We start from the raw sequence: 72,089 nt of genomic DNA, 5'->3' as shown, positions 1-72,089 counted from the left end.
AGAACGTTGGGTTTTAGGTCAGAAAAATGACACATTTTAAATTAATTCGACCCACCTAAAATTTGAGAAATACGGAATGACAATGCAGAGATCAGTAACCAGGGTTATTTTCATCACACTGCAGAGGGTATTATTAACTCATTCAAGCACAGGGATTCCTTATGATTTTTTGTTGCTGTTGGGGGTTTTATTTTGGATTATATGTGGTTTCTCTTCTCCTGCTCCATGATTCTCATCGGAATAGTGGTTGGTTCTGTTTTCCCTCCTCTATCTGTAAAGCTCTAATTAAAAAGAGCTTAGTTAATCAAAGACTTTCTTTCTGCTATTGTGTACCAATTGCAAATTAATTAGGCAAAAGGAGATTTCTGATATAAAGTGGGATCAAAATACAATAGTTTCCGTTAGTTGGGAAGGCGCTTAGCAGGGCCGATAGCTCGCCACAGCCGCGGGGAGGGCCATCCCTGGGGGTCCCTCGACTTATCGCCTAGTGCCGACCCGCAAACCAGTATTGTGTACTCATGGTCACCACCACGTTGTGAGCCTCCATTTAATTTTTTAGAGTCACTAGAGCACTATATAAGTTTACAGTCTAGGAAAATTAGACTTTACCCACTGCAGAGTCTTAAACTTTAATATGCAAGCAAATCACGTGGTGATGTTGCTCGCGTGCAGATCCCAAGTCAGCAAAGGTAGGCGCAGGACGTTGTGCATTTTCCTCTCCGAGCTCTTAGGGATGCTGACCCTGCCTTCCAAGGACCATGCTTGGGGGAGCGAGATTCTTTGCTAAACGCCCCTCACTGAACACTAGGGATTTTCATCGCCCGACCACATGGTGTACAGGCAACCACCTTTAAGCATTGCTTGACTGTAGAGCACCTCTACTAACTCTCTGTCCCTTCCCAATCTGGCTCATCGCTCTGACTCTCAGATATTGATAAGCCTGCTCGGTGTGATTCTAATGACGAGATCCGTAGGCCGGCCGGTGCCAACACGTCCTGCGGAAAGTGTCTTTTTGACATGGCTATCTCTACCTCTTATCTCTCTACAGATATTCTGGGCCTTTTTTCCCCCCTATTAACTTCCACATAGTCTATGCAAAAGAGATGAGCAGCTTTCAACCACTTTGTTTTTCTGGTGATAGTAGGGAACGATGATATGAATACATAAGATCTCCTCTTGAAGGAGGATTTTTTTCTGGTGAGACTCACCCATCTCTAACATGCATCTCTAGCTTCTTGGCTGAAATAAGAATCATTCCTTTTTTACGTGTCTCAGAACGCACTTTGAATACAGATGCCGATTCAACCACCTGGACTCCAGAAAACGTAGGTTCATCTCCTTTGCATTGGAAACTGTGCACTTCCTGTTAATATCTTTGCTATTCTCGGAGCCCACCTTCTTGTTTCAAGAGGTCCCAAGGATCTTTATTTTTTAAGCTGTAAATGCTAGAAATCTAGAAACTGTTTGTTTTAGAATGAAATTTCCTCTAGAGATGCTCATTTTCTCCTATAATGTGTGATCTTGCAGTATATCCTCACATTGCTAATCATTGTGAGCTCTTGCTAATCGCACTTGCTTTGACCATTGTCATGCAGCTGTCTTCCCCAAAAAGGAGGGCTGTGGTTCCCATTATGAAGACGTAGCCTCACAAATGGTGGTGGCCCAAAGGCACACCCAAAGACAGTCATGTTTTGCCCGTGTCCATCTAGCTAGTGTATCTGTCCTTAACGCTACAATAATCCGATTTTTTTCCCTCTTTTTGATCTACGACTGCATACAACACTGTGAAATCCAACTTTCCATGATGGTGGGAGTGCCCTTCATCAGGGCTGCCCATTGTGATGCTGCTCTCTGCCTGTGGCTATTCTACACTTACCATGTGGCTGGGGCAACAAGAGGAAATAATTTGATTTTTTTTATGCCAAAAAAGAGCCATACGTGAAATTTACCATCTTAACTATCTCTAAGTGCACAGTCAGCAGTTTTCAGTATATTTGCACTGCTGTGCAGTAGACTCCCAAACATTTTCATCTTGCAAAACCCAACTCTATACCCATTAAATGCATTCTTATTCCCTTCCTCCAGCCCCCAGCTTGCATCTGTGGGTGCGACTCCTCTGGGAGCCTCATATAAGTGGAATCATACAGTATTTGTCCTTTAGTGACTGGCTTTTGCCACTGAGCACCATATCCCCAAGGTTCATCGACGTCTTGGCAGGTGTCAGAACATCCTTCCTTTCCAAGGCTCCATCAAATTCCATTCCAAGTCCATGGATGGACTACGTTTTGTTCATCCGTTGATGGTTGCTCATAAGTTTGACCACTGTGGCTAATGCTGCTCTAGAGTATGAGCAAACAACTATATTTTTGAGTTCCTGCCCTCAGTTCCTGAGAGTATGTACAGAAGAATTATTGGATCATATGGTAAATCTACATTTAATCTTCTGAGGCACCACCAAACTGTTTTCATAGGTGCTGCACCATTTTACTTTGCCACGGGGATCTGAATATTTTATTCTAATTAAATGTAAATAGCCACGTGTAGCTGATGGCCATCCTACTGGACAGCATAGTCTTAGTGAGTGAAATAAAAGTTATTTTCACTGATTACGTACAGATAAACAGAAAATAGAGATTGAGACCTGTGATGATTACAGTCATAATCATGACATATTTTACTTTAAAAATATTTGGACCAATGATCGGTGTTCTGTTTTGCACTTAAAAATTATCTTTTAGAAAAGCTATCTTGAAGTTCTAGGAGTCTGAGTATAAAAATGTTATGATTTGAGTAAACTAATACTGACCACTAAGGTAAAATTTGTGCTGGTATCATCTTGAATTCAGTATAGAGATGGGTATCCTGGCCCTACTGTTTGCAAGACCACTACAGGTGAAGCCGTATGCAAGAATGTGTGCAAAAGTCCAGAGGGTACACCGTGTGTTGAGGACTCACTGTTCCACAGGAATTGGGGAAGTTTGGGAGACTCGGGATGGTAGATGAAAGTATCCCAGGGATCAGAAAGATCTCACCATACAGGTTACTATGGCTGCAAATACCACACCGACTATGCTAACAAAACACCACATGCTTATGGGCTCTGGCAACAGGAATGCAGTTCTGAAGACCAGAGTCTGAGATCAAAATGGGTAAGATCCAGTGAGTTCAGGTGAGACAAGGCCATGCTCCCTCCGGAGGCTTTGGGGAGCAGGTCCTTCATGCCTCTTCCAGCTTCTTGGGGCTCCAGGCATCCCTGGACTTGTAATCGCACCCCTCCCATCTCTGCCTCCATCCTCGTGTGACTTCTCCTCTGTGTCCGTCTCCTCTTCTTTCTCTTCCAAGGACTCCTGTCACTGGATTCAGGGCCACCCTCACCCAGGATGAGCTCATCCTGAGATCTTCTATTAATTACGCCTGCAAACAACTTTTTTCTAAAGAAGATCCCATTCACATGTTCTGAGGGATAATATATGGACATATTCTTTTGAGAGACACAGCTGTACCCACTGAACTTACCTCTGCAACCTTCTCTTGACTGCAGCCACCGCGCACTTGTCGACTCCAGAGGTGGGGGATTGAACTCCGTGTTATGATGGTGTGTTTTAAAGTCACATAGAAGAAGAATATTTAATTCAGGAGACAATTGTGTGGCCTGTTTTGAAAATACAGCCTGCCACACCTGTGAGCATCTCAATATTTGACGTCTGTCCAAAGCAAGTCCATTGGCCTGACCTGCTAACAGGAGGCATGGCACTGCCTCTGCTTTTTATTAAGGTTGACATTTTCTGACTACATTCAAAGTGAGCAGAAACGGCTACGGCTTGCCTCCTTTTGGGCACTCCTCCGCTTGGAGGTAAAAATATGCTATTGATTTTCTAACACACTGTGTTTTCTAATTGAAGTGAAATGATCAGTTCTTACCTATTAATGGATATTTCTGGTTCTTAGTGAGTGATTTAGCATCTTCACAGGTGAAATATAAGCACATATACACATTATCCTTCCATCAGTCCATCCATTTGTATTTCTGTTCATCCATCTATCTGCCCATCAGTCGGTCTATCCATCCACCCACCCACCCATCTATCCATTTACCCATGAATCCATCTATTCATCCATTCACCCACCCAACCACATCCATTCATCCATGCATCCATGCATCCATCCATCCTACCACATCCACCCACCCACCCATCTACCCATCCATCCACTCATCCATCATCTGTCCATCCATCCACCCATCCGTCCACCCATTTGTCCATCTATCCATCCATCCATCCATCTACTCACCCATCTATCCATCCATCAATCCATCTATCCATCCATCCATCCATCCATCCATCATCTGTCCATCCATCCACCCATCAATCCATCTATTCATCCATTCATCCATCCACCGACCCACCCATCCATCCATTCATTAATCATCTGTACCTCCATCCACCCACCACCCATCTATCCATTTACCCATGAATCCATCTGTTCATGCATTCACCCACCCAACCACATCCATTCATCCACCCATCCATCCATCCATCCAACCACATCCATCCATCCACCCATCCATCATCTGTCCATCCATCCACCCATTTGTCCATCCCTGTCCATCCATCCATCTACCCACCCATCCATCCATCTATCCATCCATCAATCCATATATTCAGCCATTCATCCATCCACTGACCCACCCATCCATCCATCCATCCATTAATCATGTGTACCTCCATCCACCCACCCACCCACCCATCTATCCATCCATCAATCCATCCACTCATCCATCCACATCCATCCATCCACCTACCCATCCATTCGCCCATCCATTTATGCATTCCAGTATGTTTACTCACACACACATGGAAAGAGATTGACAATGCTTCCCACCCTGATAAATTTGTTTCAAGAGGTTTCTTTCTGCATTTTTCAAGTGCTTATTTCAATGCTGATATGATGGAGAATTTGACATAGCATAATTGACTTGAAGGTCATTGCCACATTTTAATAATATATTGAAGAGAAGTCATCCAGCTGATCAAACAGCAGTAACACCCATTTAAGAGGGAAAATAATCCCCTGTGAAAATAAACCCATACGGAGAGCTCTCTTTTGTGAGTCCTCTGCATTCAAATTGGTTTTGTGTGAGCAAAGACAAACATGGCTGGCCTTTCACTAACACAGCGATGCTTCAGAAATCATGACCCTTGTCGTAAATGACCTAACAAATATTACCAGGAATGAGATGATCCTCAATCAGAATGCAAATTCCTCCAGACGGTACTACCTGCAAGAGCCCTTACTTTCATATTTGCTCTGTTTTGTTAGTGTGTGGATTGAGGAATTCTCTTGACAATACCACCCAACTCAAGGCATGCGATTGTTTTCTTGTTCTTATGGTAACCTCTTTCAGGACAAAGAGAACATTAAATCTATGGTGGACAGAGGTGTGTAGAGGTAGCCCAGTGAGTTCTCCTCAAGTGTATGCAGATGTAGGGAGATAAAGGGACCTCAGCTGACGCTATTCAAATTAATTCCTAAGGTATGCCATACAGGATTGTGTATAGCTTTGTTAGTTTGCTAGGGCTGCTGTAACAATGTACCACAAACTGGGTGCCATAAACACCAGAGATTTATTCTCTGCCAGTTCTGGAGGCTGGGAGTCTGAGATCCAGATGTCAGCAAGGCTGGTTCCTCCTTCTGGAGGCCCTCAAGGGCTATCCATTCCAGGACCCTTTCCCAGCTTCTGGTGGCTTCCTGGCAATCTTTGGTGTTGCTTGGCCTCTACAAATATCCCCCTCCCCCCCACGCTCCCAATCTCTGACCTCATCTCCACATAGTATTCTGTGCATGTACCTGCCTATGTCTACATTTCCTGCCTCTTAAGGACACTGGCCATATTGGAATAGGAGTCACCCCTATTCTAGGATGACTTCATCTTAACCTAACCAATCACATTCAGATCTAAGACTCTATTTCCAAATAAGGTCACATGCACAGGTATCGCCATCAGGACTTTGAAATATCTTTTTGGAGGCATCAGGGTTCTCATTTGCTCAGTCAAGGCCAATCAATGGTGCTCTTGTGATGGTCTTTGAATGAGTTGATGGTTATTCTTTGCTTATCCTTTGGAACCAGGATACTCCAGGCTGATGGACTGATGAACCTAGAAGCATCCTCTCAAATCTCCTCACTCTGTGAGTGACTGAGAACCAACTGGTCCTTCCTTCCTTTTTGTGTTTTGTTTTGTTTTTGGGTTTTGGGGGAGAGGGGGAGAGAGTGGGACAGTACAAGGAGAGGGGCAGAGGGAGAAGGAGAGAGAATGTTTAAGCGGGCTCCATGCTCAATGCGAAGCCTGTCATGGGGCTCAATCTCAAGACCTTGAGAGCATGACCTGAGCCGAAATCAAGCATCAGATGCTTAACCAAATGAGCCACCTAGTCACCCTTGGTACTTCCTTTGTATGGCCAGGGTGCCGGAGTTGATACAGAAGGAAAAACAATGAAGCTTCTCTCATCATCCTCTCCTCAAAAACATACCTACTGTCCACCCAGGCTCTGAAATATCCATAACCAGAAGAGACATCATGCTCACAGAGATGAGACTGAAAGCAGCTCAGTTAGTAATGTCAGCAGCCCAACACGAAATAGAATCACAACCGGGATCCTGAGGAATGCACAAAGCCCACACCAAGGATGTATCTGAGCTTCCGCAGACTTTATAAACATGACTTCAAACGTGCGGTTTTTACAAATGCGGAGCTCCGTGCAGCACTGAACCCATGGGTGTGGCTGTGCAATGTGGTGGTGAACACTGATGTGGGCTGCACGTGACCTTCTTCTGGAAGTTCCCTGCACATGGAGGTCCATGTAGTAAGCACATTTTGCTCACATTTATGCAGGAAGTGTTGAAGCTCAGAAAATGGCTGGGCACAGATGTAAGCTGCTTGCCTCATTGCTTTGTTTGGATTCTCTCCTCCCTGTTTACCTGGGGCCCTTGTCCCACTGAGCAAATTCTTTCTCTCCCAGTGCATTTATTAACCTTCCATAGAAGTTAGCAGGTCATTATTCTATTAGTATCAGGACTTGCAGCCTGAGCTTCCCGCCTCCTGGCAACATGAATCACCACTGAACTCAAGGCAGTCTGCCCTGCTTTTCCTACTGATAATGCACATCACTGAGTTTGACAATGACCCTCCTTTTTTACATTTTATACTTATTTGAATTGGGCGTTCTCACGCAGTGCATCTTCACACAGCTCCATTTTGAGAATAATCAGCAAAATTGTCAACGTGGCAAAACAATTCTTGCTAAAGAATAGGGTGTTTCAGACCTATTTGACTGATTGCTCTCTTAATCGAAGGGTTTGGTTTTTCAACGATGCCCTCAGCAAACCCAGAGTACTGAACAGAGAATGTATTGGCATGAAAGATGAGCAGCTTCTTCCATCAAGAGCTTCCTAGCAGATGCTAACGGAGGACTGTTAACTGCAGAACCACACAGGTGTTAAGGCGCCGCATTTAAATAAATCACATGACTATTTTACATGCCCTGAGCAGCTCCATGTTCTCCTAACTGCTCCACTTCACAGCATCTCCCTACACCCCTTTCACACAACCCTGCATTATTAAACTTCTGTGTGTGCATTGTGGATTCACTTGTGTCCCCCAAAGAATGACGCCCTAATGCCTGGTACCTGTGAATGTGAACTTTTTTTTTCAATTTTTAAAAATGTAAATTCAATTAATTAACATATTAGTTTCAGAGGTAGAGTTTAGTGATTCATTAATTACATTATCACATCCAGTGCTCATCACATCACCCGGTTAACTTGTCCCCTACCGCCCTCCAGTGACCCCATTTTTTTCCTAGAGTTGAGTCTCTTATAATTTTATTCCTTCTGTTTTAATTTTTTTTTTATTTTTCCCTCCTTTCCCCTATGCTTCTCTGTTTTTTTTTCTTAAATTCCACATATGAATGAGATCATGTAATTGTCTTTCTCTGAGTGACTTATTTCACTTGACATAACACCTTCTAGTTCCATCCATGTTGTTTCACATGGTAAGATTTCATCCTTTTTGATGGCTGAGTAATATTCCATTATCTTCTTTATCCACTCACTGGTTGATGGACAGCTGGGCTCTTTCCATAGTTTACTATTGTAGACGTTGCTGCTATAAACATTTTTGGAAATAGAATCTTAGGAGATGTAATCAATATAAGATGAGCTCATCACGGACATCCTGAATTTCTGGAAAATTAATCTTGAGTTGTGTGTCAAATTAAAATGTATCATATATGAATACAAGTGTTAGGATTATTTGTGTGCCTAATACATAATAAGTAATTGGAACTTCGAAGAACTGGTGTTGTAGTTTTACTTCCAAACCTTGAAGAAAAATATATATTTCCTATAGTAGGTTGATATTACAATTTAAGACTCTATGATGATAAAATTTAGTTAATTCTTTATCATGTACATCAGTGGAAGTATAGGTTATGTAGATAGAATCTTAGATAAGTAATAGAAAAGTAGTTGGCAAATATACATATGTATATGTATCACATGATATATATTAATATAAATATCACTCCACACACATGTTTTATAGAAATATATATAAAATACATGGATAATGCACCACAGATATATATTTATATGTGTATGTATATGTAGCATACCATGCAAGGAATATATATATAATTATATATATAATTATAATTATAATATATATAAATATATAAATATATGTATAATTTGTCTCAGCACAGAGTAATAGATGTATTTATAAATTTTATTATACATTATATATAATATATAGTATAATCATTGTTTATCATATATTATATAATATATATTATAATCATTGTATGTCATCATTATATACTGATCATTTTATATGATCAAATATTATATATTATATTTTAACATGGGATGAGACAAATAATTTTATTTCCTAAAACAATGTCTTATAATTTAAAAGTAACAATATCTTATTTCAGTTATTGTTTATTTTATTTTATTTTTTAAAGATTTTATTTATTTATTCATGAGAGACACAGAAAGAAAGAGAGGCAGAAACACAGACAGAGGGAGAAGCAGGCTCCATGCGGGGAGCCCGATGTGGGACTCGATCCTGTGATTCACGCCCTGGGCCGAAGGCAGGCACCAAACTGCTGACCCACCCAGGGATCCCCTTGTTTTTTTTTTTTTTCCAAAGATTTTTGTTTTTAAACCATCTCCACACTGAAGATGAGACTGGAACCCAAAACTCTGAGATCAAGAGCCACATGCTCCACCTACCAAGCCAGCTCAGTTATTTTTACAGCATATCTTTAATTAATCTTTTTAATTTTAGAATCATGTGCAACTATAAGAGTGAATATGGAAGGATTCCTTTGTCCCCTTGGCCCAGTGCCTAACATCTCTGACATCTTGCTGCCATCTATTGATTGCTCCTTCTCAGCTTGAGATCTTCCTGGTTCTTGATGTGATTAGGATTTTTGGTTGCAAGCTAGGCATTGTGGACATCATGATAATGAGACTCTGGGTCTTTGTTAACCCATATGTCTTAGCAATATCATGACATGGGGATTGAGGTGGCGTCTAGTTCCTGCCAGGGGGTATATAAGTCCGGGTTGCCTATTCAGCCCCCACTGACATGTGAGGGAGAAGAGCCACTTGTCACTGGTGCTTGGACATGGAGACACCTGCCACCAATTAGCCTCCTGGGTGGGAGGGTTGGGAATGCATCCTTGCTGCTTCCTACATGGTGTCTGCTCACATTGGGGTGGGAGAGTCTTCATTACTTCTGGCTGGTGGTTTAATTCTTGACACTCCATTAAACTTTTTAACTCAGAAATGGATTCAAAGTTACTAGTATTTTCAGAAGTTCTCTGCCAACTTCCTTAGGGAAGGTCTCACACCCCTTGGATGGAACACAAGGGTCAATGACCTTCTTGGGAAAACAAGATTTTCTGAGGCCCTGGAGTGGCACACTTGTGTCTTTTCCATGTCTCCCCCTTCTCTTCTGAGAAGTAGCTGAGTAACAAAGCTCCTCCGTGAGCTCTCACAAAGTTTCCACAATCAACATGCTGCATGCCCTAGTAGCAAGCCTTTCCTTCCAGGGCTATTTCTTATTCTTGAGTCTCACATTATATTGATTTATAAAGACTCTCATCTTCTAATATTCTATCCTCCAACTTGTAAAGAGTCTGTGTGAGGGCCAATGTTTCCTGCTAAGACTGTTGTAGAGGCAAATACATCATTTCAGTGTGTTCACTTCATCCCACTGGCTTGCAGAAAATGTAACTTCTCTCTTAGTTCCTTAGTGGGAAGAAAACAAAATGAACCAAGCTCATTCATCGGCAAGAGTTTTGGGGCACTGAAGGAGGGCAAAACAAAGATTTATTGAACAATATATATGTTTTCTCATCTAAAATATTCACATTTTTGTACTTGTCATTTTTTAATGACTAACCCTCCATATTTCAAAAGAAATCAACCACTTGAGGAAACTTTTGTAAAGAAAATCAGGATGTTATAAAAACCACAAATCACATATAATCACACCAATGTAGAATTAGCAGTGTGAACCATCCGGTCTATTCATTTTCACTGTCTGTGTCTTTCAGTATCTCCCTCTGTCTACTTACGTGCAGCAGGCAGAAGGACATCTTGGGATAGGTTGACATTTACTTGAAATAATGAAACATAATCACTGATCTGTTGAAATAGAATTCTTCTTCACTTAAAAAAATACATATATAGATATATATGTATAGTTTCATATAAATATATATGTATATGCATTTATAATATATAAATATTTACATTATTTAATATATTACATACAATACACAATGTATTAAATATATTTAAAATAATAAAAAGTATGTAACATATATATGTCCAGAAACAATAATCTTTAAACACAGTGGGGATTGGGATGTGATCATATGATTTAGAGCCTCTCCACTGGCTTGGAAAGTGAATTTGTAGGTTTGGATACAACACCCATGTACCTTTTCCTAAGGTAGGACAAAATTTTTTTAATTAAATTCAATTAATGAACCTCCAGGACAGCATTAGTTTCAGATGCAGTTTTCAATAATTCACCAGTTGGGTGTAACACCCAGTGCTCATCAAATATTATTTTAAAAATAATACATATATGCAAATTCAGGAGTACCCAGTGAGTCCATCCTGAATCTAGTTTGATTATTAACTATGCACACGTATGCACGTGTTTGAACTAATGAGCTTCCCACTGTGCATGGAAATTATGCACATCGTCCTGAACTTAAACACATACTACGCACACACTTGCATATACACACACACTACAGATTTCCTTTCATATTATCTCAATGTGGCAGAGTCTGGCATTAACACACTCCTTTCATAACAAGAAAATGTTCTCTATTTACGGGGTCCCTGGGTGCACAGAATGGTGTCCATGTCCTAGTATCTGTTGAAGCCGGGTGTGATCCTGTGAAGTTCCAGTGCATAGGATGTGCAAGGAAGTAAGGCAGTCCTCCCCCTCTTTCTTGCCCTGAGAGAGCAAATTCTCTTCTCTCTGGCTGGACTGTGGCCATTGTGGTAAGCCTCCTTGGATTTTCAGACAAAAGCAATATCTAAGAATAGAAACATAAGATGAAAATATCCTAAATCCTTCACACCCTGGAGCCATCATTAAACCTACCTGCACAAGACAGGACATCTCCATTTTCACAGGCTTTATTTTGAATCAGTTCCCAGAGCCAGGCTTGGATCCTAACTAATTCACTCAACACCTATTTTTTCTTTTTTTAGTGAACTTTGTAGTAAGATTATTTATTGAGTTCTGGGTTCCCCTAAATTCCATTTTCATGACTAATTTCCCCTTAATGAGTTTCGTTTTCCCTGAATCTCCTTCCCATTGCCTTGTCCTAAAAGCTTATCTTAGTCCTGCATTGATTTACAATAACTTTTTGAAATGCCGCTTTGTTTCTTTGGGCAAAGAAATTGCCGTTGGTCTCCCTTATCATATACCAAGACCGAGATTCTAAAAGTACTTATCGGCGTTGCATAGATAATGTTTCATAAGTAGCAAGAGGGTACATGTACCTGTGCAGTTATCCTGTGGCTTTGAGGTGAAACCCTCTATTTTTCACCAAATCCAAGAAGTCTTTAAGACCCTAAATGGGCTTAGAAATAGTCATATCCTTTCCTTGGGGTTTCCCTGAAGTTTTATTTATAATTCTAGTATGGCTCTTATTTCAACTTCTCTTACAACATTAGTGGACCTTACCTGTCTATCCTACTCATTCAGATGTTGTTAATGACAGAATTAAGGTTTTGTTCATCCTTTTAACTCCTGGGTACTACACGTGCTGTTATACAGATGGGTTTTTACTTGGGAGCTACGTGGCTTTCCATCCTTTGAAGACGGATAATTGTGTGCTTATTATATTTGTCCAGGAAGAACCTGTGGTTTTTATTTGTTTGATAAAGTTGCTTGAGATAAAAAGAATTTAAGAGATGGACCTTTCCACATAGTACGTGGTCAATAAATATCAGCTAAATGAAAATAAAATCAGCTAAATGTAAGTTAGTTGATGAAGAGGAAGTAAAAGTGTAGATGTGTGTAGAGATACCTTTTGGGGTTTCTTCATATACTTTTCCTACTTATTCTAAAATGTACATGGATATTGAGCCATCCATGAGGGTTTAGCAGCTTTATGCAGGTATGTTCCTACAATGCCTGACCTTCCATATTTTACTTCCTTCTAGGGTTTGTCCATCTAGGGAGACGTACCTAGAGGTGCCTGATGAACAGGAGACAGAACCCAAAGGATAAATGGGTACATGATTCCCCCATCTGCCATGAGCATCTGCAGCTCTGAAATATACCTCATAGAGCCCCTGTTGATTGGTGAACTTCTTGCAGCTTCTTTATTTTTTGCACTAAATTTTTAAATCTTTACTTAGGTATAATTGATGCACAAAAATTGCACATGTTTCTTGATGAGTTTGGACACAGGTGGACGCCCATGATACCATCACCACTATCAAGGTACTAAAAATGTCCACCACCTCCAAAAGATTCCTGGTTTTCTCTTTTTTTTTCAGTGTATGTGGTAAGAGCATTTAACATGAGATTTATCATCTTCACTCATTTCAAAGTGCACAATACCATACTGTTAACTACAGACACTGTGTTGTATATCAAATCTCTAGAATGTGTTCATCTTACATAACAGAAACTTTCTCTATCGGAGGATTTAATATCCAAAGAATATTATACAACTCAATTGCAAAAGAACAAATAACTTGATTTAAAAATGGGCTAAAAGGGGCACCAGGGTGGCTCAGTGATTGAGCATCTGCCTTTGGCTCAGGTCATGACCCCGGGGTCCTGGGATCGAGTCCCACATCGGGCTCCCTGCTTCTCCCTCTGCCCGTGTCTCTCTGCCTCTCTCTGGGTCTCTCGTGAATAAATAAGTAAAATCTTTAAAAAAATAAAAATGGGCAAAAACTTAAATAGGAATTTCTCCAAAAACAACAGAATGACCAGTAGGTACATGAAAAGATGTTCAAAATCACCAATCACCATGGAAATGCAAATGAAAAGCTCGGTGAGATATAAACTCATACCAGTTGGAGTGGCTATTATTTTTCTTAAGGGTAACAATTGCTGTCCAGGGTGTGCAGAAATTGGAACCCATTTACACTGTTGATGGGAAGGTACATGATGCAGCCACTATGGAAACAATATGGAAGTTCTCAAAAAAGCTAGACGTAGAACTATCACGTGATCCAACAACTCAACTCCACTTCTGGGTTAATATCCTGAAATCAGGATGTTGGAGAGATCTCTGCACCCCCAGTCCATTGCATCGTTGCTCACAGTAGCAAAGCATGGAGACAACCCAAGTGTGCATCGATGAGTGAGTGGATGAAGAAAATGGGGTTTACACATACAATGGAATACCGTTCAGCCTTCAGAAAGGCTGTTAATCGATCTTCTTGCCATCCATCTTCCCCTTGCTAGTCTCTCATTGTTCCCTGGAATCACATTACTGAGCAAACCGTCTACAGGAATTCCAGAACCATGGGGATGCACCGTTGTAGAACTTCCTCACGACGTCTACACAGTCCTATGCTCTGTGTGATACGTGAATGTGATCTGTCCTTCAGAGGATGTACTGCTGCAAATCACATGGAGATTGTGCATGGATGGGTGCATTTCTCTGAACAACACCCTCTCTGGGTATGGACTTGTGCACAGTGAAAAGTCAGTCAATGTGAGTGTAAAGAGATGACAAAAAATTCAATAGGGCTGTTTAAAGAGCCGGGGGGACCTGAAAATCCATTTCTCTGTAGCAATTACCCCAACCTGCCATCTACAAAACAAATTAACTTGCTTCTGGGATCTCAAAAGAAAAAAAAAATCATACGGTACTTATGTGCCATTAAACAATATTTTCTGCCTCCCATTTTTCCCCCAGAAAAATATCTGGGGAAATATTTATGCTTGAAATACAGTGTGTTATCTGCCCTCTTAAAGACACTGTCCACAGAAAATTCTTGGACGTTAGTCTACAAAATAATGCAGAAGAGAGATAGATCCCTCCTAAAAAGACCGTGTGGCCCTTGAGGCTGCAATTAGAACCCAGATTAAACCTGTTGACACCAAGGTGTCCAGTGTTTGGATAAGTCATGAATGCTCTACGCTCTCATTTCTTTTTCTTTTCTTTTTTTTTACGCTCTCATGTCTTGATGAATGAGGAAGGTTTGCTGTTTCCATATTAGGTGAGCTAAGAAAGTCAATATACTGTGACGCACGGAACACGGTTTTCCTATGTAAATCATAAGCTCTTATTTTGGGGAGAAAGGGAAAAGTAATGTGGCCACAGGAAGTTTTGATGACTGCACACTTGTGTGCAGAAAATGACCACATTCTACTCCAGAAAATTGAAGATTGAATAGAAGATGGAAATAGAGATTTCTAGTTACTCATTACTTTTCTGTTTTTTTTTTAAATTTAAATGCAATTAGCCAAAAACAGAAAACAAAAAAATAAAAATAAAAATAAAATAAAAAAATAAAAATAAAAAATAAATTTAAAAAAATGCAATTAGCCAACACAAAAGACATCCTCGGTTTCACATGTAATGTGCAATCATTTACCTGTTGTGTATAACTTTTAAACTATCACCTGGTTTCACAGGTGTAAATAAAAGCCTGCGTCTGTGTCACCCTCCATCCTGGCTGGTAATCACCTGTGCTCTCTGAAATGAGATAGGGAAAGAGAAGTATAACCAACATGATGAACATGAGGGCATGTGGCTTGGGGCAGCGTGTCCTACTTGACCTTGACCTTCCATGCCGCCATATTTAACATCATTGGGGAAACCAGTGCACGCGTCTGAAACCATTAGGAGGCAATGTGATAGCTTCCTTCTGTGTGCAAAAACTTAGTCAAATAATGCGATGTGACATCACACTGGGCAAGAGTTTTAAATTAGCCATTACTACATTAGATACACCTTAAAAAGATACTCAACTCCCAGAAACCACGTATTTATGAAAATCCATGAATAGTCATCAGATAAAGCAGCACTGTGTGAAATGCCTCAATAGTTCAAAGACCTTAGGTATTTTGAGAGATTCACAAGTTGCTAGAAATGTTAGTGATGTTGACGGTGTGTCTATAAAATACATGATGTTAATGTATGTAGAATACTGTCTGCATCAAGTGCTAGAAACTGAATGATGTGATGTTTATAAGATGCATTCAAGTGATTTATCTCATTAAAAAAAAAAAAAAAGAGCCCTGAAATTTCCTCTTTGTTTATTTTCTCACTAAATGGTGCATTGATATGGACCAACCTGAGATTTCAGGTGATGCATTGCGGGCGGCGTCCTGGTTTCCCCAAGAGCAAAGCCATCCTTCCTTGCTGGGTCTTCAATCTTGAAATCAAGCGTAATGATGGAGCTCAGACATGGCTGACTTGCCCTGTTTTAAATTTAGACGCCGTGAGGAATTAAATGGGCAAACGAACATGTGGAGGGTGATTTTTATTAATTGGGTAATTTCTAATTACTTCTCTCAGCCATGTGTTCATTTCGAACAAAGATCGGGTAACTAATCGTTAGGTGGTTTCCAGATCAGAGACCGCTGACGGCGGAGGTCACCGTGACGATGCGTTCTGCAGGACGCTGCTACCCCCGGGACTGGGACGGGGATGGTCCAGGTATGTGGCTGCTGGCGCCCAGTTTCCCCAACTTTGAGCTGTTGGGGAAATGTCAGCTTCATTTTCGGACTATTTTCTGTATGTTTTCAATGTAGAATTCTATTCCTTCCTTCCTTCCTTCCTTCCTTCCTTCCTTCCTTCCTTCCTTCCTTCCTTCCTTTCTCTTTCTTTCTTTTTTCTTTCTTTCTTTCTTTCTTTCTTTCTTTCTTTCTTTCTTTCTTTCTCATGGAAACTCATGTGGCTCATGCCTTAGTTGTGAAGGACTCCCGTCTCTGCACTTCAGTTTATAAAAACTTCATTGTGTCCTCGGCCCTCCGTAGCTCCACAAGTATCTGTGAGTCTCACATCACTCGGGGGGCCCTCTTGATGTTACCATGGGAATGAGGGTCTCTCACTTCTTCCCACATCCGAAACCAGAAGTGGAAACCCAGGGCTCGTATTTTCTAGTGCATCCCATCTCAATAGGCACGGAGTGTGTGGCATTTTGTGTCCACCCAGAACCCACACCTTCAGGTTTCGACGAGAAATGAGAATTCCTATGCGAGTGTTTTTGGTAAGAGAGGGATGGGAGGAAAGGGCAGTAAAGAGCAGAGAGTGAGCGGTACTGAGATGGAAGGAACCAGGCAGGGACACGAGGTCATCACTTAAGCCGTTCAAGACACGAGTCTTTGAACTACAGCCAAGCTGGGGTGCACTTGAAGATGCGCATCCCGTGTTGACTTAAGAAAGCAAACACCACATCCACAATCATGCAAGAGCTCCACGCCTTCCCCCACCAAGGCCCGCTGCTGCCCACGACCTTGAACATGCTGCCTACATCCACAGCATGCTTTTCCACTCTACAACGGGCTTGGTGGTGATAGCACCTGCCCACCTCTCTGCGCGGACATGGACACCAGCAAGTGCAAATCACAAAGTCCTTGGATGATGCTAAGTGGCCGTGCGGTCTGTTCTCATTGCCATAGAACGGGCATTGGCAGACAGTTTCCCAATCTCCGCCCTTGGGACATTTCTGCCGTGCTGTCGAATTCGATGACCAAAGCCATGTCAGTTGCAGAAAGCTTCTTGGTTTTACTGTGCACAGACCTCTGCCCTCGCCAACATGTCCCATAAAACGAGGCCACCTGCAGTTGAGTTCTCTGTCAACTGCAACAATAGGGGTTGGTTGGCTCACATCTGCTGGCTCCCATGCCCTGGAGCTTTCCCGCAGCTAGAGAGGTGCTCTTGATGTGTCCCAATATTTCACCCTTGCTCCCTGCACAAGCTCAGTCCACCGTGCCCCCAGAGGGCTGCACTCGGGATCATGTTGGGTGATGAAAGCAGTGGACAGCGGCTCAGCGACTGTTGGATGTTGCCGTGAGCTGCCCTGGGCCGGCCCATTGGCTGGGCTCTGCCCTTGACCCCAGCAGATGCAGGGTCTGTGCTTCCTGGGGCCGTAGCCGGTCCCTGATGCCCTTGACATGCAGCAGCAAGCGATCACCACCCACTCCATTCTGACCCTTTAACACCTCTCTGAATTTCTACTGGAGGCATCACACTGCCGGCGGCCCGGGACTGCGGGCATTACACAAGGGCACCTTCCAGAGATGCTGACTATCTGGTCAAGTCAAGGGTCTCAGAAAAGAAACTGAAGCATCAAAGCCTGTGCAAGGGAGGAACACGGTGGTGGGGGCAGAGGGGGGACAAAGACAGATGAGAATTTTTAAAGAACCACATTTCTGGAAATGTCCACATTATCTCCAATTTTTGTGTATAAACACTTGAAACTTAGACATATAGTGATATTTTCAGATGGTTCCTTAAAAATTTTTATTCTCTTTGACCTCCTAGTTCTGCCTTTGATAAATTTTCAATGACTGCATCAAGATTTCAGGCTAATCATTGATTATCTATAGCTACCTACACTTATACATACACATTCATTTATCTACGCCTCCATCCATGTCAATACCCATAGCCTGTCTACCCCTAGAGGTCTGTAGCATGTATCTGTAAGTAATCATTGGTTTTAGACCTGCCCCATATATAGACACATAGACATGTAATATCAACAATTAGCCTGTGATATGGAAACTATGCATGTGTGTACGTGCACGTGTGTATATGTATATGCACACTTGTGCATATATGTATATATGCGATCAACGATTCACCTTCAATTCCTCATCAGAAGCCATGGTATTACTCTTACACTTTTAGATTCTTTGCTTAGGTTTTGGGAAGGACCAACCTGCTTTTTTTCACATGCATTGTTTTGGCTCTTTGTGGGTAGGATGTATGATTATGGCTAATGCTCCCGCTAGGGTCGCTTATAGGGTCTTATCTGTTATTTGTGTGGCATATGTTGTGTTGTGTTGAGTTACCTCTCTGTGCGATAAACCCCTATATACATCTATACCTGTTAGGGCAATGCTTTAAAAAGAAGTAAGCGAGGCGTTACTGCTTCCCTATCTTTGCCTGGGCTCATAAGATAAAACCAAACGTGTGTTTTTATGTGATGTCCTGTTAGGTGAGCTGAGAAAGGGCACTGTGGATCTCTAAGAGTTAGAGTCCAGCGCTGCAAAGTACATTCATGGAAATTAACAAAATTAAGAAGGGAGCATTAAATTCTGTCGGGAAAAGGAAGGGCCTGGGAAATTCGCAGGCCCAAGGGAGAGAGCTTCAGGTGTCTTTCCTGGCAGAGATGCATCCAGCAAATTCCGATTTTCACTTCTGGAAGCTGGTGAGGTGCCGTCTCCCAGCTGGGATGCAGTGAGGCTCCGGTGACGTCTCTAAAGCGATATGTGTTCAGTTAGCAATGGGATTATTACACAGTTTTATGAATTCAGGTTTTCGGAGCACCGAGTTAGCAGAAAATTGGAAATCAAGATGAAAGTTGTCATGCTGTGTTCATTTGGATGACTACCAAACAGAAACCGGCAAAACAGTCATAGAGTACAGGTACTCCCCACATGAGTAGCTGTGAATAAAACACCCCTGTTATGTGTGCAGAAGATGCAGATGCAGTTTTGATAGTCGGTAACGAATGATTATCAGTTTTGAAAAGGGGCGTTTGAAAGCCATGGGTTCCCTACAGGCCAAAATATCAAACACACCACAAGGAAATATCACACAGTCCCTATATGTCCATCTGTGCCACTGATGTGTGCTTCCCAGAGATCTTTCTTCCTATAATAACCACGCCTTCAACCTCATACTTTTATAGACTTTAGACTTTCCCCCACTTTTTTTTTCTTTCCCCCACTTTTAATGCAGAAAAGGGAGGCCAGTTTTATCTGAGTCATGAAGGCGCACACCTTGGAGGTGTGTCATTAAATTGTGGTTCATGACGATCTGCTTATACCCCGTTTGTGTATTTGCCTCTTTCCATGATGTGAAATCTGTCCCATTGGGCAATATTAGTCACGCTTGAATAGGAGCACATTGGTTACTATGGGAGATAAAAATTCAAGCTGAGCTTTTTCTAAAATGGATGTAGTTGCGGATGATGTTTTCTACGTGAGGTCACGTCTCTGCACCCACTAACGCAAAATGAAGGGCTATTATCCATTCTGGTTCACTCTCGAACCATGAATGGTGTCTATTTATATAGACTAGGAATGGCACACTCCCTCGGACTTCTTAATTTACTTGGTCTCATTATCCCCACAATATATAAATTAGAAATGACAGGACCGATGAACCAAAAAATCCCCATGCAGAATGCAAATTATAACTAATTGTTCACGATGCGTTTCCTTGATCTTCAATGGCATGGACTCGGTTATTTTTTTAAAAATCGGCATTTCAGCATCTAACGCTCACAAGCATCCTTTCTGTGGAGGAAGGATGGAAGTGACCCTGGGTAACGGGTGGGTATTATATTGATCATGGTAAAGGGCGTGAGGCTCAAGGTGGAGAACATTCTGTCTCTAAGGTTGTTCTGTGTTTGAAAGACTCGTCATTCAACAAACATTTATTGAGCACCTGATATGTGCAATGAGCCATGGGGAGGATCCCCACGTCCTAAACCAGGTCTGTACCCAGAGATCCTGAAAAGGTCTTTATCTGTCCTTCTGTCATGCCAGCTTCCAGAAAACGGACGTCGGCAAAACCCAAAGTAGGAATTTCAGAAATAGTGTTTGTTCTGAGCCGGTAAGTCTCTGAGATCACTTTCAAGTATTTAAATTGCAAAGAGTTTCGATGCTCACATTGCAAACACAGTTTCGGTATCCAAACCTAAAATAGTGTTTCAATAATCCATCAGTTATGGAGATAGGGGTTGGTTGGCTCACATCTGCTGGTAGGAGAGCTCATCTGTCCTTTTGTGTTTGCACACGCAAGCCTCCTGCAGCTTTCTGAAGGATCAGGGACCGCAGACTGGCTGCTTTGGTCTCTTACCTCGCAGAAATGGTCGTGTCCTACTTCGAAAAGCACCTGCTTCCATTGTTAGGTGCTTGACAAAACTGTGTTTAAACTAAATATACATTTGACATGACAAAATTTAGTAGGGCTCCCTTTTCTATAAGAGGCGATAATGCCAGAAAGAGGGGACAAAGAAAAGATAATCGTGTCTCCTTCATATTTGGGATCACCTTTATCCTCCAGGACCCGTGTCCTATTTCTTCTATAGCCTGCAAATTTAGTGTTCTGCTTGGAAATTCGTGCCTTTTTTTTTTTTTTTTTTTTTAATTAAGAAAGGGGAAGATGGCGCCAAAGTGTGGGGTGATGACCAAGTGTTGGTTGAGCATCTGAAACAAAAGTGAAGCCCTGGGTTTTTTTTTTTTTTAAGATTTTATTTATTTATTTATGAGACACACAGAGAGAGAAGTAGAGACACGGGCAGAGGGAGAAGCAGGCTCCATGCAGGGTGCCCGACGTGGGACTCAACCCCGGGTCTCCAGGATCAAGCCCTGGGCCGAAGGCAGCACTAAAATGCTGAGCCACCCGTGCTGCTCAGAGCCCTGGGTTTTTATGTCACCATACAATCCACTATGGAAACCTTGTGAAAATGTGACATGCTTTAAATTGCAAACAGACTCCTGCACTCTACAAATATTTGCACGGGTAGCCTACCTTGCATGTAGGTATGGAGTTGAGTGCTTGGGCTGCTGTGGTCCCTTCCAATGACAAGGGGTGTGTGAGCCTTCCCATGACCTCCAACAAGCTTGCCTCCATTCATGTATGACACTGGGAGAGTTAGGGCAGCTTGGACGCAGCGTGCTTTACTCTGGCTGGTTGCTAATGAACACATTCAGCACCACGACGTGCATGAGGCTGGACAGATGTGGTCATGCTCTTTGGAAGAAGACCTGGGGGTGCTCTGGGAGAAAATGGTCAGTTGATGATGGAGATGGGGCTGCCATGATTGCCTTCATCCATAGAGGCAGCTGAAGACCCAGGTGGGAGCCATGACCATGTAACTCCAGGGCCCTGACAAATGTGCACACAATCATTTTAGTTATTGAGGCACACATGGAGTGACATTGCCTACCAAAAAAAAAAAAATCCCATGTTTCAGAACACGCGTGGTGTGAGAATGCGTCTACTAGTAGGTCTCTGTGATTTTGACTCTCTGCGTCCATTCACTGGGATTGAATGTCAGTCAGGTTTCACGCGAAGGCTGTTTTTTCATGCAGCTGACTCTGTCCGTATTTGTCTCACAACTTAGCAGAATCTGGGCTCCAGGGTTAATTGAGGCCCATGGCACAGGATTTGGCCTCCCCACCCGGTCTTCTTGTCTAGGAAACTGCCGATGGCCGTGGCTGCTTGCTGCATCTCAAGTCAGACACTTCTTGTTCAGCCACAGCAAAGGGCTTTGTTTGTGAAAACTGGCTGCTTTTGAACCCCTTTAAATGGAGTGCAAACACAGGTGTGAATTTTTTTTTAAGGAATTCTCACCTTGCTGCACAAAGTACCTGCTCCCCACCCTTGGCCGCCTCCTGGCATCCATCCTACAGTCATTCGCGGGGCTTCACCTGTCTGCTCACACCCACAGGGATGTTTTGTGGTGCAGGATCCAAATTAGAAGTGGCGGGGCTCTGAGCAGTCACAAGAGAAGTTTGCGGTGTCAGAAAGAGCACCAGCAGGTCAGCTCGCCATTGGGACACCTGCTTCACGGTGGGCAAGTCAAGGGCAAAGAAAAAAAGAGAAGAAATACAGAAGGAAGAAAAAGGAAAGGATGGAACCCAGGAAACATGTCTTCGGTGGGGCAAATGTGAAGCATTTCTCTGAATGGGGATGGTAGATGGAACCCTCGAATGTCGCATTTTTATGTGGCTTGGACAGGAAGCGCGGCGCTCCAAATACAGCCCATAAGGAAACTCCAAAAAAAGAGCACATTTCTTTGGTAGTTGACAAAGGAGGAGAATGTTGGCAACCTCATCTAAGCCGTGATTGGGAATCCCTAGGGGACCGTGGCTGTGGCTTTGAGGATGACATGCGACCATGGCTTTGTCCACAGAAACAATTTCATTTGCTTGGCACAATGTAACTTCTCTCTACGCTTTTACAATTTAGCTGTTTTCTTCCCCCGAAAGCATGTTTCAGGGGCTTTCCTTTGTGGTGGACAGTTGGCACTGAATCGATATTTGATGGATAAGTGAGATGTGTTTCTCAACCAGGCAACATGTCCAGCAAATAGAACGTACTCTTCCATATGGAAAGAAAATCTTCATTAAATCACCAGCAAGGTTTGTTGTTTCCTATAATCTTTTTTTTTTTTTTTTTTTTTTGCAGGATTTTAAGGCATGGTTTCTTTTTTTTTTTTTTTTTTTTTCCTAACTAGGCTTTCCTAAAGAACAATGGCTGTGAAAGTGTGGCCTATCCGTAGAGCCCTGGGGTCACTGAGAACCATTCAGGGGACATGCGAGGTCAGGATTATTTTCATGACAATACCCAGAAGTTATTTATTTATTTTTTTTATCAGGTTGACATTTACAGCATTGCCACAAAAGATAGTGATTTAGCAAAAAAAAAAAAAAAAAAAGAAAAAAAAAGATAGTGATTTAGTGTAAATGAAGTTAGTGTCCTGGGGTCTGAGGTGATGGGTGTGTTAATTCACCTGATAACGTAAATTATTTCATAGTGTATGTAATATATCAAGTTATCACGTTCTACGCTTTATATATATAGTTTTATTGGTCAACTGTATCTAGTAGTGCCATTGCTGGGTCATAGGGTAGCTCTAGTTTTGATTTTTTTTTAATTTTTATTTATTTATGATAGTCACACAGAGAGAGAGAGAGAGGCAGAGACACAGGCAGAGGGAGAAGCAGGCTCCATGCACCGGGAGCCCGACGTGGGATTCGATCCCGGGTCTCCAGGATCGCGCCCCGGGCCAAAGGCAGGCGCTAAACCGCAGCGCCACCCAGGGATCCCTAGTTTTGATTTTTTGAAGAGCATCCGTAGTGTTTTCTAGATTGGCTGCACCAGTTTGCATTCCCACCAACCGTGCAAGAGGTTGCAAGAGGTTTCTCCACATGGTGGCCGACACCTGTTATTGTTTCTTCCAAAAGATGTTATCTTACGTATTCAAGAATTCAAGGGGGCAGGTCTCGTATTAAGTGATCTTACCAGAATAAAAGAAAAACAAAGAGTGGCCCTCAGCCATCCGCGTCATCATGAAATCCTCTGCCATCCTGCACTCACAGTGACCAGAGAGCTCCACCTGAGGATGTCCTTCAAGAAGCAGAAAAAAAAAAAAAAAAAAAAAAAAAGAAGCAGAACCACTCCCTTGATTACATCTCGACCCCTGAGTGCCCATCTTTTTAAGACGGAACAGCATTGTTTTTTGTTGTTTGTTTGTTTTTTACCAGAATGAACACAAGGAGTGACAAAGCATCATTTTTCGGGGTTTGGTGTCTGGCGGGCCTTTTCTCAAAAATGAATGAAATGGGTCCGTCCCTTCAAGGCAAACAACCAACGGCATTTGTTGACAATGATCGCTTTGGATGTGCAGGTGAACAAAAGCGATTTGGACAACGTGTGTGCAGCGCTGGAACGTGGACAGCCTCCCCTTATTTAAGGATGCTTTCTGACCAGATCGGGGGTGATTATTAACATAGGTGGGTTTGGCTACCGTGTGGTAAAATCTGTCAAAAGCTGCAAAATTGGCACGACTCACGGGAGCACTGTTTTCCAAATGAACAGTGTGTGATGTTATTAATGAAATCGTGCATGGATAATAGGGCCCCCTAAACTGCCAGCCATACTAGATGCGGTTATTGACTGTAGCAGGGCAGACTACGAAAACTTCCTTGATGATGACTTGACATCCCATATGGCGCGTCACATTTAAGGAACTACCATTTATTTGTTGGGCTCTGGTGTAATTTCAAATCACAGCAACCTGCAAAAGGCTCTTAAAGTACCCTTCTCTTTTCTAATTGCCTACCTCGCGAGTGCAGATTTTGTTCATCTGCCAACCACAACAACATGTTGCAACAGATTGGCTGCAGAAGAAGCTTTGGAGGATCCATGTGTCTCCCATTAAGCCAGACCTTTAAAACATTTGCAAAGATGTGAAAGGATGGCATTCTTCAAAAAAAAAAAAATTATTAGAGAGAATGAGCATGAGGAAGGGGAGGGGCAGAGGAAGAAGCAGGCTCCCCAAAGAGCAGGAAACCTCATCACAGGACCCCAGGGTCATGACCTGAGCCAAAAGCAGATGCTTCACCAGCTGAGCCACCCCAACGTCCCAAGAATGGCATTCTTTTCACTAATTCCTATTGTCTTGGAAAATACACCACCCGCCTTCATGCATGTTATCTGATACTTCGTACCGTGCACGGGCATGGTTGTTATTTTTAAATAAATTAATATGTGCACTTACAAATGCTCAGGTTTGATTTCTACGATGGTAGAAATGTAGACAGGGAAAATCCATGTGCAAAGCTCTTGCAGTGCGCAAAAACTGTTTTAAAAGTATACAAGAGACAAGGGCCACATATGGGGGCCACTGAGTATCCTTGATCTATTATTAGAAGGGCTTTTAGTGCTTGCTTTATATTTCATGATCTCTACGAATCTGCTTTGGCCTGGAGTTGGAAGGCCCCAAAAAATTGCTGAGGCAGCACTGTGGAGTCTATGCTGGGTTTCAGCTGACGGCTATCCACAGCACCTTTGGAAGCTCAGGGGAGCGGCATCCATGGTTTACAGGCTACAAAGCAGCCCCAGGAAGTGTTAGGGAACCTGTCTACCCTTCACCCCCCACCCCGAAGCTAGGAAGAGCCTTCTGCAAGCCAGTAAGCAACCCCCATCGCAGGGCTCATCACCCCTTCCCTGCAGGAGACACTCTGCTTTTCAATTAATTACAGGTGTTTTGAGATTTCAAATATTACACATGTAAACGCATAAGTTATTTATACCCCTCGCTACTGCAAATTGGGAGATGTGTATTATTCAAAAGCTCACGGAAACTCATCAAAATGCTCTTATTAAAGGGAAATCTAAAAGGGAACCCACTCTCCAAAAGAAAACACAAACGTTATATATATATTTGTGTGTGTGTGTGTGCTAATTAGCATTTCAGACCTCACAAATGATCTCAAATAGTCTAAGATACATTGGAATCTGTTTCTGATTTTTCTCCCCCCTGAAATATGGGAAAAAATTAGTTTACCTTTTCTTCCTTCCAATTTGTGCTTTTTACAAAGACACTTTTACGTTTTCAATTTTTTTTTTTTTGAAATGTAATTAAGTCTTTTGGGCTTCATGGTTGGTTGAATTCCAAAAATGTTCTAACTCAATAAAAGAAAGTATTTGAATATTATGTAAATATTATTCATTTAAACATTTTAATTGGATTCACAGAGATGAAAATGTATTCTTAACATCACTGAAACTTTGCTGCTAAACAAACACACTTCCAAGTGTCAAGGTCTGCTGGATTCTCTAATAATTTTCTTTGAGCTTTCATTTCTTCTTCTGATTTGGTGCAATTTCTGGTGACCTGGCTTAATATTTCTTTTATTTCTTTTCATTCAGATGGAAGGTCTCCTTAATGATCAGATTTTAAATGTAAAAAGCGTGTATGGGGGGATGTAAAGGAGACATTCTGGATTCTTATATATTTTTTAAACATTAATTGTTGTATGTTTGGCTTCTTACAACATTTCTGGGTTAAAATAATATATTTTCCCCCTCTTCAAGTGATTAAAGACTTTGATTCATTGTCTTCTAGCTTCCAGAGTAGTTGACTTGAGATGTATGACATTCAATTGACCTTCATAAATTCTTAGATGTTTCCTTTCTTGAGAGAGAGTTATCTCTCTTCTTACTATTGTGCATTTTCCTATATGTGTATGTGTGTGATTTTATAACTGACTCACAGTATGCTGTAGACATAACCTTCTCTCATTCTTGATTTTTTAAAAAGATTATAGATATTTACTTATGAGAGACAGGGAGAGAGCCAGAGACACAGGCAGAAGGAGAAGCAGGCTCCCAGGACCCTCGGATCCTGACCTGAGCCAAAGGCACACTCTCAACCACTGAGCCACCCAGGCACCTTGACCTTCACTCATTCTTAAAAACTTTAATGTGCATTTTTTTAAAGGCACAGAAATTCCCTTATATATCACTTGTGCAGAACGATTCTCTAATCCACAGACCTTGTTCAACCTTTGCCAACTGTCCCACTATTTCCTTTTCTATGACAGAAGTGAAGGATTATATATTTTCTCATCCAGGATCCCAGCTCCTATTTTGTTCTCAGGTTTCTTTAATCTCCTTGGATCTGGAAGGGCTGCTGAGCTTTGTCTCTTGAGATGCTGATGGAATTATTTATTTTAAGGATGCCCTTGGTTTGGATATGATGGATGTTTTGTGATCAGGCAAAGTTATGCATTTTTGATAGTACCCCAAAATAGACGTGATGTTTCCAGTGAATCACATCAGCAGACACAGACACCTGGCCTGTGTATATCCTATTTCTGGTGACATTTGCATCAATGGCTCAGTTCATGGATTTCTCTCTGTAATGGTACCAACTTTCCCTTTGCAATTAACAGATATCTTGTGGGGAGATCCTCTGAAGGCAAATATCTTTCTTTGCACCAACTTTTACCCACCAAGTTGGTTCTTTCCTGAAGGGATTGATTTTCAGATGGTTGACAAATGACATTATTTTCCTCATTTTCAAACTATATCACTTTTCTGTTTATTCCAATTACTTTCTTTAGCAAGAAAGTGTTTTCCCTTTCTCCCTATTCATTCCTTTTAGAATAGGTAGATTATTACCTATTTGGATGCCTACACTGCCCCAGATTTGGTCAGTATGTGTCTCTGCAAGATGTCTGCTAAGTTCCTCAAGTGTGTCCTACACATTGTCTGAACACTTCCTTACTTTCTGGCACAGCAAGATGAAGGGGCGTACTCTGCTTCTTCCATAATCCCAGCACTGGGATCAGCCTTTTGCCTCACTTCCTTTTAGTGGGGAATGGTAATTAGAAACCATGGTCTAGGTGATGGGTGTGCTCATTGCTAGTGGGGTGTCTGGGGGATGTCATTCTTGTAGATCCTCTCCTAGAACATAATATAGATTAATGCAAATAATTATATGATATAAATATAATTAAAGCACAATAATAAGTATAAGATAATTACACACAACACATATTAACATATTATATATAGTATGTAATACTATATATTATAACATATAAACACCTTAAAAAAGTTATATATAAAATATGTAGCATTTGTTGTATTATAATTACATGTGCTATGTATATATACTATAATATATTAATAAATTGTATCATATATACAACATATATGAAATCTAATTAATAGGTTCCTCCTAGCTTTCCTCTTTTTTTATCTTTTTAAAATCTATTCTCCAGCAGTGAGCACAGTGATTTCCATTACCCACAAGATATTGACTCATTTGTTCTTCTTTAAATTTTTTAATTTTTTTAAAGATTTTATTCATTTATTAATGAGAGACACAGAGAGACAGAGAGAGAGAGAGGCAGAGACACAGGCAGAGGGAGAAGTAGGCTCCAAGCAGGGAGCCTGACATGGGACTTGATCCCAGGACTCCAGGAGCAGGCCCTGGGCTGAAGGTGGTGCTAAACTGCTGAGCCACCCGGGCCGCCCTGTTCTTTTTTATTTTTAAAGATTAATTTATTTACTTTAGAGAGAAAAAAGGATATAGCACTAATGGGGGAAGAGGCAAAAGGAGAGGAAGATAAAGAAGACTCCCTGTTGAGTAGAGAGCCTGATGTGGGGCTTGATCCCAGGACCCTGAGATCATGACCTGAGTCAAAATCAAGAGTTGCCCAATTAACTGGCTGAGCCACCGAGGTGCCCTTTACCCACTTATTCTATCCAAGAATATCCATTAAGCCATTACAGAATGACCAATCCACACCAGTGACAGCCAGTGGCATCAAAGGGAGTTGGACATGCATTTAGATTCACCCAGGGAGACAGTTGGCATTCTGTGCAGAGGTACATTTCTGTCTGCCTTCTCTCAATGTGCTGATGTGACTCATCGGAAATAGAGTTGGGTTAATTTGTGTTTGTTTGAATTAACTTTTATGTTTTCCCCTCTTCTTCTTCTTTCCTTTTGATTATGTCTATTTCTGAGGATGCAATGCATAATACAGTATTAAAAGTCACAATTTTGGGGTGCCTGGCTGCCTCAGTAGGTAGAGTATCCCACTCTTGATTTCAGGGTTGTGAGTTCAAGCCCCACATTGAGCATGGAGCCTATTCAAAAAATAAAAATATAAACATAAAAAAATACAAGTAATAATGATTTTAAAAAGGCATACTCAGACAAGGGTTACTGCCATCAATGCCTTGTTACTCATCCCCACTTCACCGATCTTTCCATCTTGTTTAGCTTCACCCTCAAACATGACATATATTAGTACTTTCTGCTTTATTCTTGTTGTATTACTTTCTTTACAAATGAACCTTCTCATTTTCCACTTTACTTTTTCGATTTTGCGTGTGTGCACTAGAGAGAGACTGCATTACTCTTCCATCCTTTGCTTTTTTAACTTAGCAATATTATCTGATAATTTTCCATGCTATCTCAAAAGAACCTTTTAAAACTTCTCTTTGATTCCATCTCCTAATTGTGTGTATAGTTTATTCAAACACCCTCATATATATGGACATTTGAGGGCTTTTTCCTCAATATTTTGTAATTTCAAACAGTGCTACAATGAGTCTCCTTTGGGGTGTGTGTTTTCATACTGTTGGAGGCATATCTTCAGGGTAAATTCTGAGGACTGCCTTTGATGGCTTAAAAGTAAAGGAATTCATAATGATTTTGTCATTGTTGTTTGCTGTTTTCTTTGCTTTAATGTTTTTTTAGATATCTCCAAATTTGTCTTCAAAGGGGTTGCAAAAATTTGGGTTCCCTGGAAACCTGTGAAGACTGAAGTTTCCTCAGAGCCACAGCAAATTTTCAGAAAAGTTTTAGGAGGGAATTGGCCTTCTGGTGAATGTTTAATTCTAGTGGGCCTGAGCATTTTTTTCCTCTAATCAAGGGCCATATTGTAAATATATTCTTATTAGTGATTTTTGGCCAATTAAAAAAAGATTTTAGTTGTTTTTTCCTCAATTTACAGAAAAATTTTATATATTAGGTTTATGTAGCACTTAATCTATGATCTATGTTGTGACTATTTTCCTTATTTTTGCAAGTTGTGTTTTGACTGTTAATAGTATCTGGGTTTGGGTTTTTTGTTTGTCTGCTTGGTTTTTGTCTGTCTGTTTTGTCATTCAAAAACACTTGGAACATAGGATTTTTTAAAAACTGACATATCTGGGTATTTAGTCATAGTTATGAAAAGGAATTTACTCATATTATCTTTTGGCACTAATAATTTTATTTCTCTCTCTTCCTTTTTTTTTAGTATTTTTCTTTTAGCATTTAGTGTCTTCATCCAGAGTGTCATCCTTCCTTTGGTGTGAAATACATAACTCATGCCAATTGTTTCCCGAATGTCTAACAAGTTGCCCCAACACTATGTAGTAAAAAGTAAATCTCTGCTCAATAACTTGAGATGCTGTTTTATGCACATTCACATTTATATTTGAGCTTAGTTATGAACTTTCTCTTTGACTCCACTTATTTATTTATTTTTTATTATATAAAAAAGAATAGAGATCCTGTACTATTTCAGTGTCTGGTAGGGCTACTTCTCAATCACATTGTTTTTTTTTTTTTTTTTAGTGTATTTCTAATTATTCTCACACATTTTTTCCATAGAAAATTTAATATCATCCTCCCAAGCTCCATAAATGTAATATGTGCATGTTTTTATGGTTGCCTGGATTGCATTTATTATTACAGGAGAATCAACATCTGGAAATGTTTATTGTTGATCCTGTGTCCAATATCTTATTTTTAAAGACCCGTCCTGTTTGCTCTTTGTAAGAATGTGTTGGGCGCTGCTTTCTTTCTGTATCCCATCATTAATCCTAGTTAGAAATCACTGAGGATATTGCAGAAAGAGTAATCCCTCCATGTAGCCAATGATACGAGCAACAGATTTATCATGATTGTCGAAACAATTACCAGTTTACGCATATTTTAATGTCAGGATCTGAGACAGGCTTTGTATTTGACCGACTCAGACAAATGTGAGAGGCGTCGAGTGTATTCTTTATGGCTGTACCAAAGATGATATTTCAGACTTGTTTTCTTTTGCTAGCTCTTTTTTTTTTTTAAATTCTGCCAGAAAAAAAAATTCACAGTTTTAGAATTCACTCCAGAGAAGCCTTCGTTTAATCATCCACATTAGCTGTACTAATTAGACTTTTCGGTACTCGACGCTTCCAAACCTCTGAGTGGAATTACCTTCGAGTGTTATTTGTGGCGTGGCATTAGCATTCCAAAGCTGTTGTGTACTTCTGCCAAACTCCTGAGATTTTATAGCTATAATGTCTTTTATCTGACTTCCACTTTCTTTCAATAAAGAAACTGAAGTAGTATTTTCTTTGAGATGTCTAAGCCTATCCAAATTGATAATATCTGAATGACACAGTTCTAAGATTAATAAAGACCAGTGGCTGTGTTATCAAAAACCTGCCAAACATATTTATCTTCACAGACTATTATTTTACATAAAAATCCAGCAGTGACTTTCATAACTTTTAAGCATATGGGCCGGGTTCATTAATATGCTAACTTCTTCACATTATTCATAGAAGCTCTTCTGATTAGACATTAACATGCAATATTATCATTAAGTAGCAAGAAAGAGCCTTTATTTTCCACAGAGTTGTTAAGCCAGCTGGTCTTTCCCCAATTTTTCTTTAGCATCAATTGTATATTAATGAAAACCATTGTTTTGAAATATTTAACAGACACAGAGGAGAGTAATCAAAGAATTTGGATAACTTAGCCTAAAGAAATAAAACCTGAGGAATGATTAAACTTAAAAAAAAAAACATCATGCAGAGAACAACTGTTTCCAAATTCCTTAAAGACACTGGCATTGGAAGCCAGCTAAGTTGGGAGAAAAGTTATGCATTGTAGGAATTTTATTAGAGTACATGGTGTGCGTGCATGTGTGTGTTTTAAAGGGTGTGATTGCATGGTGGTTATTGTATTTTTCCCTTTAGGGTGATTCCAAAGCCTTAAGCGTTTTTTAAAAAAAATATTTATTTATTTGAGCAAGAGCATGAGCTGAGGGAGAGGCAGAAAAACAGGGAGAAGCCGACGCCCTGCTGAGCAGGGAGTCCAACGTAGGGCTCCATCCCAGGACCCTGAGATGGCTTGAGCCCAAAGCAGATGCTTAACCTACTGAGCCACCCAGCACCACCCCCACCCCCAACTCTTGACTACATTGTTCATTCATCCAATGAGTCAACAAATGTTTGCCACTTTCAGCAAATAAAAGTACAAAGTTTCCAGTTGAATGTGAATTTCAGATACACAGTGAATATTTTTGTTGTTAATGTGTCCATGCAGTATATGGCAAGTACTTTTTCCAGTAAAAACATATATTGTTTATCCACACTTCAAATTTAACTGCATCTCATATTTTATCTGGCTAACTCCATGCCATGTAGCAAAACAGACTAATGAGCCGTAATCACTGTGTTCGGTCATGAGGGGGCCTACCAGTGTGGGTGCAGGCACATTCTCATAAATACAACCATGTCTTTAAAAAAAAATATGAAAATACCCAAACATGTGAGTAGATCAATATCAAGTATCGGGTTGGCCTCATTGGAAGGTGGAGAATTTATAGTGGCCTAGGATTCGCCTTCAAAACCTTCTCTTTCCTCCAAAAATGTTAAGGTATGGAGTCCCACCATACCAATAATGGGGAATTTTGTTTCTGTGTCCAGTGGTAGGTAGTGCGCACTGCCATTTTAAATGGCGCACATCAGTGATGCTTGGGCTAATTCAAAATATATTAAGAAAAATTAACTCTGAATACAATGTACTTCACATATATTATATTCTTATGCATTCTAAGATTATGCAGGTCTCCTGAAGTATGGAAATGTGAAAGATGGAATGTATGTTTTATTTTATTATTATTATTATTGTTTAAAGATTTTATTTATTTATTCATGAGAGACACAGAGAGAGAGAGAGAGGCAGAGACACAGGCAGAGGGAGAAGCAGGCTCCATGCAGGGAGCCTGAAGTGGGACTCGATCCCAGGTCTCCAGGATCACACCCTGGGCCAAAGGCAGGTGACAAAGCACTGAGCCACCCAGGGATCCCCTTATTATTTTTTTAAACAGACTCCTATGGAACCCAATATGGGGCTTGAACTCATGACCTTGACATCAAAATCTGAACAGAAATCAAGAGTTGGATGCTTACCTGAGCCACCCAGACCCCCCCAGGAATGTATACTTTGTGTGTGCATTAAATACCTTCTCTGATAAGAAAACATGTGATCTGAAGGGAAAGAAATTCAATGCAACATTTATTAAGTAGCGACAACTGAATTATGCTAGAGATTGTCAGAAATAAATCGACGAATAAAAATAGTCTTTGTTCTCCCAGAATTCATTATCAGGTGGGGAAGAATGATGTGAGCATAAATAGCTCTAACACAAGGCATATGGAGATAAATGGTTTTGCTCGTTTTGCAAGCTTCAAAGACAACAGGTACATTGTGTTTTATAGAACTTCCACTTTCAATTAAAAAAAAAAAAGACCGTAAAATAGTCTTCATGAGATGTGAATAATCCCATCAACGTGGTTGATAAGGGAGCATTTCCTAATCCTTTCTATGTATAATTAATATAGTCCTTCTTGCCAAGAGTAGGATGTGAGAGGAGAAGCTTTCATGTGGGAACGTCTAGAATGTTGATGGTTGTAGGTAGGAAAGATATTCCAGGGAAGTGCAACAATATTAGCAATGATTTGCTGTTCATTGAGTTTGAAAATTAGGTAATCAGAAAGCTTAGCAAACGTGGTGTCGATGCCTTGACGATGTGAAATCCAGATTAAATCAGGTTAAGGCATAACGTTGGGGTCAGTAGATAGCAATGCAGAGCGGAGACAGAATGGCCATAGCAAGATGAAGCCATGATGTTGAAAAATTATCATTATAATTATTATAGTTTTGAGGAAAATATCAAGGATTTCAATTCTCTCCATAGCACAAAAGCCTGAATGCGCTGCGTGATTTTTAAAGTGTCTGATTTATGGTGCATGTTTAATAAAAGTCTTCCCAAGGATATGATGACAGGTGTCCCCACGTATCTGAACAAAAAGGGATGCATCTAAACTTTGAAACTATGTTTCTTACATCCACTGTTCAGCTGGTAAGGAATGTCAAATATCTTATTATAAAGACTCTGAAACATTCAAATCTCTCTTTCTTTTGACCATATTTGAGTGGGTAAGCGTTTTTAAACAAACTTCTGTAATGATTCATCCTATTTAACAAAAGTTAGTGTCAACGCTTCAGCCCTTGTTTGGACATATAAAACGCGAGGGCTAACACATTGCAAAGCAAAGACCATAAAGTTATTTTATTTTATTTTTTAGACTTTATTTATTCATGAAAGACACAGAGAGAGGCGGAGACACAGGCAGAGAGAGAAGCAGGCTCCATGCAGGGAGCCCGATGTGGGACTCGATCCTGGGACCCCTGGATCCACCCTGAGTGAAAGGCAGACGCTCAACAGCTGAGCCACCCAGACGTCCCAGACCATAAAGTTATTGATATGTTTCCAATAAATCAATATGGCCTATGTCCTTTAACTTTATAGGTGTACCTCGGAGAGCTTGCTGGTTGGGTTCCAGGTCACCTCAATAAAGCTGATGTCACAATAAAGCATCTAGAATTATGTTCACACAATACTACAGTATCGGTTACTACTTCATTATGTATAGTGTCCCGCATGTCTCTCTACGTACACATACAAACGGACATATAAGTCGATATAAAGTGTTATCTGTCATCAGTGGTTATAACTTGCAGAAAGCTCCGATGATGATGAGCTATTTTTTTGGCCATAAAGTATTTGTTAATTAAAGTGCAATAGCTAATCACCCTCAGAGCTTTCCGAACGGTATAATTATTGATGACAGGTAACATTTTGTATCGACCTATATGTCCGTTTATACGTGTGGATATAGAGAGATGCATGACACGATACATCTATAACTGGTAAACATATGTACGTATATACATATGTGTATACACATGTTATGTACTTGAATGAATAGAAAATTATATAAATTATACTATATTTTTTTTTCATGGAAGTAAAAATGGTCCAAAAAATTGGGCTACTTTTCTCAATTAAAATAAAAAAAAATAACCAAGGAGATCAGTCCCTACAAAAAGGCATCAAATACATTTGTAAAGTTATACAAGTAGATTCTTTATTATTTTTATATTTTTGCATAATATTGTGTTTAACTTTAGCCAAATAAAAGCAATACTAGGGGCACCTGGTGGCTCAGTCAGTTAAGCGTCTGCCTTGGGTTCAGGTCATGATCTCAGGGTCTTGGAGTTGAGTCCCTGCATCCGGCTCCCTGCTCAGGGGGAGCCTGCTTCTCCTTCTCTCTCTGTCCCCTCCTGCCCGCTCACGTTCTCTGTGTCTCTCTCTGTCTCTCTCTGTCTCTCTCTCAAGTAAATAAAGTCTTAAGAAAAAGAAGCAACACAAAGCTAGATACTCTGCAAAAAAAAAAAAAAAAAAAGGTGGGGGGAGAGAGGATAATTGAGACAAATTCATGTATTTTTATTGAAACGACACCATGCCCAGTTCCACTAAATGCTCGTTTTAATGCATGTCGCATTTTACAAGCACGAAACCCCACTTACATTTTGGAGGCACAATTACATTTGCAGGAAGAGTAATGCTGAATACAGAATGTTCTTTTCTTCCTGCCGAACAGAATATAAAGTGATAGCATGCTCTCGGGACCTGCTGCATCAGATGTAGTCCATTAACAAAGGACCGGATTGGAATTCATCAAATCCTCCTGATTTCTAAGCCTCGCTGTCAGAAAGATCGGGTTTTAAGATAGCCGCGCTGAAGTTTGCACTCTGAGAACCTTACGTTTCATGTTGGCTTTTATGCGATTCGAGTGAATTAATCAATCCTTAAAACCTCAACTAAAAGCATTTCATCAGAAACACTGCTAATATTATTCCCCTTCCATTTCACAGGTCTTGCTATAAAATGCTTTTAAACAGAGTTGGTTGAAGAGGGCGAAGCGTAATGCGGGATGTGCCGTGTCACAAAGTAGCCCTAGGAAATGCCTCCAAACCAAGATTTACAGTATTAATGGGACATAAACAACCATGAATGAAAATAACAAAAATTCAGGATAGATCAGCAGTGCGATTCTTCACTTCAGTTGAATATATCCAAGAAGCACGTAGGAAGAGCCTAAGGCTACTCTTGCATGGACTTCCCGACTCTTCATCAACACAATATTGATTAGCCTATATTTTTGCAAGTAGATTAAGTAGAGTTGGCTTCTAAAAGTTAGTTGGTGAATGTCTGCTAGGGCTGTATTTTATTTTCACGAATAAGTGCCATGTGAAATGGCTCCAAACTCAAGCCCTCGACATGATGCAAAGGAACATTGTAGAATCACAGAGTTAAAAATCTTTAAGCTGGAGGTTTATTCATAAATTCTAAACATTGATTTTCATGATGACTTCCCAATGGCACTTTTTGAATATGAAAAGCACCTGTGTTATGTGTGTGTGTGTATTATAGATATTACGTATGGTGTGTATCCATGAAAATATGTGTATAGGGATCCCTGGGTGGCACAGCGGTTTAGCGCCTGCCTTTGGCCCTGGGCGCGATCCTGGAGACCCGGGATCGAGTCCCACAGCGGGCTCCCGGTGCATGGAGCCTGCTTCTCCCTCTGCCTGTGTCTCTGCTCCTCTCTCTCTCTCTCTGTGTGACTATCATAAATAAATAAAAATTTAAAAAAAGAAAATAAGTGTATATATATACACTCACACACATATATGTGCACACACTGTTTGCATATACACACGGATATATAGACACATAGGTATATGTATATACCTGCATACACATTACACGCACATACAGCTGTCTATGACCTCATCAGTCTTATGTTAATTCAATTCAACATTTATGCTCATGCATAAATATATATATATGTGTCCCAGTGATGTTCATTTTTAATACACACATAAAAGAAAAGAATCCTATAATATAATAATATAATAACAATATACATATCCTACTGTGTCATTCTGGGGCTTCTGAAGCTGGCAAGTGGATTGTCCCACTGGTCAGTGCCATATTTATTTCAAGGGATGGCTTGAAATGGCACTCACTCCTCTCTCTCTAAAAAAAAAAAAAAAAAAAAACCCACAAAGTTTGAACCACACAATAATCTGTAACGTGTTATCTCTACTTAGAGTTCAATTCCATGTGTTCCATTGTCAGTGATGAGCCCTCATTAACACATTCATGAAATGCTTGCAATAATGGACCATCAATGTAAGGGGATTTCCAGTACATTATTTTTATCTGAACCGATGCTTGAATGTTATGATCAAAGGCACTCAAATTTTTAATCTCAATGCAGGGCTTAGTGAAGACGGTGGTTTGGCAATATGGAAGACTCCAAAAAGCCATTTTAATTGGCTCACGGGCAGTAAGAGCTATAGATTCAGGTAGGTATTTCTTACTGTGCAATGGGGTTTTTTTTTTTTAAGATTTTATTTTTAAGCAATCTCTTCGCCCAATGTGGGACTTGAACTCACAACCCCGAGATCGAGAGCTATGTGCTCTACTGCCTGAGCCAGCCAGATGCCCCATGATCTATGGATTATTTTCTTTTTTAAGATTTTATTTATTCATGAGAGACACACAGAGGGAGAAGCAGAGACACAGGCAGAGGGAGAAGCAGGCTCCTTACAGAAGCAGGCTCCTCACAGAAGCAGGCTCCTCCCATGTGAGACTCAATCCCGGGACCCCAGGATCACGCCCTAGGCTGAAGGCAGATGCTCAACCTCTGAGCCACTCAGGGATCCCCTGATCTATGGATTCTTAAAGAAAAAAAGAATTCCTGATTCAAAATGTTATTTCTTGGCATTACTAGAAAAGAAGGGATTGTCCAACTTACCTTTAAAATAGGTTCGATTTTTTTTTTTTTTATGGGCCCAGGTTTGATATATGTGAAATTTAGTTGGTGACGTGCTACTTGGTTTCAACAAATTATCATGGGGACGTTTCCTTAGTTTCTGGTCAAGTTGATGGGGAGGATGGGACACTCCAACGGTTGTTATCCTTTAAAAAAATATTTTATTTCTTTATTTGACAGAGAGAGGGCATCCTGACATGGATGTTCCCTCACTCATAAATACCCAGGATATTTCAGTCCTGACCTTGTGGGAACACCCTATTACATCCTTACCTGAGATGTCATCTCACCTGAAATATCAGCTCACCTGAGATGTTACCTCCCAAGGGACTGTCATTTCTCTCTAGGCCCCATTCTTTTTCTTTCCAGTGACCTCCAGAACGATCTGAAAAGTCAGATCCCAGCTGGCCTTGGGGTCATTTGTATTAAATGAATCCAGGAAGAAGAGAAGCATGCCCTACAATGAAGGCAATATTAAGCTTATTTTTTTTCCTCTAAACCAGGAAATCCAGGAGAACATGTGTGGAAATGGGGAAAGATACTGAATGTGCTAGTCAAGGAAGGAGGAAAATTGTTAAAAATTATTTAAATTTATTTTTACGGCTCCATCTACAAGAGCATCTGGGAGGGCCTTTAAATGTTTGGTGTGTTGATTGAAGACTGAAGAAGGTGTGATGTCACACAGCCCCCAGAGGGATGTGAAGGGAGGAATATGAAGACTCTGGGCACATGTGACCCACCTGTGTTCTCCATGGGGACTCATGATAAGGTCCTCTCCCTTCATAAGAACTCCAAGAAGTATACATATTTAAGATTTACTTATTTTAGGGAGAGAGTGATTTGGAGATAGGGCTTTTGTGAGGTAATGAAAGCTCAATGAGGTCATAAAGAGGTAGGGTTCTGATGTAAAAGGTCTGGTGGCCAAGGAAAAGGCCAGGAGAAAATACAGGAGAGTGGCCCTGTCTACACACCAAGCAGAGAGATCTCACCAGAACCCAGCCTTGCCCATGCCTGGATCTCTGATTTCCAGCCTCCAGGATTAGGAGAAAGGAATGTCTGTTGTTTAAGAGTCTCTTAATGGGGGAATCTGTGGGATTTGGCCATGGCAGCCTTAATGGACTCAGACACAAGGGATGAGAGTCATATCCTGTGGCATCTGAAATGTGCTCATGTCATCACTGGGGAAGAAGAAAGTGAGTGAAGTCCACGTGAGATTATTTAAGCACTCAACATCATTAGACGTGGTGGATGAGATCAGGATCAGTGTGGGAACCGGCAGGTTTCACTCACCAAGATCTCTGTTGAAGGCTAACTTATCATGACATCTTCGGGGCCCAAGGAGAGAAGCTGCATGTGTTATGCTCCAACATTGGGAAACTATATAGTTACGATGAATGGGTACTTCTAGTGTGGCATGTGGTGCCTCAACTGTACCCAGAGCTTCATTATTTCCAGACTGGGAGTCATCCAGGAAGGACCCTGTTATGACATCCAAGGCGTGTTCCCAAAGTGAGTCGATGCCATTTACAAAAGTTACTTTATGTTAAGAATGAAAATGACCAGGCTTTTGAGGATTTGGGGTTACTGGCTCTGAGTTAGCACACATCCTCCATGGCTCAGAACACTTTTCTTGAAACTGAGAAGGGGATTTTTCAGGGAAGGGGTTCATTTAAATGGAGTCATGATACAAATCCTTGTCATTGGTCTAAGCCACTATGTCACTATTTCTTCTGTTTCTCAACATATGTATTTTGAGTCCATATACTTAATACCTAGCAGGGACCTCAACATTAGCTTTTTACATTCAAGTCAGGGTTATAATAGCAGGACCTGTCAGGTAATCTCTTTTTACCAAAACCGTAAACCCACCCAACAACCCAGTAAGTTCCTGGGAAATACTGGAGATGAGTGCTGTCTTTAGAGTCTGTCAATAATGTATGGATAGTATTCCTTACTGTGTGCTTGTTATGAACTGAATTGCGTCCACCCAAAACTCACATGTTGAGGCCTTCACCCATAGGACCTCAGCATGAGACTGAATTTGGAGGTGGAGTCTTTGTAGAGGGGATTAAGGTAAAATGAGGTCACTAGGATGGGCCCTGATCCCATAAAAAGAGGGGATGAGGACAAGATACACATAGAGGGGCAGCCACGTGAGGACATGGGAGAATATGGGGTTTACACACCCAGGAAAGAGGAGGCCACAGGAGAAACCACCCTCAGCCCTGCCTGGATCTCAGACTCCCAGCCTCCAATACTGTGAAAAATAAATGGCTGTGGTTTAAGCCCCCCTATCTGTGGTATTGTGTTATGGAAGCCCTAGCAAACTAAATCAAGCCAATATAAGGAGTCTCTTGGGCTTGACTGGAAGCTGGAGGGTTGTAGAGATTTCATGGATCATGGAGAGCTTACTCATATGGTGGTGCTAATTTCTTTGCTGTTCCACACGTGGTTAACATCAACTCTGGAACCTGGAAGCACCCATGGATATGGCAAATGCTTTTGTGTCACTTTTCTTATCATCAAAGGTCAACTGTCAGAAGGAGACAGTTCAAGAAGCAGGGATGTAACAGGAGACGCCATGTATTATGCCAACTTCCATCAAGGAGCCATCTTCAGTGGAGGAGTCTGTGATGACCATGCTACGTCAGGAGACAGGCTCATCCTTGCACCCAGTTTTGATTACATCGTGCCGATAGCACCTGCTAAGCAAGAAGCAACTACCTTGAAGGGCTTGGAGGAGAAATGTTAGCCAAGGATAGTAGAAGAATATCACACACAAATTAAGAGATTGGTCACTCTTATGAAATTTTTGTGGGGTCTGCTGGCTGTGACTTGTCGGAGCATTTCATCCAAATTGGAAGAAGAGGTATTTTCCAGCCCTCCTTTGGGGTATTCAAACATACTGGGTTTCAGTGCTTCCAAAGAGACCACATTAAGGAGAGGAATTTTAGCAGCTCGGGGGAAGCAGCCATGCTACTTGGCCTTGAGGACCCAATAGCACCTGTAGAGTTTGCTTAATCAGAACCTGATGGAAGCATCTACATGAGGACAAGAGTCAAGTTCTCAAGGTTATGAACTAAGTCTCCCTCTGCACAGAGCCAGCCTTTCAATGAAAACCAGCTTCAGAGCTGCTTTTTGAGTCCCAGCAAATAGAAAGAGAGGCTCAGTTAGAACTTAGTGACTACACAACCCAAGGTCCCCATCCTGAACTGCCCATGCCCACCACCATGGAGTTGGTGTGGGCATCAGCCTTTGGTCATAATTGGGACTGAGCTTTCACAGTTCCTGAGGGTGGAAGCAGGACCTAAATATGAAGGATCTTTGGTCTGACAGTCTGTGATTCCCATTCTGTTGCACTGCCTGTTCTTCTGAAACCTATACCTAGTGGCCTCATGGGGTGGGTGGGGGTTCCCATGACCATTTGATGGTGGAGGCATAATGGCCGCCTGGTTTACTGATGACTCTACTGGAGGTGTTGGCACCAGTAGAAGCAAATAGCTGCAGACTTATGGGCCATTGGTGGTTTTCAGATGCCTAAAATGGGGAGGGAGACTAAAGGAGGAAACTAAGGTCACCAGTGAGAAAATTTTCGAGGTGTATCCCTTGGGGTCCACTTGCTGAGGAAGAGAGTTGGCTACAATGATGGATGAACTACCTTTACTAATACCTCTCTTTCCATTTCCCCTGCAACTTTGCATGGGGTATTGGTAGGGTTTTTGTCTCCACCGCAACTTTGTGAGGGCCTTTGAAAGGGTAACCCCACCATTTAGGTCATTTAGGAGATGAACGTGAGCTTGCCACTTAAGTAGAGGAGGGACAGACAAAATCCAGAGAGGTTCTCAGTGATGAGTGAGATTCTGACTATTCTCAAGTCGGGGAAGATATTATGTTAGGTGATCAGGGTTGGTCATTGCTGTTTGGGGCTCACTGATACGAAAGGCGGTTTGTAACAAAATAGAGCAGCCCAAGGAAAGTTCTCAGGTAGACGCTGCCCACCGGCCCATCCTTCATAAGGCCAATACTTTCCCAGATGACCTGCCTCTTTCGAAGTCTCGAGATCCCACCTCCTCTTGTGGGTAGGTGCCGCCATTTGCCCCATATCTCAAGCAGATGCACACGGTACCTGGAAGGTGCAGTAAACAACATGAGTGGAAGAACCATAAAGAACTGTTCAATTTTGGGTTGGGGTGTTCGTTTTTTCTTGGGAAGCTGAGGCAAGGTGTTTTTCTTTGTCTTTAAAAGTAATTTGGTGGCAAGTGCCCTAAGGGGTGGTTAACCGTCTCCTCTGGCCTGATCCTTTCTGTGTGATCTTACTGCTGTGTCTACCTTCTCAGATATTCAGGGAGACACTTACTACCATGTGAGAGCCGTTTTTAAAATTATCCTGGGACTGAGTCTAATGTGGACATGAAAATGTCTAGCGGTTTGTCCAATACTTCTTATTAGAGTAGAACTCTGATATTATTGAATCCATGAAGATGTGTAAATGGTGGCAATAAGCTTCAGAGATATTCCTCCTGTCGTAGGCCAAAGGAAGCATCTAAGGTATACGATCACACGTTTCTACTGATGTCATGAAAGGCACTATAATGCAAGAAAGATCTAAAGGCCTATTGTGAAGGAACGGTGGTTTAATGTCTCAAAGGATAATAGTAATAAAGAAGGTAAGAGGGAAGGAGTACATGGGAAGTAAGAGGGAATCTCTGAAGGGCGAGTACAGAAGGTCCAAGTGGCTTCCACTGAGAGCCTCTCTGGTTGGGAGACAGAGCGTACATCACCAGGCAAAGCAGCTGAGAATTGCACACAGAGCTGTAGGGCCCGTTGCAATGATGAAAGAGAAAACTTTCGACATAATCCGCCTGCAGGAGCTCCGACCGCACACAGACAGGGCAGGCGTTAAGAGTGAGAGGCAACAGAAACTAATGCTTGTGGACTTGTGTCTCCAAAGCGATAAACAAAACCAGCCTTCTGCACACAAAGCAAAGCGTCACGAGGGGTTTTGCAAGGAAGCAGAGATAAGCGCTTGTCCCCTCTCCATAGACAGCAGATGCCAGAGTTTGTTTAGAAGAGCGGCGGGGAGGGAAGTCAAGTAAACACTCTCTCTTACGGAAATGCATATGATAGCAACAGGAACGTGGGAAGGTCTGCAGGAATGAAGACAGACTGACAGCCCGCATGGACCCGGCTGTTCACAGAGAAGCTAGGAGTAAATACTCTAACCAGAAAAGAACCTGAAATTCCTAAAGCCACCAGGTGAGCAGAACATACGTAGGGGAACGTGAACACGTTCTAAGTGTCCAGCTCAGTGGCTCATGCTGAAACCCAAGCTAACCACTACAGGAATAGGTAGGGCAGTGTATGCTCCACATGAAGGTGGGTTATAGGTGGGTTAGCCAGGGCGCACCTGTCACTCAGAAAGAAGGGTGATGCCCTCCTCAAGGGTTGGTTAGAATACCTAAAGCTCAGGGCATCTGTACGAACGTAGACCTGGTGCCAAATACAAGTCCTCCCCTTCCAGGCATGGGGCAGCATGCCGAAGAGAAGTAGCTCTTCCCTTCTTGGGTATTTGCAAATGGTGCCCAGCGTTGGGCAACTCTCATTCTGGTGACTGACACTCAAAGGTGCCAGGGATGGAAAACCCAGGATGGGTGCTGTGCACTGGACGGGCTATGTGATGACTCCGAAGTACGCCTGATGGCAGCGCAAGCATGAGCATCAAGGCTACACAGGCTTCTGTCCTCAACTCGGCTTGCAAGCACCCAGTTCTGATTCTCCTCCACCCACATAGCTTCCTGCAAGGAGTCCAAGGGATCAAGAACCTGCACTCCATTTTAGAACCCGCTCTGAGTATCTGGGACCCTGGAAATTTCTGTTGCAATGGCTCTGCCTGCATCCACATTCAGGGCTTGTATCTTATTTCATGAGCCACACACCCAACAGAATTACTGGGCTTCCAGGTGATTGTGAGCCTGTTGTAGGGGTGAATGGAGCATGGACACCCATGGAGGGCAGGGCTGGAACATGGTGTATGTGAGGGGGGTGGATGGAGCATACACGCCCATGGAGGGCAGGGCTGGGATATGGCGTATGTAAAGGGGGTAGATGGAGTATGGATGCCCAAGGGGGGGCAGTGCTGGAACATGGTGTATGTGACGGGGTGGATGGAGTATGGATGCCCAGGGGGGCAGGACTGGAACATGGTGTATGTGATGGGGGTGGATGGAGTATGGACGCCCGGGGGGGCAGGACTGGAACATGGTGTATATGATGGGGGTGGATGGAGTATGGACGCCCATGGAGGCAGGGCTGGGATATAGTGAATGTGAAGGGGGTGGATGGAGTATGGATGCCCAAGGGGGGCAGCGCTGGAACATGGTGTATGTGAGGGGCGGTGGATGGAGTATAGATGCCCATGGAGGGCAGGGCTGGGATATGGCATATGTGAGGGGGTGGATGGAGTATGGATGCTGATTGGGGGGGCAGGGCTGGACATGGTGTATGTGAGGGGCGGTGGATGGAGTATGGATGTCCAGGGGGGGCAGGGCTGGAACATGGTGTATGTGAGGGGTGTGGATGGAGGATGGACGCCCATGGGGGGCGGGGCTGGAACATAGCGTATGTGAAGGGGGTGGATGGAGTATGGGATACTGAAGAAGTGAAGAGCCAGAACTAGAGGTGGAAAGAAATCAGGCCGGTCTCAGGCACAAGACCCTTAGCGCACCCCCTGCCCCATACGTGTTGAGAACTTTGAGCCTGTCCTCCAGGCTGTTATAAACTACATCATCTTAAAATACGAAAAGCAAAGACACAGATACACGTTACCAATTTTTAAAACTTTGACTTTATAATATCTCACTCTAAAATATTTAGGCAGTTTCCTTGCAAAAGTAAAAGGCAGGTGTGCTCAGGATCTAGGTCCAAGACCTGCTCTCGGTGCAGACCCAAGATCTCTGCTCCATCGTTCTTGCTCAGTCGTACATGCCTCGTTGAACTTACTGGAACAGAGTAGAAACAGTATTGGAAAGATAATGGGGAGGTCAAGAAAGTGGATCCATAAAGAGATGGGAATACGGTCGTCGTATGTTATATGGTGTGAGGCTGCGTTTTGTCATGTATGTTGTGGAACACACGTCCTGATGTACGTATGTGATTATTTGAAGACGCATTTTGCATTCAAATATCCAAAGAGAGGTGGAAACGTAAGGGAAAAACGTGATGATTAATGCAGATTAGGGGATTCATATAGCTTCTGGGCCAAGAGCTAGAGAAGAGTTTTTTTGTTTTGTTTTTTTGTTTGTTTGTTTTTTTGCAGGAAAATCATGTGGAGGGAATAGAAAAACTTTTCATTTATGACATTATAGGGAGACGCTGGTAGTGTTTTCCTGCAACGGATGAAGAAACCCAGGGCTGCCCAGGAGAGATAACTTTATACATAACCGGAGATCGACACGGGGAAAGATGTCGAGGCTCGGAAGAAGAGAAACGCATCGGTTCAGAACAGAACGGAGCAAATCAGCAATCGCGGGTGAGTTTTCCTCTTCCGTGTGTTCATGGTCGAGGGAAAATGAGCACCGTGAAGGAAGGCTGAGAAAAGCAAAATATGAAGGGACACCGGTCAGGTAAAGAGATGATGTTCCCATAGGTGAAGCACAGGCCAACAAGAAGGCTGGACCGGGGCGGTCCGGAGTGAGCTTTGCCGCATTTTTGTTCTGCCTCCATATGCGACTGTGATGTTGACCAAGAGTGGGCATCTCCTGAGGTTGGTGAGACACAGACACAGACACAGACACAGACACAGACACAGTGGGGTCAACAGGAAATAAGGACGCGTGATCACAGTTACATAGTTTAAGGCTCCTTGCATGACGACTCAGAAAATGAATGTGTGAACATAAGTGAGTTTGATACGATTTAGGGGGGGAAGAAAATGCGGCCCATGCCCTATGACTCAGGGGAGTGGTAGGGGTAGGGGTGGAAATTAAGGATTTCATGATCCGTCGAATGTCCAAAGCATGAGCACCACGTGGGAGGATGAGAAATGGTGTCCCTTGGTTGGATAGCGGGGACGCATTAATGAACGACCTGGCTTCGTATGGCGAAGAAGGGTTTGTGTTGAGGTCAACCACCCTTCCCAAGATCACTGAGTGGAAATCCATTAATAAATACGCTCAGGAATACGCTTGGGTACCATTTTTGACATTTCAGTAGACAAAGAGATCAAGCCCTGTCTTTAGGACGCGGCACTTTCTTAAATCCCAGCCCTTGCGACATTTCCGTTTGGTAAGAAACCCAAGGGTTCAGGTGGATTTTCCGTGTCTTGGACATGAGGGGAGTAAAAAAGTGAGTGAAGCAGATTTCAGGCAATATTGACATCAGTTGTTCAAAGCACTTCAGCCTTTTTGTTTTTTTGTTTTTTTGTTTTTCTCTTCCCAGATAGCAAACAGCATTAAATAATGCATTATGAGCTAAAGGAATGTCACGGAAAGCTTCGGGATCTTTCAAGGCTCAGTGGTTGCTCATCCAATTTCTTTCTACCTTGGCCGAGCGACAGTCCGGCTCATTATTTTCCCGCATGTCCCTGTTATCTTCTGATAGGCAAAACAATTTATTTTTAAACAAAGGTCAAACAAATTATCAGCTTTGGACTTTTCTGGTCAAGCAGAACATTCACGCGGCGGCACAGAGACGTCGCACAACAACTCGAAGGCAAAATATTTGGGGGCCAGGTGGAAACGGTATGTCTGCTGAAAAGGGTAGCATGCTTCTAATGACATATCGGATCGTTTTTAAATATGTGTAGTCTGCGGTTTCGTAAAGGTCAGGCATCAAATAGGGCCAATGTTTGGAGCCACTTATCCACGCGTGTCTGCAGAAGAATAGGATGTGGATGGATGAAGGCAGCTTCAGGATGGCTCATGGCATACCTGTGGGCTCAACATCCTTGTCCCCTGCGGCAAGACACCTGTCAGCCCAGGATCCCTGTCCCCTGAGGCAAGACACCTGTCTGGTCCATTTTGTCACATCCTTAAAGGGTTTCGGAAGACACGAGGGAATGAACAGGTGCGGATGATCACCCGCCCAGATACACCTGACACACACACACTGGCTGTCTCTAGTAAGATGCATCAAATTGCAAAAAAAAAAAAAAAAATGCATCAAGTTGCTCATCGGCGCCTAAATCCCCAACAACACAAATGGACCATCCACAGCCAGTAAGAACCCACCTCTGATTTTGCTTTTTTTATTTTTATTTTTTGCCTGCCATTGGCATTTGGATGTCTCTGCATCTTTTTTTTTTTTTTTTTTTTTTTGTATCTGCATCTTTTTGAGAGTTCCTAGATAATCCTTCTTTTTCTTCACCAGGAGGTAAATAACACTTTCTTCAATATCTGCGTTGTTTTGAGTGATGCTGCCAAATAACACTGGTTATTATTAGTTGTCTTTCAATCTGGGAAGAAGAGAAAGAGGTTTTTAAAGACACTTAAAAACTCATATCCACTATTTTTTTTTCATATCGACTATTTTTAATAACACTTGCATTATTTAGAAATGTACAGGCTGGGATGCCTGGGTGGCTCAGTGGTTTAGCACCTGCCTTTGGCCCAGGGCGCGATCCTGGAGTCCCAGGATCGAGTCCCACGTCGGGCTCCCTGCATTGGAGCCTGCTTCCCCCTCTGCCTGTGTCTCTGCCTCTCTCTCTCTCTATGTCTATCATAAATAAATAGAATCTTTTTTTTTAAGATTCTCAACATCATTAGCCGTTAGGGAAATGCAAATCAAAACTACAATGAAATACCACTTCACACCCACTAGGACGGCTAGACAAAACATAGACATCATATTATAGATCAAACTAGTGTTGGTAGGATGTGGAGAAATTAGAACTTTCACATATTGATGGTAGAAATGTAAAATGGTGCAGTATTGTGGAAGACAGTTGAGTGGTTCCCCGAGAAGTTAAACACAGAGGGGCCTGGCTGGCTCAGTCCGTAGAGCATGTGACTTTTGATCTCGGGGTCATGAGATCGAATCCCTTGTAGGGCTCCATGCTGGGCGTGGAACCTGCTTAGGATTTCTCTCTCCTTCTGTCCCTCACCACCGCCCAGTGGTTTTCTTTTCTGAAACAGGAGGGGAAACTGGTTGTATTGGACTCACTGTGGGACAGGTTGGTCCCCCACATGGCACCATCCCAGGGTGTTTGAAGAGCAGTTTTAAGCCGGAGCAGCTTTCACCTTAAGTGCTAGCACGAATGCCTGCTGTCCATTTCCACTGCAGTCTTTCGTTGTGTCTGCTCTGTGGGTCGGAGCGCTTAATTTTCACCTTGGCCATTGTAATAACTCTCCACTATTTTCTCACTACAAACATCCATTTGCTCCGCAAGTATTTCTTCAACCTCATGCTCTTAGCTGGAGGCCATGCTAGGAGCTGGGGACTAGAGCAAAGCAGAACCTGCCCCCACCTCCTGGAGCTGGTGGTCTGGGAGGAAATGCAGACAAACCGAGTCATTGTCAAATCCTGTAATGCACAGTATCAATAAATAAAATCTTAAAAAAAAGAAAGAAATGTACAGCCTATATATATGCAAAAGAAAGAAATCACAAATTACTATTTGGGGTCCTTCATATAGGGAAGGTATGCAACATGCACATTCATTTAAATCTGAATCATATCATTTATTTCATTGGATGATTGTTGTATGATTTAGTTAATTATTATGGTTTTTTGGCACATTTAGGTGGATTTTTCTTTGTTTTTCACTTTTATTTAAATCACGCTAAGGGTGGCTCAGTGGTTTAGTGCCTGCCTTTGGCCAGGGCATGATCGTGGGGTCCCGGGATCGAGTCCCACATCGGGCTCCCTGCATGGAGCCTGCTTCTCCCTCTGCCTGTGTCTCTGTCTCTCTCTCTCTCTGTGTCTTTCATGAATAAATAAATAAAAATCTTTTAAAAATTATTAAAAAAATAAATCATGCTAATAACAAGGCAAACAGAACTATATATGTATGTGGGGAGTCTAAATCCTATCTAGTGCTTTTCTTAGACTCCATTCCCGTGAGCACTGTTGTGGGAATAAAAAAATCACAGTGTTTATTTGGAAGTAGTGTATGATTCAGACAACTATTTTCTTAATTGTCCCTTATAACCAAATTGTGGTTATCCTAGTAATTTAAGAATGGTTGATGACTCACAAATACATGAACATGACTCAATCCAGTGGGAGAGTAGAGGGCAAAGTTTTGTTTTGTTTTTTTTTTTTTTTGTTTGGTATTTTTTTGTATTTAAAAAAAACATTTAATAAATCTTAATAATTCATGATAAAAAAAACTGTTAGCAAACTCTTTTCTTTTTTTTTTTTTTTAAAGAGCCCCTTTGACCTGATAAAGTCCATCTTTCAAAAATAGACAATTACTCCTAAGGAAAGTTTTTTCATATCACCAGAACTGAGTTTTGCCTGTAAAATGAGGTTGTTGTATTGGGCCAGTTTTAGCTGGAAAATATGATAAATGTGTTATCTCACATGCTTTCACGATCGGCATTTTTCTACCAGAACAACACAGGCTAAACTGCAGGTATGAGTGTCTTCTGGATGCTGTAACAAAGGACCACAGACTAGGTGAGCCTAAAACAGTGTGAATCCATAATCCCTTGGCTCTGGAGACCAGAGGTCTGAGGTCTACATGGGGCAGGACCACTGAGATCAATGGGTTCCAGGGAGGGTCCCTCCTGCCCTCCTGTCTGGGGCCCCAGGCGTCCCTGGGCTGGTGGCCACATCCCTCCCGTGTCTGTCTCCATCCTCACGTGGATGTGTCTCCTCTTGTGCATCTTATCAAAACACCTGTCATTGGGTTTAAGGCCACCCTGATCTGGGATGGTCTCATCTCCAGATCCTTCACTTAATCACATTTGCAAAGACCCTATTTCCAAATAAAGTTGTATTTGAAGTACTGGGGGTTAGGACTTCAACATATCTTTTTTCCCCTCCCCATGAGGGACATAATCTAATCCATCACACTGTTGTGAAGAGATGTGGAAGAGGGTTTTCCTGTTGGCCAATTGAGCAGAGAAAAAGAATGGAGGGCAAGCAGATTGGTTTGGAAATGACCTGAATCTGCCTTCAGCATCTCTCCTACATGTGATGGGCCAGAAATGAATGTCACGGCCATGTCTGGAACCAAAGGAGGCTGAGGACGCTTTTCCGTGCACAGTCCCATGTCCAAAAACATCCATGGAAGATGTTCTTCTCAAAGGAAAGCGTGATGGATAAATTGCACTTCCACCCAGCTCTCTCCCCACAGACTGTGTGAAGAAAGATAAAACCCCAAAAATACGTGAACTGATTTTTAAGGTCTGCAATTACAGCATCAAGCTGGCATCTTTCAAAACTGCATCTGAGGGCGGGTCACTTTCTTGGCCCAGAGTTTTCCAGAATCAGTATTCTGAAATGCTGCGGCATTCTTCTAATGGATTCATCTATTTTGACTAGCTCGTTTATTTTACGGTCTGATCAATCTATTGATTCTTCCCTATTGTCACCTCCAACAAAATGGCAGGAGAAGCAAAGTCTTGGCTTTCACATTCTTTATAAAGTCAGCGGAATTGCAAAATCTGTGTTTTCACCTTTGCTAGAGCAGAGGAGGAACATTCCAGAGCTTGACAGAAAATTAGGCCAGAGGCAGTAATTTGTGTGTTCGGATTCTTTGGCCTTTTGGCCTCAGATTATAGGTTTGTGAAAGCAAACAAAAAATAAGGACTACATTCTGGTTTTCTTTAATATTGACTTTATTAGTATGCTGTATTTAAAAAGTAGTCTTTACATTAAGTGGATTATTTCATAAACGGGAAATAGGGACCTCAGGATACTTAGTTAATGTGCTATATTTTGTATTATTTTTCCTTAAAGTCTTAAGTTCTCATTTGATTAAAATATATATTCCAGGGACGGCTGGGTGACTCAAGGGTTGAGCGTCTGCCTTTGGCTCAGGGCCTGATCCCGGAGTCCGGGATCGAGTCCCACATCGGGCTCCTGCCTGGAGCCTGCTTCTCCCTCTGCCTGTGTCTCTGCCTCTCTCTCTCTGTCCTTCATGAATAAATAAAAGAAAATCTTTAAAAAATATATATTCCAAAGAGAGGGGACTATTAGTCCTTTCAGAAGGAATGAGAATTATATGTATATATATCTCTAACATGATATATATGATGTATATATAAATATACAGTGCAATGATACATTATACATAAAACTATATATTTCATACAATTATATATTTATATACACATATACTATATTTTATATTAATATAATATGTTACATATTTTACATAATCTAGTAACATATTATAATATACATACATATATATACTCTTGAATAATATATAAAATATTTTGAAATACCTCCACTTCATATTATAGTAATGTAGTAACATAATATATTATAATATACATACATATACATACTCTTGAATAATATATAAAATATATTTTTTAAAGATTTTATTTATTTATTCATGATATTCACAGAGAGAGAGAGAGAGAGAGAGGCAGAGACACAGGCAGAGGGAGAAGCGGGCTCCATGCAGGGAGCCCGATGTGGGATTCGATCCCGGGTCTCCAGGATCGCGCCCTGGGCCAAAGGCAGGCGCCAAACCGCTGCGCCACTCAGGGATCCCTAAAATATTTTTTTTTTTTAATTTTTATTTATTTATGATAGTCACACAGAGAGAGAGAGAGAGGCAGAGACACAGGCAGAGGGAGAAGCAGGCTCCATGCACCGGGAGCCCGACGTGGGATTCGATCCCGGGTCTCCAGGATCGCGCCCTGGGCCAAAGGCAGGCGCCAAACCGCTGCGCCACCCAGGGATCCCTAAAATATTTTAAAATGCATCCACTAGTTCTTCATATTACACTATACGGCAGCATTCGACACCGTTGTAGAATTTATGAGATTCTGTCTTCCATGCCCAAATCTCTTAATGTTAATCTACATTTGTGTAACACTTTAAAATTCTCACTACTCTCCTATTCCAGATTTGAGTGTCACAAGAAAACCTGTGAACTATCCAGGCCTATGACTATCATTCTTCTTTAACAAGTTGGAAACTTGTGGCCAGGTTTTTTTTTTTTTTTTTTTTTCCCCAAGATGAAACAGTCACTAAAATGACAAGTCTTGTCTCCTAAATGCTGCAAGTTTGCTATTTTGTTTTTATTTTTTTTTATAGTCTTAATCTTTCAAGTGATCTTTTTGGAAAACATCCATCCAGAATGCCTTTGAAAGCCAGTTATCATCGTCTTGCTCTTGTGTTTGGTTTTCTTTGTCATGACCAAGTTAAATGCCTAACAGGTGACTCTAGGAGGAGGCATCTGCAAGAGAGCCTGGAAGCCATCCCGAGTGCCAGGGTTGGAATTCCAGCCGTGGCAGCTGGGGTCCCACCAGGATGAACCACAGTTTGAGGGCTGTGGGCGATGACCTCAAATCAGGAGGATAAAAGCCTGTAACAAAACATGGAATTGCGACAGGATGCCTGGGATGATACACACAGGGTCCTTAGAAGGCAGATGAGCATGTGGGAATTCACTCAAGGATGGGATTATTTGATCTGGGGCACAGAAATGGCATGCTAGTGAGTTTAACCAGAAGAGCCTCTGAACAAAATAGCAACAACTGGACATTATCTCCATAGAGAGTAGTCCTGTGTGTGTGTGGATGCATACAAGGTCATCTTTTTATGGAACTGGTGCAAGAAAGGTCTTTGCAAGCCGTGGGTAAGGAGCAGTGGGGTGTGTGTGTATCTGTGACCACAGGTCCCTGAACGCTGATTTCAACCTGAATTCTCAGAAATAAGTTTCAGCCCCATCGTTCGCCAAGTCATTAGGGATGAACCAGGAGTCTACCAGTTGGCATAAAAGGATATTGGGGATGGCTGGGAGGTTTCTAAGATTTATGGAGATGGGAGTTTAGGACGTGATGTGATGGAATGAGCACTGGATGTCGATGAATCACTGACCTCTACCTCTGAAACCAATAACACATTATATACGAATTAATTGAATTTAAAGTAAATTTTTAAAGATTAAAAAAAAAAAGATTTATGGAGATAAAAGATTTTCGGAGATACAAAAAATCAGGTGTGTTACCCATACCTGATGTTTTGTATTTAAAATGAAGCCCTTCTCATAAACAGGTGGTGCTGTGCTGTGCTTGAATGTGAGACTTCATTCTCATATTTAGTGTATGTGTGAATGAGGTTGTATAGAAACAGTGTTGATATTTAGTTTCTTAATGTCTTATTTCTTAAAATTTCTACCAACAATCACTCCAGCAGTAGACGATGACTACCACTACTCAAATGTTATGGCTGGAATTGTGTCTTCCCGAAGATTCACGTTGTCAAGTCCTAAGCTCCAAGACCTCAGAATGTGGCCATATTTGGAGATACAGTCTTCTAAAGAGGAGTTAAGGTAAAATGAGGTCATTAAGGTGACTCTAATCCAACACAATTGGGGTTCTTATAAGAGGGGATGAGGACATAGACACACATTGAGGGACACTCACAGGAGGACACAGGAAGAACATGGTGTCTACACCCCAGGAGGAACCAGGCTCAGCCCCACCCTGGATCTCAGACTCTCAGCCTTTCTCCCAGGACTCAGAGAGAAGGTGTATCTCTAATAAAGGGTTTTATATGTTTATGCATTAAATTAAAAAAATGTTTCCACTAGCATTCTGATTCATTTAATAAAAATGAATGTAAAGAGAAAAGTAAAAGACGTTCTGGATAGATTGTACCATGCATGAATGAGGCTTTTTGCGTGGCTTTGTTTTGCATTTTTAATGGGGTTGTTTTTATTATTATTGAGATGTAAGAGTTCTTTATAAATTCTGCCTATAAGTCCCTCATCAGATCCGTGATTTGCAAATAGTTTGCGAGGTTTAAACAGCTCCAAAGTCTAGAAAATACTTCAGCCCTATTTCTGTGTCTAATTTAAACTGTAGTGAGCCATATAGTTTCTATTTAGCTATGGCTGAACTTTTCTGAACCCAATTGGTCTCCTGAAAGCACCACATTTTCCATAGATTTGCAGAGGTCTTGGACTGACCTTGGGGTTAACGTCTGCCATTGGATATATAGATCCTCCTCCTACCACGTTACAAATGAGAACAGAGAACAAGCAACACCACAGAAATATTTTTGTGATTTTTAAACATTCTCCTAAAAGGCTCTGATAGCTGTCAAAATGTTTTAAAAGATGCCATATTTTCTGTAAACTAGACTTAGAAATGTCCCTGCCATGGTACATCTAAGAGAATGAGGCTGGATAACACTGATTTAGCAAATGATTGAAGGGTTGTTGGTATATGTATACATCAGATGTATATACAGTATATATTGCACCACTATATATACTGTTTTCACATTTAGCAAATGTTTGAAGAATTGTTAGTATATATATCTCTGGGGATGCCTGGGTGGCTCAGTGCTTGAGTGTCTGTCTTCAGTTCAGGGCATGATCCCCAGGTCCTGGGATCGAGTCCTGCGTCGGGCTCCCTGCATGGAGCCTGCTTCTCCCTCTGCCTGTGTCTCTGCCTCTCTCTCTCTCTCTATGTCTCTGATGAAAAAATAAATTAAAAAATTTAAAAATATATATGTATATCTGATATAGTACATATATAGTGTGATATGTAACAATTACATTATAGTATATGTACCATTGTGTATTATATGTAATTATTTTAGACTACTGTATATACTAATGTGCTACAATATAAAACATGTAAAATACATACAATATAATATATTCTGTGTAATCATTTTATATTATACTACTATATACACTATATATACCAATGTACTACTATATATAATATGTAAAGTACACGTAACATGTATAAAATGCATACATAATATACTTAATATCTGTATTATATATAGTACATTAATTATTCCTGCTCCTAAACTCTATTAAATATTTAAACAAAGTTGCCTGTGCAGTTAAAAGGTTGTATAGGATTTATGCTACGAGTGGAATGTCGATAAGAAATGTACTTTGTTACTTGAGAACTTGGGAATATGTTTTCTTTGTTTTGTTTTGTTTTTTTTGGGGGGGGAGAATATGTTTATTTCCCATTCTGTCCAATACTTTTTGAGAGCAGAACACATTTTTGAAAGGAATAATTGAGTAAAATATGGATATTACCATCCTATTTTTATTGTTCCTTAGTAATAACTAAAGACTCTTGTGACCAGAGGCATTTATTTATTTTTTTGTTATTTTTAATTTTATTATTTTTTAAAGATTTTAAATGATTGCTCCACCCAATGTGGGGCTCAAATTCACAACCCCAAGATCAAAAACCACCCACTCTTCTGACTGAAGCAGCCAAGTGCCTCCCAGAGGCATGTAAAAAAATTTGTTCTGGTGACATTTTTAGAGATCTTGGTATTCTGAGCTGCACTACACACTGCTCTAGCTGTAGGAAAATTTGCAACAAATGAATAGTTGATAGAAATTACAAAGCTATGAATGTGATTTTGTCATGCGGGTGTTGAGCCTCTATGCAAAGGAGATACTAACATCTTTGCACACTGTTTACTGTGGCTTTACTCAGAATCACTGAAAGCTGGCACCAACTCAGCTACCCCTCAGCTGGGGAACACACAAGGACGTGCAGTGTATCTGTACAACACAACCAGACAGGGTGACAAAATCCTGGGGCCATAGGCAACAAGACGGATGTGTCTCAGATGAGTGAAAGAAGCCACAATCCAAAGGCTGCAAAGTGTATAAATCCATGTGCAGGACATTTGGGAAAAGACAAAAGCATAGGGAAGGCAGTGATGTCAGGACCAGAGGTGTGGGGAAGGTCTAACCTAGAAGGGTGAAGATGCATATTGTGGGGGCATGAGAAGGTTGCATATCTCGGTGCTGGAGGTGGGTACATGTCTGTATGCATTTGCCAAAATAGTCAGGTTTACAGTGCCTGCTGTGTGTCTTAAAAAAGAAAATCTGAAAACTTTTGTAGGAAAAATGCTCGTGAGTGAAGCAAAGACAAGAGGAAGAGGTGACAGGTCAGCGAGAGCTAGTTTCAACTATAAGTCATTTAGAAGAGTCTAGATATTTGCGTTAGTATAATAGACATGTACAAAACATGCCACGTATTAGTATAATATTTGTATATATATTATGCTACGTATATACCATATAGGTATGGTAAAAGTAATGGTTACAGTAAATGGTCTGCAGAAACCAGAAAGAGGAAGAGCTATTTTCAGTGTTCTTGCTAGGTTGCAAATTTTTTCTTTTTTCTTTTTTTTTTTTTTTTAAGATTTTATTAATTTGAGAGATAGAGAAAGCATGTGAGAGAGAGCACAGGAGCAGAGGGAGGGCCAGGGAGAGATATAGAGGCAGACTCTCTGCTGAGCAGGGAGCCTGACTTGGGGCTCAATCCCAGGACCCTGAGATCATGACCTGAGCTGAGGGTAGATGCTTAACCCACTGAGCCACCCAGGTGTCCCATAGGTTGCAAATTTCTGAATGCAGATGTCAACATACCTGGGCGACTCTATCAAAAATCTTCAAGTTTAACATCCGTAAAACATCTATTAATTGGAAAATGGGACCCAAAGGCACACTTCTGGTATAAATTGATAGGAACAAAAAAAATAATAAATTGATATGAACACTGCAAAAAAAAGAAGAAAAAAAGAAAGAAAATTAACACTTCAGAAATATTGGAGAATCCATGCCTGTTTAATGATCTATAGGTAGGTTAAAAGTTATCCACAAACTAAGAAAGAATGAAGGCTGATTAGCTGGGAGTTGGGTCCTTTAAGATGGTAAAGGAAAATACTGGATATTGCCATTTACAGTTGTAGTCTTGTGGAAATAGTATGAGTAGACATTCGACAAGTGATCACGAGTTTTCCTTGTCTGCACTGTCTCCATGCAGTAACCAAAAGGGACCTCAGCATCTTCCTAACCAACTCCAAAAAAATAATAATAATAATAATAAAAATAAAATAAAATAAAGAAAAGAAAAAAAGTAAATGCCACCAACTATAATGCAACGAAGTGATACATTTTTAATATCAGAGAAAAATAGAAACTGAAAGACCCTCTGTGCTTGGGAAGCTCATAGCCCCATCTGAAATAACTGTCAGGTTAACCATTAAAACTGTGATTATAGTTTCAGTCAATTAGGGAAAGAACAATAGAGACGATCACTCACGGAAAGCTCTGTGGTGAGGGTCAAAGTGTTCCGGGAAATACCAGCAGCTTTGAGTCATGTATTAGGAATCAGAAATGAATGGGAAAAAAAAAAAAAAAAAGAGTGAAATCCCCAGGCCTTGCACTTGAAGAAGAGTTAAAGACAAGGAAAAAAAAAAAAAACACACACACACACACACACACAAAGACGGATTTACGCAAATAAAGAAAATGAGAACATGATGCTTTAAGTCTCGAGTGAGAAGATTTAGTTTCTCCATGCATGCTGCGACCAAATCCTGAGACAGTGAGCTCCTGATGCTACTGTTCTTGCATTCTGTGGTGATTACTGTGTGCACAGGGATGATTCTCCAGTGGCTGGTTGGCATGGGTTCGAGTCCGAGAGCAGCAGGTGGATCTGGGCGACGTGTGTGTAGAATCTGGAGTGGGTTTCGTGTGCTGTAAATCTTGGCTTCACCAACCATTAGATGTGGACAGCTCCTGGTATTACAGGACTTTGTGTTCTTGTGCAAAAAAAAAAAAAAAAGAAAAGAAAAAGAAAAAAAAAATTGGGAATACTGACAGCACGAGCCCGCAAACTCCCCTATGTGTCAGCACGTCCGGAGGACAAGCGAGAGCACAGCGAGAGGTCGGTCAAGGTGGAATATTAGCACATGATTTGAAAAGTTCCTATTCCTGAACACCGGCCCTCTTCAACAGTTTTGCAAAGACGTCCTGTGGGTGTCAGGGGCGCAGATGAAGAGGATTTTCCAGGCAACAGAAAATCCCCCGGCTGAATGGCGTTTGACAAGTCAAATACCGTGCAGAGGAGAAATGAGACTTATACAGCCTGCAGACCAGAGCTGAGCGTGATTTAAGGAGAAGCATAAAAGCCTGGCCCCTGTTTTTACAGTGGGAATTAACAGAAAAAAACAGGCTTAACAGGATTGCCCACGGAAGGCTGTGACTTCCAACCCAGAGGTAAGGAAGAAGCGCATTTTCTCGGCCGCATCGTGTCAGGTGATGCTGCAAATATTCATCTCCAGCCTGCAGGCTGCTTGAAAGTCTGAATTAAATAAACTTTTTATACGACTTTCCTTTTCCAAGTGGTCCTGTGAACGTATGATCTCCGGAAATAGGTTCTATAAAATAAACCACGTAAGGTTTGCTACTTGGCAAAACGTTGTAGACGATATTTTGCCAATTTTGTCCACATTGGCGAAAAAAGCGTCGGAAGTCACTGGACGGAAGTTAAAGATTAGGAAGGGGCTGAGATCATTGTAGTTGCATAGAAGAAGGAAGCAATATCTAACAGTGAAATAATGGGAAGTAATGCATGCCAAAGTCGTTTTGACGCAACTGCATTTTTGACAAAAGGTTGCATTTTTCTCGAAAGTGAATGTTACAAAGTAGACTATGGTACAAAATAAAGTGGGTGGTTGAGAATCCTTGCAATTGGAAAATGGGCTTTTCATGGGGTCATATTGTGGGCATGATGCATGCCTCAAAATAACTGCGACTCTTGTGAAATAGTTTTTAAAAGTGATGCTCACGTTTGCAGTTGTGATAGGAGCTCCCGGATTTGCTGTCCTGACCTGCTCTCTCTTCTGTAGCAGGTGTCCCACGGTTTGTGATTTTAGTTTTTCTCTTTCGGAAAGGAACCGAGTTTTTGAGAAGTAGATGAGTCACGTCGTTTAAGGCTATTTATTTATTGCAATTAAAGAAAGAATCAGGGGCACCTCATTGGCTCAGTGGGTGAAGCATGCAACGCTTGATCTCTAGGTTGTGAGTTTGAGCCCCATCCTGGGTGCAGAGAAGACTTAAAAATAAAATCTTTCTAAACCATAAATTTTTTTTAAAAATCCCAGAAGAGCAAGAATATTGTAAGATATATTAATATAAAACAGATTTGGGGGCACCTGGCTGGCTCAGCAGTTGAGCATCTGCCTTTGGTTCAGGACATGAGCCCAGGGTCCTGGAATCGAGTACCGCATCAGGCTCCCTGCAAGGAGCCTGCTTCTCCCTCTGCCTGGGTCTCTGCTTCTCTCTTTCTCATGAAGAAATAAATAAAAATCTCAAAAAAAAAAAAAAAAAGCACAAAACACATTTCTAGCAAGTATGTTGTAAATCATTCAATTCAACAGTATTTCTATTAAGATGTAACCAGACCCACCGGGATGGCCATAACCAGTAAAATGGAAAGTAACAAGTATTTCCAGGGTTGGGAACACTGTAACTTTTGGATACTGTTGGCAGAGATGTAAAGTAGGTCAGCTGCTGCGGAAAACCGTTTAGCCTTTCCTGGAAATGTTAAACCTCTGGTGGTAGGATAACCCGGCAACCGCAGGACTGTGTTCGTGCCCAGGGAGACCTGGGAACAGGTACCAACCAGAACTTGGATGAGCATGTATTCAGAAGCAGCAATATTCATGATATTCCAAACCCTGGAAACCACCCAAATGCCCGTGGCTGGCTGACAGCATCCACCAAATGTGGTCTGTACACACAGAAGAAGGAATGAAGCTCTGACACCTGCCACCATATGCAAGGCCCCTGAGTATGGGATGCTCAGTGAGAGAACTCACAAGGCCAAGGATACCCAGTGTGTGACCTCATTGATATAAAAGATGCAGAACTTGTAAAAAATCCACAGGGATGCACAGCAGATTCATGATCGCCAGGGGCTGGGGAGGGGGATGGGATGGCTGCTAATGGAGATGAGGTCTTTTTGGGGGGTGACAAATTTTGGAACCACATAGAGGTGGTGGTGGCAAGACAGCATGGGCAGGGGGAGGAGCAGAGGGAGAGGAAGAAGCAGACTCTCCGCATAGCAGGGATGCTGACCCGGGGCTCCATCCCAGGACCCCGAGACTATGACCTGAGCCAAAGGCAGATGCTTATCCCACTGAGCCACCCAGGTGTCCCTAAAATAACACATTTTTAAAAAACAGGTCAAAAAATTAAATTAAAAAACATGTCATGCAAAAGGTCTTGGATGATTTTACTCTGCTTTCCCTCTTATTTTAATTTTTTTTTTTAGATTTTATTTTATTTATTCATGAGGACAGAGATAGAGAGAGAGGCAGAGACACAGGCAGAGGGAGAAGCAAGCTCCATGCAGGGAGCCTGACGTGGGATTCGATCCCGGGTCTCCAGGATCATGCCCTGGGCCTAAGGCAGGTAGGTGCTAACCCGCTGAGCCACCCACGGATCCCAGTACGTTTAAATATAAGAGTGAATTCAATAATAAGGAAATATTTTCCAGCAGCAGAAAAAAAAAAATAGAGCAGAGACAACTCTTTCTTACCAGTAAAGCCGCTGCTTTTAAGGGAACACCATCCCTCGGAGAGAGGTCAGGAAAATATTATTTGGGGGATCGCTTCGCTTTCAGCTCAGAAAGCAGAGGTTGGCGGTTGTCGCAGGAGGACGTGGGCTCAGCCATCGGCCCGATGGAGGAGAATCCCAGATTCCCCCTTTGGAGCTGAGATGTCGATGAATAGCTGGTGATAGGAGGATAAACGAGAAGCTGATGCCTTTGGACACACACGCCTGCTGGGGGTTATTAAAATTCCCACCACAGTTCCCATTCCTCTGCTGACAGACGAGTCAGCAGGGAGGGCTCGTGGAAAACACGGCCAATGGGGCCACGCGGCGGCACAGACCGGCCTGTGGCGGGTTAGGGATGGCCTTCACCTCGGCGCTGCTGGCAATTCCAATGGGAGCCTCACGATGGCAAATAAGTGTGCTGGGGATTTGCCCGCTGGAGATATTAACCCACTAACACCGTGGCCCTGCCAGTCAATGCAATGAATCAGTGGCAAATTCCCCCAGCGACGGATGTTGTTCACTCCCAAACTCCTTGTGTCCACAGCAGATGGAAATGCTTAGTGAACCTGGGCCAGGTACGATGCCTTTACCGCCGGCCGGGTCTGAAGTCTTTACAGAGATGCGCGTGTTGCTGCCAAACGGTGACCCGGCTGAGTCCCAGAAAATGAAGATGTGGGAACCCCAGAAGGTGCGTAAACACCCTTTCAAAGAAACAGATGGATCTGCTCTGTGCAAATGATCGATTTCTGTGCCTGCACCCGTTTCCAATTTGACCCCATTTAGCAGGACCAGAAGTGGTTAGGTATGTTTTCCAGCAATTTTGATGTTGATGGTCCTTATCAGGGCATGAAATTTTTTTTTAAGATTTTAATTATTTATTCATGAGAGACACAGAGAGAGAGGCAGAGACACAGGCAGAGGGAGAAGCAGGCTCCATGCAGGGAGCCCGATGTGGGACTTGATCCCGGGACCTCAGGATCAGGCCCTGTGCGGAAGGCAGATGCTCAACGGCTGAGCCACCCAGGGATCCCCAGCGGATGAAATTTAATGGTAGATTAACTCCACATGTATACACAAGAGGGATCAGGCAGGATTCAAAGTGTCATTATGTGGAAACAGTGTAGGGAATCTGTTCAGCTCTTGCAAACTTGTTACATTTTTCTACCTGGGAACTCAGACCATGTGACCCCCTCACTCCTACTATGTTGTATTTTCAGAACTGCAACATATGCACAAAGTTTTTGTTTTATCTAGTTGCTTTGTCTAGGGAGGGATTTCACAATGTGCAATTAACCTTCCAGAGGTCAAGTTTCGCCCCCCACCCTCCTGGGTGGAAAAAAAAACAGGAAAGAAGCAAAGAGTAACCTGGGCCTCTGATTTGGTCGTGCACACAGGAGAGAAAATCATTCTTATCAACAGCGAAGTTTGCTTTTCTGGTTGCGCGACTTTTGATCCATCCTAAGGCTCGGTGGGAAATTCCGACAATGTGAATTGAGCAGGGTTCCGGAAAACCCACACATCACATGGTGGCAGATTTTTATGTTTATTTTTATTTTTTTTTTTTGCGTGACCTTCCCACTTGATTCAGGGATCAAAGCATGTTAAAAAGCCTATTTTGCACATAACTAAATATTCCAAATATGAAGATCTAAATAAGTAAGTGGATGAATAGAAAATATAAGCTTAGACATTTGCAAAATGTTTGCAGGGATGCATAAGGTGTAACACATCGCTGGACTCCAGATGTGGGATCTACGGATCTACGGGACTATCCCCAAGGTTTTTCGAGAACTTGTCCTAAATTTAATAAATTTAATTGCTCTGTAAAATAGATTCTTGCCATTACAAATGCAAAGCGCACAATCAGATTCTCACACAATCATTCTTCTTGTCTTGACTCTATGAGGCACGATTCTCTACCTCAAATTTACATGTATGCTGCATACACGGTAGTTTGTTTTTTCATTTTTAAAAAGATTTTATGTATTTATTTCAGAGAGAGAGCATGAGCATGGGCTGCTCAATTCACATTGTTGGAATTTTCCACCGAGCCATAGGATGGACATCCATGCAGGAGACACAGTTAAAACCCATTTTTTTTTCATTCAATGGTGAGTAACATGATGTAGATGTGTAATGTCTAGTTTTGTGACTTTATATGGATTCTCGGCTATTCCCTCTGTTCCCCTAAAATGTGAGGCTGACTTTGTTTCCCAGCCAAAGGAATTCTGGAACATTGGTACCTTCTATGCCCACTGCCACTCACCTGCTTGTTTTTCTGTTTTTATTGGAGATGGATAAGATTTTCTTTAGCTTGCATCAATACATACTATCCAGTCACTGGAATAAGATCAATGGTATCCATACATGGACAGACAAATTGATAAAAGTGGAGAAAAGCAGAAGGTTTTTCTGCCCCAAGAAAGGATGGTTTATGAAGCAGACTGGTGGGTAGGGCTGGGAGCTGGGGTGCAGTAGAGGGTTTGAATTCACAGCAGATCCTGCAAATTGGGATATTCAAGAGGGTAGAACTGTCCCAGTGGATAATGAGGGCAGAGAATGGGATGATCATTTCCAGCCTCTTGCTGGGAACATAGAATGTTTACAGTTGCTTGTGGAATCTGTGCTTTCCTAACAAAAAAATAAATAAATAAAATGAATAACAGCATGAATCGATGGATTACGGAGCACATCCTGTGTGCACGACACTCTCCTTCATGCTATGGTTGATATAGCAGAGTTATGAGGCATATTTTCAGGGCAAACAACACTTTGGTTCTGGCTCAGGGAAATCAATTGGTATAACTCATGTGGAAAGAGCAAAAATGAAGAGAATAGAAACTGTTAAGGAACATGTAGGAGTCGAAAACACATGGAGACCGCAGGGAGGGAGCAAGTGATATAAGCCCATAATTATGGGGAAGCATGGAGGATGTAGGGTTTGCAGGACACCCAAGAGGAAAGAGGATGGGGTATTCCAAAGGAGGTCAATGTGTGCAGTTGTCAGGATGGGACAGCGTGCGGTGTCACCATACAAGTGAGATTGGTCAATCCAAGAACGAGTTTCCTGTCAGGTTGAATGGAAGTCTGGGTGACGCGTGTCCCGTTGGAAATGTTGTATTTGTTGATTGGGGCGATGGAAGGTGATGTCACCTGGAGATGCTCTAGACTCCGGAATCACTCCATTAATGGAGAGCGTCATTTTGAGCCAAAGGACAGGACATCATTCAAAATGGAGACACAAGATGCCAGCAAACTGAATTTAAATAAAATTTTAAAAAATGGGTAGACGTACCATACACATTTTAATTGAACCAAAAACACACCAACACATCTTTTTGAAAGAGCTGAGGCATTTCGGGCTGGTTGCTACTTGGAATTTGGGGTAGGGTTTTTCTTCGTATGTCACTGCCATGATACATTTTTATTTTATTTCGTTTTATATTATTTTATTTTATTTATTTATTTAATTTACTTTTTCTCATGATCTATTTTATACATTTTTAAGAAACTCCCTGAAAGCCAGGTGGCTTTGGAATACCCCCAACCTACCGCGTTCTGTTAATAAAATCAAAACTATTGTAAAAATGCATGCATATCAAGCATCTTGTTTTTTGTTTTGTTTTGTTTTGCAGCATCAAACCTGTGGATGACTATTCTGTTCTTGGATTGAACATTTCTGTCAGATTCCCTACAAAGTCCATCTCCTTGCTTGCTCCTGGTGTGCAAGCCACACTCTTGGTGTATTTCTCCTGTTCTCCTGGCCTTATCATGTCATGAGTCCTTGGGGCTCTTCCATTCTGGAATAGGTACTCTCCTTTCATTCACAGAAATGTGTTTTTCTCTAATGACTCAATATTTATAAATGCAATTTCTCCTCTGACGTCTGGTCGTGAGTGGTTGACAGTCTCTGCAATGTCTCCATTTTTATTTCTCAAAGGCAGCCGGCATCACCAAGTCCCCCAAACCTAGGGTTCTTCTTTTTTCCCTGTTTGATTGACAGCTGCCACCTGCTCTTGCTCCTTTGTCTTCTTAACAGTCAAATATATGCAAAGACCAAAAATGAACTCTGACCGTGTGCAAAAGCTAATTAGGAAGGGATCGCCGGTCTACTTGTTAAACACCGAATTACAAACGTTCTGTAAGCAAACATAGGAGCAAAACGGTGACCTCCATGTAGGCAAAGATGCTTTAGATAGCACAGCAAATGCATGATTCATGCAAACCGGAGAGAAAAAAAAATGATACCAGGTGGGGGGGCTTCATTAAAATTTCTTAAATGTCACTTTCAAAATCACATTTTATGAATGTGAACAGGCAAGCTGCGTACCGACAGATCCTATTTGTATGTCATGGGGCCAATATCTTTTTTCTTTTTTAAAAAAATTTTATTTATTTATTTATTTATTTATTTATTTATTTATTCATTTATTTATTTATTATTTTAAGATTTACTTATTTTAGAAAAAGAGAGCTTGCAAGCAGTGGGAAGGGCAAAGGCAGAGGGAGAGAGAGAATCTCCAGGAGACTCCCTCTAAGCAGAGTCCAACGTGGCGCTTGATCCCAGGACCCCGAGATCATGACCTGAGCTAAAATCAAGAGTCCGATGCCCACCCCAAACCTTTTAAAAAAGATTTACTCATTTATTTGGGGGGCCAGGAGCTTTTTAAGATGCCCTGGCACTATTTTAACACTGACCTAACAGGAAGAGCTGACTGTGGGGACATGGGCATCCCTCTTCTGCTGGACAGGTGCATTCACCTGCACACACTGGGTGTGGACTGCACCAGTGAAGCAAGGTCTGGCGACTCTCAGGTACATAGTGTTTATTTTCTATAAAAAACATACAGAACTAGGGCACCTAGATGGGTCAGTTGGTGAACCATCTGTCTTTGGCTCAGGTCATGATCTCTGGGTCCTGGGATCAAGCCTCAGGTCACACTTTGTGCTCAGTGGAGAGTCTGCTTCTCTCTCTGCCCCTCACGCCCCACTTGTGTTCACTCAAATAAATACATAATATCTTAAAAAAAAAAACATACAAAACTGTCCCTGGCAGGAACTTTTTATTCAGTAAAAAAATGTTTATTTTAGTTGGTTATTTGGAGATCTCTTTGACTACTTTCACTGATGTTCTTTGGATGCTACTGAGTGACTAAGTCAGAAATCCAAAAGGCAGAAATACAGAGCTTAAAAAGTTTAAATAGTAATTTCTATCCATATAGTTAATTTTTAGTAATGTAATATCAGTTATTTGTTTCTTATTTAATGATTTTAATTATTTGATCTGAAATTAATTTTAATATCTCATTAATTATTGATAGTATTAAAATCTTATTACTTCACAGATTTGGTCATTTCATTGATATTAATTAAAGTATCTTTTTGATATAATAGTCTACATATTAGAGAATACATATGTAATGGATAGTTATAACATTATGGAATTGTAATTATGAAAATGCTGAAGTGATTTTAATGATTAAAGTATTTGCTTGTGTGTTTATTTCTTAGCATGATAAAATAGACACTTTAGAATGTACAATTTAGTAGCATTAAGTCTGCTCACAATGCTGTGCAACCATCACTGCTAATTCCAGAGAAAAACATTGTTTTAAATTAAAAGGGATATTAAATTAAAATTAAAAGGACTAGGTGACTCAGTCAGTTAAGGATCTGACCCTTGGTTTTGGCTCAGGGTCGTGAAATTGAGCCCTATATCAGGTTCTGTATTGGGTGTGGAACCTGCTTAAAATTTTCTTTCTCCATCTCCACCCTCTAAAAAAAAAAAAAAAAAAAAAGAACATTAAAAAGAAAACCAGACATGGAGTTTTTCAAATCAAAATTACATTAAATAGGGATCCCTGGGTGGCGCAGCGGTTTGGCGCCTGCCTTTGGCCCAGGGCGCGATCCTGGAGATCCGGGATCAAATCCCACGTCAGGCTCCCGGTGCATGGAGCCTGCTTCTCCCTCTGCCTGTGTCTCTGCCTCTCTCTCTCTCACTGTGTGCCTATCATGAATAAATAAAAAAATTTAAAAAAAAATTACATTAAATAATAATCAGATGTTGCCTCCATTAGCTTTTTATTTGGTGACATTTCTTTTGCTTTGTACATCTGGACTGTGGTGGCCAGTTGTGAACTTGGTCTCTCTCAGCCCCTAATGTGGAAATAAGGACAAAGACTCATTCTTGTGTCATCGATGACCAAGGACAACGACCAAGGTCTGATTAGTAGTAAGCTCACCTGACTTCCAACTTGTGCATGAAATGATTGACAGTGAGGGCAGTTCAAACTGTTCCTCTTTGGGACACCAGGAAGTGGGGTATGATTCATCTTCCAATAGAAACCTTATTAAGGAAGGCCAGGTTTGCTCAATTTCTTAGGATCGAGAGAAAGATGGCAGGAGATCAGAAAACCTTCCTTGCCTTGTCTTCCCAAATTGTAACTTGTTAAAATTATCTGTGGGGAATAAAATGGTGCACATGGAGCATGCTGTAAGAATCTCTACACAGTATTTCAAGACTTTCCTTCACAGATAAACAAAGGATGGCTCACAGTGAGTGGCCAGGAACCTTATTAGTAGGTGAGACTTCCCAAGTGTCCCTTGACCAGCCTGGTAAGTTTTATCCAGAAAAAAAGGCAATGGAAAAGTTGATGTTTCACATCACACATCACATTTCACTAAGAAAATTAGCATATTTCCCGGAGAAGTGCGTCCGTGGTTGGCTTGAAACAGAGATCTGTAAATTTATTTCTGGTTCTTCTACTGAAGACTGCTTTACAGGTCTCATCTTGCTACAATATACATTAAAAAGTAAGGTAAGGAATATGTTTAAAATCAGAAAATAGTGAATTCGAGGACATTGGAATTCTGTGGCTGTTGACCTTTGGCTTTTCAGTAACGATTTTCAGCAATTAAACCTCCTTTGTTTGACCCTGTTCTAAAAGACTAAATAATGCAATGTGATTGTGTGAAAAGTTTATACAATACAATACATAGAAAATATCAAATTATTAAGATATGTCTCATATTTCCAAAAAGTTGCTTTTCTCCTAAAGTATATAACAATATCCTAGAACTAAAAGAATATAACACAAATTCTAGTTCCTACATATCAAATCTTATTACCTAAATTGTTTAAGTACATTTAGGGCTTCCGATCTATGCTTTCAAAATGAAATTTGATCTACTGTTGAGCATTGGCCTGGTGGCTAAAATAAGAAATGATAACCAAAATCCCAATGTAATGCATTGAACTACATATATAGGCATATTAGCAGTATACTAAATATGCACTTTGTATATTAATGTAAATTATATATCTATATTGTAACACGATATACATTATATATTATGTATAATATATGCTTTAAATATATATCAAGCAATATTTTTAAAACATTTTATAGTTTGATACATACATGTATTATTATGCATGCATATATATGTAGCTTATGCACATGTCCATATATGTAGCATTATACACGTATTCATATATGTATCATTATGCAATACACATATGTAGCCTTATGTAGCATCGTGCACATGTTCATTTATGTAGCATTATGCAAGTATACGTATATGTATCATTATGTATTGTACATATATGTATCAAACTATAGATGTGAACGATACTTCTTTAAAATATCGACATGATTTTATATGTATAGTACTGCCCACAGAAGTATTTATATGTAATATATATAGGACTATATGTATGATTTTTAAAAAATATTATATAATATTATATAATGCTTAGTATAACGCCTTTCTCAGTGGCCACGTCAGCTTTCGTGAGCACCATGTGGTCAGTGAGAACATCTGGAACCACATTTTAGAAAATAGGCAGCAGAGAGGAGTGCGAGCTTGGCAGCGCTGGGAGAGGCTAATTTTTATTCAATAATCTGCTGCATCAGGGCTTGGCAAGCTTTTTCTGCAAGGAGCCCAACATTAAATATGGTCAGCTTCAATCTTGGACGTAAAATCGAGGTTATTACATAGGTGCTTATCCATTGGTTTACAGTATAATCACCCGCCCATGGAAAAGCCATTCCTAGCCATGGCTTACAGACCCTTATTCTGCATTCCCTCTGTGTGGTAGGGTTGGAGTAATTAATGCATTTTTTCACTCACCTAACAATTCTGCAGCTCAAATTTGTCCACACCTCAAAGCATCACCCACTTCATAAAGAGCAAGGGTATAACCCACAGACCTTTGGGGCATTGGGACGTCACCTTTGAGTTCAGGATGAAAAATCAGTACTTGGGACATGAAAGGTGTCAGTCGTGGGAACAGATAGCTCAGGCTGCATTTCCCCTCTGCAAGAGGTAAGCCCTAGATCCCATGTGACAGAATGCCTCATGCGTTATTAACCCTCTGTGTTTATTGGTTGACCTGTATTTGTCATGAAGGAGACACTTTGATGGCATGGGCCTCAGCTCAGGGACCTCTCCTGTGCAGGTGCATGGGCTATACTACAGGAATGGATTTATTTTTTAAAATTTTTAAAAGATTTTATTTATTTATTCATGAAAGACACAGAGGGAGGCAGAGACACAGGCAGAGGGAGAAGCAGGCTCTCTGTGGGAAGCCTGATGCAGGGACTCGATCCCAGGACCCCGGGATCATGCCCTGAGCCAAAGACAGACACCCAACCACTGAGCCACCCGGGTGCCCCGGAAACAGATTTAGAAGCATAAACCACATTCCAAATAGTCCTCTGTTGTTCTTCCCTGGCTCTTCATTGGGTCTAAATCTCATCTTCACTCATTAAAAAAAAAAAAAAAAAGTAAAACGTGATTAAGACTCCCTCATGGTATCTCTGATCAGTAAGTAATCTAGCATGAGAGCCTTTTGTTCCATCCCTGAGCAAAGAAGACATGTGACTTCACATAAATTTTGGAGATTGAGAATGTCAGGAGGGATTGGGCCCAGGAGGCAGCATGAACAAAGAAGCGATTTGTCAGAGAAGTAGGACTTTATATGCTGGAGTGAGATTCAGGGAGATATCCAGCGATGAGAAAGGAATAAGATTGGGGGTTAGTTCTCATATGCAATTCCTGGTACCTAATAAGTACTCAACGGATGCTTTCTCAATCAGTTAATCAATCAATCAAACACCGATCACCCAACGCAGGATAGATAAGATAGATATAATCTCACTGGTCAATGAGCAGGTGCATGAATGTTTCAAGTAAGGAAACATACATTGATAAGTATTTCAAGACATAGTGTTTATTGGCAGTATGGATTGGCATCTGGGAAGTTGTGCAAAGAAATTTATGGTGTTATAATTCTGGAGGCCAGACATCTGGAATCGAGATGGCAGCAGGGCCTTGCTCCCTATGAAACCTGTAGGCAAAGGGTCCTTCCTGACTCTTCCAGCTGCTGGTGGCTTGTGGATGCTTCTTTCCAACCTGAGTCAGTTTTCAGAATGTCAGAATGCCTCCTTCCTGGTGGGTCGGTGTCCTAGTCTCCTCTTCTTATAAGGGTACCAGGCATATGGGATTAGGGGCCCACCCTACTGTGATATGACCTCGTCTTAAATCCCATCTGCAATGGCCCTATTTCCCAATAAAGTCATATTCTGAAGCACTGGGGGGTTATGACCTCAATATATATTTTTTGCATTGAATTGCAAGGGGGAGGGTAACCATTTACACGTCTTGTAAGTAACATGACATAAACACTGAGCCTAAGTTGGGAAGTCACAAATGGTGCCAAAGTCTTCAGGTTGGGTTGATATGGTCTTGATCTTGATTGAAATGGAAAACATCAGAACCTTTTATGTTCAACCCTTTGGGTTTATAATGCCTGGGAACTATTTAGGGAAGATTTGGCAAAGGGAAGTTGGGGATAGGAGAACTCATGAGTGCCCTGCCATCTGGAAGACACAATGGACTTTCGTCTTCTATCGAGGGGTTACTGCACCATGCAGTTGTAGGAAAGGAATGTGAGACTGAGGTATATATGTATAGAAACATCTCCAAGGTACATGAGTGAGTGACCAAGGCATTGTGCATGAGGACCTGTGGAGTCTATTAACACAGCTGCAAAATCAAGATGTGTATGGATAGAACCATGGAGACCAGCTTGCATATTTACAGAATGTCCTGGGATGGAAATATAATGTGTGAGAAAGTATGTTTTGGACATGGACTGAACACTATTTTGAACCCTGGAATGTAGGACTATTTTATGGTATTTTATTTATATTTTTATTATTCATTCTTATAAGATTTCATTTATGTAGAAAGAGAGTGTGAGGCAAATGGGGAGAGGGGCAGAGAGAGAAAGAGAATCTCAAGCAGACTGTGCACTCAGCACACGAAGCCGGACATGAGGCTGGATCTCATGACCCTGACATGACCGGACCTGAAACCAAGCATCTGATGCTCAACTGAGACATCCAGATGCCTCATATGGTATTATTTAAAAATGAACAGGGACTCCTGGATGGCTTAGTCAGCTAACCATCAGACTCTTAATCTTGGCTGAAATAACGATCTAAGGGTCCTGAGATTGAGCCCTGAATCAGGCTCCACACGCTGAGCACAGATTCTCTCTCACCCTCAACCCCTCTCTCCACTTGTCTCACACAGTCTCTCTTTCTAAATAAGTAAATAAATAAAATTTCAAAAACTTAACAATAAAAATGGACCATCACTTTGCATACGAGTATTGACCTTGCATTTTTGTTCATCCACCATGGAATCCTTGCTCCGAGTCTTGTGCACATCACATCATGGTGTTTTATAGAAGTTGGCTGAGAATCGTTCAGGGGTGAGGTAGGTGGAAAACGGTTTCCCTACCTTTGACATGTGTAACTTTGGTCTGTGATGCACAGAGCTTAACAGTGCACCAGAATGTCCCTCCCGGAAGGAAAGGAGACAGACAGGCTCTTGGAACCCGCACCCAGCAGTGTGAAGGATGAACCTTCTTAACAGGAGAGAGAAGCAGAACATGAATGGTCCAGAAAATATACTGAGAAGTAATATTGCTTGTGTGGGTAACAGCTTTCTGAGCTGTGAGTCTTTTCTGATGTGCCTATTTAATGATCCAAGTTGCTCCGGACATGCAAGAGAGATAGACGATTAGCACACCCTGTTGGGAAGTGGGGATGCCGAGCGGTCCAATTTTACAGCACATTGGTTTTCAGCCAGGACGGCCTATGTGACAGCGGGCTTTACGGGAGTCATTTGTCTCTGAGGTTCTCTTGGCACCAGTCCATAGCTGCTGGATGGAGTTGGTGTGGCCTCATGAGCCATCAAAAGCACTGGCATCTCATCTCCCTCTGGAAAGTGTATTAGACTAACTGCAATTTAAGAGGATTCCTGCCAACTTCCTAAGTAGATGCTCCCTGAGACCGTGGAGCTCATTCCTGCAAAAGAAGAGCTCAAGAGCATCATGCCTTCGCTGTCGTGAGGCACACAACGTAAGGTGAGATCATATGGACTGAGGTTAGTGAACAGGCGCTCCATCAAACTCCATACAGTGCCCCAAGTGCAAAGGGACGCTATTATCTTTGGCGGTGTTCTTCTACCATCAGAGTTTTGCCTTCCCAAAGTCACATCTCATTGTGGTTTTAATTTAAATGCACGCTTGAAAAAACGAAGTCCTGAAATTGCAGGGAAGGAAGAGCATATTAAAGATTTACATCACGTGACTAAGAACATGGGCAGATCTCTGACTCATTTACACATGTGGATTATGGCTTCATCCTAAATTTGAATGGCATACGTACAGCTTCTAAATT

At 41.5% G+C, this 72,089-nt stretch overlaps 1 long non-coding RNA gene across 4 annotated transcripts; it reads left to right on the top strand.

Annotated features, from left to right (window-relative positions):
- The first annotated feature begins 38,730 nt into the window (after positions 1 to 38,730).
- On the top strand, positions 38,731 to 64,205 carry LOC140627559 (uncharacterized). 4 transcript variants are annotated; one of them, XR_012026236.1, is made up of 6 exons: positions 38,731 to 39,311; positions 45,167 to 45,330; positions 53,124 to 53,259; positions 60,878 to 61,021; positions 62,330 to 62,444; positions 63,969 to 64,205. It is a non-coding gene; the product is annotated as an uncharacterized lncRNA (long non-coding RNA). The 4 variants fall into 4 exon arrangements; XR_012026237.1 differs by having other exon boundaries at positions 53,121 to 53,259; positions 60,881 to 61,021; XR_012026235.1 differs by having other exon boundaries at positions 53,121 to 53,259.
- The last annotated feature ends 7,884 nt before the right edge of the window (positions 64,206 to 72,089 follow it).

This window comes from Canis lupus, chromosome X (assembly GCF_048164855.1).
Source record: "Canis lupus baileyi chromosome X, mCanLup2.hap1, whole genome shotgun sequence".
In the NCBI taxonomy this organism is placed as follows: domain Eukaryota; kingdom Metazoa; phylum Chordata; class Mammalia; order Carnivora; family Canidae; genus Canis; species Canis lupus.
Note: the sequence above shows the minus strand (reverse complement) of the source record. Positions and strands in the feature narration are given on the sequence as shown.